This window comes from Gossypium arboreum, chromosome 1, assembly GCF_025698485.1.
Source record: "Gossypium arboreum isolate Shixiya-1 chromosome 1, ASM2569848v2, whole genome shotgun sequence".
NCBI classification, from domain to species: domain Eukaryota; kingdom Viridiplantae; phylum Streptophyta; class Magnoliopsida; order Malvales; family Malvaceae; genus Gossypium; species Gossypium arboreum.
Window position 1 is genome coordinate 102,512,742 of NC_069070.1, and position 72,089 is coordinate 102,584,830.

Below are 72,089 nucleotides of genomic sequence, written 5' to 3' on the forward strand. Positions count from 1 at the left end.
TATGATTTGGATGAAGATTGTATTTGTTGAGTTGTTGTTGTGTTGAGTAGTTGCAAATTTGAAATTGCAGGGAAGATTATATGTTTCTAAAGGGGTTATATTGAATTTTTTTTTAAAAAATAATAATTATTATTATATTACGAAAAATTTTCGGAGTACTTGAATAAGTCCCTATTCATTTATAATACATGACTTAGGCCTCGAGGGTTCATAAAAGAGACTTAATGATTTAATTTTAATATATTTGTTGTTTATTCATAAATTTTTTGTAAATTAACCAATATGTTCGGTAACGCCTCGTAACCCTATTCCAGCGATGGTTTGGGATTAAGGGGTGTTACAAAATTATTTTATTTTTAAGCTCCTTAATCTCTTAAGTAAGTATTTTTACAGATTCCTCTTAATAAGTTAAATCAGGTTAAATCTCAACTTCTTCAAAAGTTATAACATGATATGGGTTTGATCTATATCTTCTTAACATAGAGACATAAAAAACATTATAAATCATATCCAGCTTAGGTAGTAAAGCTAATCGATAAACCACTTGACCAATATGTTCAAGTAGCTCATAAAGTCTAATGAGTATCAAATTTAGTTTACCTTTCTTATCAAATCAAAGAATCTTTTTTCAAGACAATACTTTTACATATATTTTGTCACCCACGTTATACCTTATATCCTTTCTTTTCAAATAGTCATTTAACTTTTGTCTATCAATTATTGTTAAAAGGATTTTTATTATTATCTTACATTAGTCTAGAGAAAGGGAAAGAACTAGTTAACCTACGAACCAGTTGAATCAAGATAAAAATTGACTGAGTTCATAGTTAATTCAAATTTTATAATTTTTTATAATTTATTTAATTAAAAATTAGACTGATCATCGAATCAAAAATTGGTGACCTGACTAATTTGATCACCGATCTCATTTCAAAATGTATGAGTTTAAGGGTCGTTTGTTTGCCAGTAAAATATTTTCTATAAAATATTTTCATTATTTTATGGTGTTTATTTGGTAGAAAATGAATTCTCAAAGGAAAACATTCTCCAAAACATGGGTAAAACTAATGCATTCTTAAAGAAAATGTCTTACTGATTTTCATCTCGTAAGACATTTTCCCTTCTTCTCTTCACTCTCATCACTAACTTGAATAACAGTCATTCTCCCTTCCTCGTCATCTCTATTTGTCAGCCTCTGCCTCTCGTCCTCATCTCTATCCGATGAAAATAAACAAGCTTTCTAAATTCTAATGTTTCTGATGATTTTTTCTTATGGGGTGTTTTTGGTAGTTTGTTTGAGTTAAAGTGATTTATATTAACAGTGGAAAACAAAGATGATGAGGTGAAGAATTCTTGGGTTTAGTTATTACAACAGTTCTCCCCTCTTTTTGGATCCCATTTGGGAGACCCAAATTTTGCCCGAGCCCAGTTAAAAGATAAACCAAAAATAATAAATTAAGTCCAAGTACATTACAAAAAAAAATAAAAAATCAGACCAAATTACAAACCCAGAGCCCAAAATCAATACGCCCAAACCCAATTGACCAAATAGTCAAACTAGGGTTTTAAAAAAGCTGAAACCCTAGCCACAGTCGTCACCTCATCAGCGCAAAAAAGGCCCTCTGCCCACCTACTCCAACGCTACCTGCAAGATGAAAGAGAACACGCAACAGCAAAGCAAAAAGAGGAAATAGACAGTAATGAACAATAACATGTATTTGGCTATAAAAGCCACATAATATCGATGTAATATAAGGGATTTTTTTAATAAAAAAGAGGGATTTTTCTCACTCAAATACAAAAAAAAAAAGATTCAAACAAAAAATAACAGCAAACAGATTGAAGAAAAGAAAAAACGAGCCAAGATTTTGATTTTGTTTTTCTTTCTATTTTATCTTTCGAAACCCTTTATATATACATATTTTTTTATTTCTTTTTTAAAAAATATATATTTACATATATTTAAAAGAGCTTTAAAAAAAAAACCTGAGGGCTTGAGACCACTGTATACTGTGGTCGCCGGCGACGGACCACGGCGGTGAAGTGACCGGGCCTTAGGCCAGAGTCTGGGTTAACCTAGAGGAGAAGAGATCCCTCTTTTTTTTTTTTTCCTTTTAAACTTTGAAAAAAAATGAATTTTTTAAAAAAATTGGCCTTTTATAAGAGACTGAAATGACTTTGTTTTAGGCCATGCACTTAGGCGCTGAAACGACGTCGTTTTGCCCCGGTCTGACTCGACACTCCTCAGGATCCGCATGTTTTTCAATGGAAGGGGTAATTGCGCGTCTAGCCCTTCCGCTTTTCTATTGTTTTACAATCAAGTTTCTTTTATATTTTAATTTTGCCCTATAATTTATTTTGACCTTCAATTTGGTCCCTCTTGGTGTTGTGCGTTTTGGAAGGGTGGGATGTTACCCATTTTAGTCCTCCCTTGTTATTCGTGCGTCCATATTGGTCCTTTTCTTTTTATTTTTATTTCGAATTCTCCCCGAACTTCTATTTTAAGTTCAATTTAGTCCTTTTAGTTATTTTAGTTATTATTATTATTATTATTATTATTATTATTTTACTATTATTATTTATTATCAATATTATTATTATCATTTGCTAATTTTTTATATTTTTTATTATTATCATTATTATTATTTTACCATTATTACTATCATTATAGTATGATTATTATTATTACTATTATTATTATTATCATTATTATTTTTAAACCATTTCATTCAATGTTTCTTTATTCATGTGTTTATTTGCTTATTCTCAATTTAAAATTAAATTTTCACTAGAATTTTCTTTATTATTTCATTTATTATTCCTTTATTATTGTATTTATTTCATTTTTATTTTTTTAATTCTCATTATTATTATCTTATTATATATTTCGTTTATTCATTTATGTCTCTATATACTTGCAAGTTTATGTTATTCATTATTATCGTTGTATTTATATTATCATCTTCGTTATTATTATTTTATTACGCATATCAATACTGTAATTCACTTCCCATTTTACCATAAAATCATGTTACATTTTACCCGATACATTAAAAATGTTGTTTTCAATAAACAATACTCCGTGTTTTAAAATTTGAAAGGTCGTTCCCTAACTTATGGGGTTTCGACTTTCTCGATAAATTCAAATATCTGAACTTTCTTCAAAGCATTAATTTTTAAATATTCTCGGGAGTTAAGAAAAAAATTGTGCTCTAACTTACGGAGTATGATTTCTTTTTTTGAACCGAGATAATCGAACATTTTCAAAATAAATAAATTTTTGGCATTTATTCGCGTATCGGGAATTTAAGACATTGTGTTCCAACTTACTAGATGTGATTCTTTCTCTCGATTAACGTGAAATATGTCATTTTCTCAAAATTTTCAATCAAATAATATTTTAACAAAGGATTGCATTTTTAAGATCTTTTCAAATTCTCAATTCTCGACTCTAAGACATTAATTAATCAACTAGGTACCAATTTTGGGCGTTATGAGGGTGCTAATCCTTCCTCGTATGTAACTGACTCACGAACCTATTTTTCTGGATTTCGTATACCAAAATCGTTGTTAATAGACAAAACTGTTTATTAAAAATAATCACTTTTTGAGGTGACCCGATCACACCTCATAAAAAAGGATTGGTGACGACACATTTTATATGTAATCATTTCCTCTTTGTAGAGATGTTTCAATTTAAAATGGTGTAAAAAGTTGTTCTAAAATTTCCAAAAACCTTGTCATCCTTTCCTGCTCTGTTCGTCCTTTTTGCAACTGTTGTCCCATAGATGGGCTTCATATTTTCTCGTCCATCTATGTTTGAGTGGTAAACACAACAAAACTAAGAACAAATAAAAATGAAGCTTTTTTTTTTCAATTTAAAACTTCCATTTTTGAAAAAAGAAAAGCTTTTTTAGTTAAAATGTAAAGATTAGTTAAAGACAAACGAGTTCTTGGGGAAAGCATGTACGACAAATAGGATTAAAAGATTAAAGAAAAACACTTACCTTGTGACACCTCTATGTTGAGAGGTTTTTTTGACTAACTTAAAACTTGTTATGATACTTATTTCATCCTACAAAATCATGTTTCTCTTCCTGCTATTGATAAACCCATTGCATGTATAAGCTTTTGACATGTATTTTGCAAATCATAATAGGATTTAAACAAGTGGACTTTGTACTTGAAAGTTTAATGTAATGAATCTATCCACAATTTTTTGTTTATTTATTTATCTACATAATACTTTTCTGTTTTTTTTACTACTTCTGCTCTTATTGTTATTTTTATTATCTCTACAAAATTCCATGGTATGCTTTAGAATAAGAAATAACTTGTTTTTATACTTAGTAGCTGTAAAGGAGGGACGACACAAAATGTATTGGCTGTCATTACATTTGATTTAAAATTTTCCTAGTTCTAGTTGGTTGGAAAGGTAGTGCACATGATTTTCGTGTTTTAAGTGTAGTAGCCAATTTTGGCCCAGACCAACAAACCAAAAATAAACCCAAACCAATAAAACAAAAATAAAACCCAAAATAAAATAAAAAATTAAAAAGTCCAATTTTTTTTAAGTCCATTTACAATATATGCATGGCCCAATAATTTAAAAACCCATTTTAGACCCAAAATACAAACGAAACCAGCCCAAATCCTAGCTCACTAGTTATCAAAATTTTTAGCAAGCAAACCCTAGCCCCCTCCTCTACCGCTGCATACCTCACTGCTTGCTGCCACCATGCGCGCCTCTTCGTCGTACTCCTCGAACGCCCCATCCATGCGTCTCTGACACCTGCTACGAAGACAGAGAGAGTAATACATGGACAGGAGAAAAATCAAGCAAAAACGACAAAAATGTAAAAATAGATAGTCACCTTAATCGACTATAAGAGTCTGATTATTCTATTTTGTTTTTTTTACGCACACTGAAAATACAAGAACAGAACTTTAGTTTCAAAAGGTTGTTCTTTGAGTTTTCGTTTCATTTTCTTGTTTCATTTTTTTTAATACCGATCTATTTTGAAATAAAAAGAGGGGAGGACTTACATGAATCGACCCTCGTCCTTCGGCTGATGGATTGAATGAGTTTAGCCCCCTCAAAATACAAGAAATAAGGGTTAAAATCCCTTTTTTGAGTGACCCCGACCACCACCCACGGTGGAGTTGTGGTGGTCCGACAGCTTGTGATGATGGGTCTCATATAGCCCTAGCAAAGAGGAAAATAGAAGAGGGAGGGGTGTGTTCTCTGAAACTTTTTTTAAAAAGGGGAAGCAAATGAAAAAAAAAAAACTAAAAAAAATTCGTTTAAATGCTGGGGCAAAACGGTGTCGTTTTGCACCAGAAGCCCCAGCACCAAAATAGCGCCGTATAGGGCTACCCAGATTTGACCCGACCCGCATAGGCCAGGATCTGCGCGTTTTGCATTTGCTGGGTTATTTATGCGGTGAGTCCTTCCGTGTTTTCGCCTTGTTTAATTCAACCCTATTCCCTTTTTTTTTAATTTCGCCTGCATAATTTGTATTTTGCTGCATTTAAGTCCTACATGGAAACGCTGCGCATAGGGGGTTCAGGGGTAATTGCCCAGTTAACCCCCGCTCTTTCGTGCGTGTTTCATTCTGGTCCCTAGCAGCTTACTGATTATTATGATTTATACCTTTTTTTTACTTTGATTTTAATTTAATCACTACCCTTTTATTTCAAACTATTTTATCATATTTTAGTATATGTTTTATTTACTATTTATTTAGATGTCATATTTTATTTAGTTTTAAACTTTATATGTTATTTGTAAATTTGTCATTTGCTTATTTTTAAACTGTTTTATTTTTGTTTATTCCAAGTTTTTCTTTTTACATATTAGTTATTTTAAATATATACATATATTATTTATTTTATTTTCACTTTTATAAACTGCTTGCTTCCTTTATATTTCTTTATTTTGCATGTTTATTTTAAATCTCTCACATGATATTTTATTTTTTAATCTATTTTGAATACTTTACACTATTTTATCTTATGTTTAAAATATTATTCATATTAATTATTCAACGTTAGATTGTTGTATATGTTTTATTGTTCCTTGATTGCTAATGTTAGCATGAAAATAATGTATGATTATTATTGGCATTGTATGTATCATAATTTGTTCACTTGTATTTTCATATTATTGTTGTATATTTGTGTGATGTTATCCATGTAAATTTGTCTCACGCTCATTACCATATTTTTATGTCATTGCATCGTGAATTAAACCCCAACAAATTTATCCAACTTTGATCGTTTTATTTTATTTCAAACAAAATAATCCACGTCGTTTAAATATCGGATTCACTATTATTCAAAAGCAAAAATTTCAAAATAAGGCAATGTTTCGCGTTTTGGAACATTGATGAATTATGCCCTAACTTACGGGGTTTCAGTTCTCTCGTTGATTCTAAATAGCCAAATATCCTTTTGAGTTTTAAAATACATGGATTTCCAATTAAAATTAAAGACAAACTTGCGCTCGGGAGTTCATGGTATCGTGTCCTAACTTACGGGATGTGATGCTCCGATATCTCGAGACGAGAAAATCTTTAGCAATCATTTTGATCTAATTCAAGCATTTTTTTTAAATCGACGTTAATAAAAAAGGATCGTATTTTAAATCTATTCTCGATTAACTTTCGACTTTAGGACAATAACTAATCAATTTGGTACCAATTTTGGGCGTGACGAGGGTGCTAATCCTTCCTTACATGTAAGTGACTCCCGAACCCATTCTCTCAAGTTTCGTAAACCAAAAACGCCGTTTTAATAAACTAAAATGTTTTATTAAAGCCAAGGTGATCCGATCACACCTAATAAAGATCGGTGGCGACTTCCGTTTTAAATTTCATTTTCAAACAAAGTCAATTCCCGTTTTCAAAAAATGGTTTTGACAGCTTGGTGACTCCACTGGGGACGTTGAGAGTCGAGCCATAAATTGATTAGTTCTTGTCCTTCGTCGAAAATTAAAAATTCGTTTTAAACTTACGATCATTTTGTTGCATTTCCTCTTTGTGGTTTTTGTCTTTTTATATGATTGGCTTTTGGTTCGACTCTTTTAAGTATACTTTTGCGCATCGTACTGCATAATCAGTCAATTTTACCCCTTAAGTGGAAGTGAGAAACTACTCTTTTGTGAGGTCTTCACCTCCGTATAGGATAGTGGATCATTTTCGGGATACATCCGTACCTACGTCTTCGTGAGATTTTCATCTTCGTATAGTCATAGGGAAATGTATTCCCCTGAACTGAACTCGGTTTGTATGAGCCTACAATGGGTGAGGATCAAGGAATCTGCTGGTTCAAGCACCTTTACTCTAGAACCAAACCGCATGTAATGAGCCCTAAGAGCCTACCCTAGGTAGAACCGCACCAAACCCTAGTGGTTGCCCGAATAGGTGTTTGATTATAAAAAGGTGTTGATTCACATTCGGTTACTAGATAGAAAAGCTTAGCATGGAAAAAGGTTTTCTTGGTAAAGTGGAGGATAATGCGGCCGTCCGAGTGTGGTCTGAGAGGACGCAACAAGAGAAAGGAGATAGTTTGACCAAGGGATATGAATCGGAGTTGTGGGACTTCACTCACATCAGTGTGACTCAGAATAACCTGCAAGAACTAAAAGAGATATGGGATGGTTGGAACGACGAGATCAAACAACTCTTTTACTGTAATTACGGCGGCCTACTCTATCTATTCGATGTAAAGGTGGACAAATACTTATTTCGAGCCCTCGTGCAGTTTTAGAATCCCGCCTACAGTTGCTTCACTTTTGGAGGAGTCGATTTTGTACCTACCATAGAGGAATACATGGCTTTACTTAATTGGCCGAAGATTCAGGCCGACAGAGCCTATTCAAGACCTGTTAACATCCCGAATTTTTTGAAAAAATTGACGAATATCAGGGGAACGAGCGAACAATGGGTTGCAGCCTGTATCAAGTAGAACTGAGATAGTAAGTGTATTCCTTGGAGGAATTTGAGGGACTTGATCCTTGCACACCCGAATATGAAAAAGAGGGTTGATGTTTTCGCCTTGAGCCTCTACGGTTTGATCGTCTTTCCCAAGACATTAGGACACATAGATGAAGTCGTCTCTGATTTATTCAATCGACTTGATAAAGGGACCACACTAGTACCGGCAATCCTAGCAGAAACTTTTAGATCCTTGAATGCATGTCGGAAAGCGGGCGAAGGAAGATTCGTAAGATGTGCGCAGTTATTGTTAGCTTGGTTCTATAGCCACTTTTAGAAGGTAGAAAAGGTCTCCTATCGAGTTTTCTCCAAGGACTATTCCCCATTAAGAGAATTAGTAGCTACACCGAGGCGAGACGATATCTCAGAAGAGAAATGGATAGCTATTCTCTAGAATTTGCAAGGCGAAGATGTTGAATGGAGGGCTCCATGGTTGATCCCGACAAGATCTTATATCGGTGCGGTGATTTTGACTGGGTCCCTCTAGCTAGAATATAGGGAGCCGTTGGATACACTCCACTACTTGTGTTAAGGCAGTATCAATCAAGGCAGTTTATACCGGCAACACAAGGGTTGGCTCAATGTAAGTTCTCTTATAAAGACAACAGTTATAGGAAGAAGGTTCGTGAGATATCAGATGCTTGGAACCAAACTCGAAGTATGAAAGGATTCACCACAAGCCCGATGACGACCCCCGAGTATGAATGATGGTGGGGTAGGAGAGTCAATAAAAACATCCCTAGGCCGAATCAAGGGAACACTCAACCGATAGAGGAGCATTTACGAATCATCCCGTCCGAGTTAGATATCATCAAGCAAGACTTTGAGAAAAGGAGCGCGGAGTTGGGGAAGAAGATAGAGCAGTTAGAAGAGGAGAAAATGAAGTTGGGATTAGGCGTTGATATCCACAAGCTAAAGGCTGAGAAATTGAGGAAAGGAAAGAACAAGGTCGAGGAAGATTTGGATAGTCTGAAAACTGATTATAAGAAGCTGCGTATGTCGATAAGAACTGCTGGTTTAGGTAAAACATCAGAACAGTTACGTCAAGAAATTAAAGAAGAAAAGACTAGAGCCGATCATTGGGAGAAGAAGTTCCAAGATGTCCGAGTGCGGGAGGACGCTCTGAAAAAGAGTTTGTTGGAAAACCAAAGCGAAAGAGAGAGGTTACGAGCTCGGGTGGCTGAATTGGAAAGATCATTACATCAGTATCGTAGCCGTAACTCCGTAATTGAGTTGAAGGCTAGTTTAAGCATGATCGAGGAGTTGAAAGAGAAATTAGATAAACTTGAGACTGCACTACGAGATAGTAAAATTCGAGTGAAACTTCTTGAGGCAAACAACGATCATTGCAGGGAACAGCTTCACCGCTCTCAAGACTAGATCAGAGATAGAGACTATGTCATGGGTGAAGCTGTGGCTCAGGTTTGGGAGGTAGCCGATCATTTGCAAACCTTGGCAGTTCAGGCTAATGTATTAAGCTTAAAGTACGAGTCAGAATCCGATCGAAGCCGAAACTTGGCTTGGCTTCTTAGAAAAGTTAAGGCTTTGGGCATTAGCGCAAAGTCGTATATGTAATCATCCGCTCTATGTAAAGAATTTTTTGTTCTAGTAAAGTTATTCTAATAAAATTGAATCGGAATCAACCCCTCTTTTGCATTTCATTTCATCCATTTTCATTTCATCATATGCATTAAGTTTCATAAAATGACCCTAATTAAACAAAATTACTTCAGTTAATCTGGAAACCAATAAGAATCAACCAACCGAATACCGCTACAATACCCGTCGTAAAACCATAGCAATGGATCAGAGATTAGAAAGATTAGAACAAATGCAAAGGGATATGCAAGAGCAATTACAAACGCAATTACAAACGCAGATGCAGGAGCAGTTAGCTAGAATCCAACGCGACATGAGGGAACAAATGCAAGAATCCCAGAATAATATAATAAGTCAGTTGGCACAGTTGCTGGCTAAGGAACGTAAAAAAGAGAAGAGCACTGCGATTAATTCAGAAAACCGTGTCTATCCACCGGATTTTACTCCTGTCAATGACCAGACACCTCCAGAGGTATACCCACGAGTGGTACCCGTCATTATCAGGCCCCAGCAATATCAGGCTAGTGCCTCGGTACCGATGAATTTTCTTTCATGCTCGGGCTTTAATCCCGGAGATAATCCAACTAATCCAGTTATCCCAGACCTTGATGATGTGGTAGAAATAAAGAAAGAAAAAGTAGACTTGGCAAAACAAGTCGATGACCGGTATAAATAGCTTGAAGAGAAATTCAAAGCAATGGAGATTGCTGATTACTGTTGAGGGATCGACGCTAAGGACTTAAGCTTGGTCCCAGATCTAGTGCTCCCACCAAAATTTAAAACCTCGGAGTTTGAAAAGTACAAAGGGACTAGCTGCTTTGAAGCTCACATAACAATGTTCTGTCGAAGGATGACAGGATATGTTAACAATGATCAACTGTTAATTCACTGTTTCCAAGACAGTCTGAACGGGTCTGCGGCCAAGTGGTATAGCCAGCTAAGTCGTGCCCAAATTGGTTCGTAGAAAGACTTGGCTCAAGCTTTCATGAGACAATACAGTCACGTGACAGACACAACACCTGACCGAATTACATTACAAAACATGAAAAAGAAGCCAAGTGAGAGCTTCAGGCAGTATGCCCAACGATAGAGGGAGATAGCAATGCAAGTCCAACTACCTCTCCTAGAGAAGGAAACGACCATGCTTTTTATCAATACCCTAAAGGCCTCATTCATTAACCACATGTTGGGAAGTGCTACTAAGAGCTTCTCAAACATAGTACTATATGGGGAGATGATAGAAAACGCGATAAGATGTAGAAAAATTGGAGCGGGAGAAAGTGCCAAGAGATCAGCTCCGAGAAGGAAAGAAAATGAGGAGAACAATGCGAGTGTGTACAATAAGGGTTATTCCAAGCTAGTCACAGTGAGCCAGCTGAGAGCAATGACTACTAGCAATCAAGGCTCCGTAAGACAAGATTCCAACCTAAGGCCTAACATGGAAAGAGTCCAGTTCATGCCGATTCCAATGACGTATAGGGAGCTTTATCAGGATCTGTTCGATGCGCATGTGGTGTCCCCATTTTTCTTAAAACCCCTACAACCTCTATTCCCTAAGTGGTACGATGCAAATGCTCAATGCGAGTACCATACAGGAATCCCGGGACACATGATTGAGAACTACACAACCTTCAAAAAGATAGTTGAAAGGTTCATAAAGATGGGCATTATAAAGTTCGATAATCCCATAGGACCTAATTTAGCAGGAAATCCGTTACCCAGTCATTCAGACAAAGGGGTAAACGCGATAGTTGAAAATGGAGGGAGGAGAACCAAGATGGATGTATCAGAAGTAAAGACTCTGTTGAGATGGGTTTGGAAGAAAATGGTAGAAGAAGGTTTAGTTACACAAGATTTAGGGGAGAAGTCCGAAGGAGCAAAGTACTACTGTGAATTCCACGATGAAAAGGGTCATGAGTACAGGGACTGATGGAAAATAAGGAGATTGACTTCTCTGAGTATACTATGGGCCCGGAAGGAGAAGATGTGTGCGCTTCAGAAGGAGGGTCAACCAATAAAGTCTATGGGGTCAATCACCCGGTGGTAATCATATCACGACCAAGAATTAGTGAAGTCGAAGCATCAATTGTACCAAAGGTCATAATCCAGAAGCCCGTTGCTTTCTCTTACAAAGATAGTAAGAGGGTGCCTTAGAACTATGAATGTAACGTGACGATCTCGAAAGAGGAGAACCCGGCTAACACTTTAGAGGAAGGTCAAGATGAATGTTTCTATACACGCAGTGGAAGGTGTTATACCCCGAACACAAAAGCAGAATTAGTTAAAGGAAAATCCGTGGTTGTTGAACAAATAAGGAAGAAGACAATCAGACCGAAATCATCTGTCAGTGAGCCTGTGACTAAAAAAGAGGCTAAAGAATTCTTAAAATTCCTGAAGCACAGCGAGTACAGCATTGTGGAACAATTGCACAAATAGCCAGCTCGCATATCAGTACTAGCCTTGCTCTTGAGCTTAGAGACTCACCGTAATGTATTGATGAAAGTTTTAAATGAAACATATGTTGTGGATGATATATCTGTCAATAAGCTCGATCGTCTGGTCAATAATATCAGCACTGATAATTTTATCTTTTTTAATAATGACGAAATACCACCGGGAGGTATGAGATCTACAAAGGCCCTGCACATCACCACTCGCTGCAAGGGATACATGTTTTCGGGGGTACTGATTGATAATAGATTAGCGTTGAATATTCTGTCATTGTCCACGTTAAATAGGTTGCTAGTGGATAGCTCTCACATGAAGACATGTTAAAACATAGTGAGAGCATTTGACGGTACTGAAAGAAAAGTGATGGGAAGGATCGAGTAACCTCTCTTGATTGATCTAAACACATATGAGGTGGACTTCTTGGTAATGGACATCAAACTTTCGTACAACTGCCTGTTGGGGAGGCCATGGGTTCAATCAGTGGGAGCAGTGCCGTCATCACTACACCAAAAGTTAAAGTTGGTAACTGAGGGTAGATTGGTAACGATAAACGTGGAGAAAGACATCATTGCATCAGTTAGCAATGACGCATCGTACATAGGTGCGGAAGATGAGACGATAGAATGTTTCTTTCTATCGTTAGAATTTGTCAATGCTACATTCATTATCGAAGGGAATAAGATCCCAATGCCCAAAATATCCAAAACCACGGAGATGGGCCTGTAATTAACTGTCGAAAAAATAGCCTTACCGGGGAGAGGACTTGGAAGATGCCTCCAAAGAAGGATCGAGGTACCGATGCTAAAGGAAAAACGAGATCGTTTTGGCTTAGGATTTAAGCCAGATGCGAAGCAAAAGAAAAAAGTGCTAGAAAAAAAGCAAGAGAGAAGAAGAGCACGTCTGCGCGATGAGGAGGTCAAATGGGAACCAATGACCTTTCTTCATTTATCCAGAACATTCGTGTCAGGAGGAACTATCTACCCCGAATAGAAGATGACGAGAAAGAAAATGGATGAAGAAATACTGGGAAGTTTGTACATTAACACTATATTTGAGGCAAAAACTGAAGAAGGGAATTTATCTGGAATTCGCCCTTACATCTCTAGAAGTGTTTTGAACAATTGGACCGCGGAGGAGATCCCTATAACTTTTAGAATTAACTCAAAGTAATGTTCAAAACAAGCTTATTGCTCTAAGCCTAGGGGTAATAAGAATCTTTTTATGAAATAGGCATATGTCCAAATATTGTCATTTCAATAAAAAATGCATTTTTGCGTATCATCTTGTGCAAATATACTTTTATTCTTTCTACTTCATTCATAATCATACCACATAAATAAAATATTCTTAGATTCTTTTGTTCTTTAGATTTCTTTATCCCTATAACATGTCTCCAGATATCAATGATATGAGCAACGTTGCTACTGACTCAGAATCTCCTTTTGAGCAAGATTTGTGTATGGAGGATACTCAAGATTTTGAAGATGGCCGAAATTGTGACCTATCTCCTGATTTGTTAAGGATGGTAGAATAAGAGGAGAAACAAATCCTACCTCACAAAGAGTAGGTGGAAATTGTGAGCTTAGGAGAGGGAAAAGAGGTGAAGATTAGAGCTTGTATTTTTGCAGAAACAAAGCGAGACCTCATCGAGTTACTATGAGAATTCAAGGATGTCTTCGCATGGTCATATCAAGACATGCCTGGGTTGAGTATTGATATCGTGGTACACCGACTCCCCATAAAGGATGAGTGCAAACCAGTTCAACAGAAACTCCGGAGGATGAGACCCGATGTTTTGTTGAAGATAAAAGAAGATGTCAAGAAGCAATTCGACGCCGGTTTCTTACAAGTGGTTAAGTAATCAAAATGGGTGGCTAATATAGTTTTCGTTCCCAAGAAAGATAGGAAGGTACGAATATGCGTGGACCATCGGGATTTGAACAAAGCTAGCCCAAAGGACAACTTTCCATTGCCTCACATTAATACATTAGTGCATAACATAACAGGTTACTCACTTTTCTCCTTCATGAACGGTTTCTCGGGATATAACCAGATAAAAATGTATCTTGAAGACATGGAAAAGACCACATTTGTAACCATGTGGGGAACATTTTGTTATAAGGTAATGCCATTCGGACTGAAAAACGCAAGAGCGACTTATCAGAGAGCCATGGTAACTTTGTTCCACGATATGATGCACAAGGAGACCGAAGTTTATGTCGACGATATGATTGCAAAATCCAGAATAGAGAATGAGCATGTGCAAGTCCTGAGGAAACTATTCTTAAGATTAAGGAGGTTCTAACTAAAACTCAATCCCACAAAGTGTACCTTTGGGGCCAGGTCAGGAAAGTTGCTGGGATTCGTAGTCAGTGAAAAGGAGATTGAGATTGACCCGGATAAAGTCAAGGCTATACAAGAATTACCCCCACCGTGCACTAAAAAAGAAGTTCTAGGTTTCCTAGGAAGACTAAATTACATCGCCCGTTTCATTTCACAACTAATGGAGAAATGTGACCCGATATTCCGTCTCCTTAAGAAGTACAACCCAGGTGTGTGGAATGAGGAGTGCCAGAAAACTTTTGATAAGGTCAAACATTATTTGTTCAATGCCCCGGTATTGATGCCACTTGGCCCGGATAAACCATTGATATTGTACTTGGCAGTGTTTGAAAACTCCATGGGATGCGTAATAGGCCAACATGACGAGTCAGGAAGAAAAGAAAAAGTGATATACTATCTCAGCAAGAAATTCACCGAATGTGAGGCAAGATATTTGTCGATCGAGAAGTTGTGTTATGCTTTGATTTGGACAACCCAAAGACTGAGACAATACATGTTGTACCACACAACTTGGCTCATCTCAAAATTAGGACCTTTGAAGTACATGATGGAGTCAATTGCTTTGAACGGAAGAATAGCTAGTTGGCAAATTTTACTTTCTGAGTTTTACATAGTCAACGTAAACCAAAAGGTTGTAAAGGGGAGTGCAATAGCAGATTTTCTAGCCAGTAGAGCTCTAGAAGATTATGAACCGTTGAGCTTTGATTTCCCAAATGAGGACCTAATGTATGTTACAACCATGGAAGAAAACTATCAAGAGGGCCATCTGTGGAAGCTGAATTTTGACGGAGCTTCAAATGCTGTGGGGAACGGAATCGGAGCAGTCTTGGTATCCCTAAACGGAGATCATTATCCTTTCACCAGTAAATTGGATTTTGATTGAACAAACAATATGGTCGAATACGAAGCATGTATCATGAGAATTCGTGCAGCCATAGAACACAAGATTAAAGTGTTAGAGGTATATGGGGATTCTGCGCTAGTGATCTATCAGCTTAAAGGTGACTGGGAGACAAGAGACCCCAAGTTGATCAATTACCGAAGGTTGGTTCTTGAGTTAATTGAGGAGTTCGACGATATCACTTTTTGTTACCTCCCACGAGATGAAAATCAGATGGCTGATGGCTTAGCAACCTTAGCTTCTATGATCAAAGTGAATAAGCAAGAGGATATAAAGCCTATCCAAATGAGTATTTATGAGGCTCCGGCTCATTGCTACAACATCGAAGAAGAAGAAGAAAAAGATGATCGTCCTTGGTGTCAGGATATTTTGCGATATGTGAGGAACCGTGAATACCCAGACCAAGCGACTGAGAATGATAAAAGGACATTAAGAAGGCTGGCTAATGACTATGTCTTGGATGGAAAGATCCTATATAAAAGAAGGAAGGATTAGGTACTTCTAAGATGTGTGGATGCTGTCGAGGCTAAGTAAATCTTGGAAGAGGTTCATGAGGGTGTCTGCGGAACACATGCTAATAGTTTCACAATGGCCAGACAAATCATGAGATTTGGATATTATTGGTCCACTATGGAAGGGGATTGCATCAACTATGCCAAGAAGTGACATAAATGCCAAATTTATGGAGATAAAATTCATGTACCTCCTTTACCCCTTCATGTCATTACTTTTCCATGGCCTTTCTCCATGTGGGGCATGGATGTCATTGGGCCGATCTCAACTAAGGCATCTAATGGACATCGATTCATCTTTGTGGTCATAGATTACTTCACCAAATGGGTAGAGGCCACTTCTGACGCCAACGTCACAAATCAGCAAGTTTTTAAAGAAAGAAATCATATGTCGATATGAGATGCCTGAAAGGATCATATCAGACAATGCATTGAACTTAAACAATAGCAGATAGCGGAGGTCTATAGCCAATTCAAGATCAAACATCATAGCTCGTCACCGTATCCCCAAAAGATGAATGGTGTAGTAGAAACAACCAATAAGAATATAAAGAGGATTGTGGGGAAAATGACTGAGACTTACAGAGATTGGCACGAGAAATTACCATTTTTCCTCTATGCCTACCGGATGTTAGTTAGAACCTCTACCGGGGTAACGCCTTTCTCTTTAGTTTATAGAATGGAGGTAGTTTTGCCTATTGAGGTTGAGATTCCCTCTCTACGTGTGCTTTCAGAACTAAAGTTAGATGAGGCAGAATGGGTCCAGTCTCGATATGAATAGTTGAACTTAATTGAAGAAAAGAGACTAAAGGCTATCCGTCATGGTCAAATATATCAAAAGAGAATGATGTGAGCTTATAATAAGAGGGTTCGCCCTAGAGAATTCCACGAAAGAGACCTCGTATTGAAAAAGATCCTTCCCATACAAAAGGACTTTAGAGGAAAATGGATGCCAAACTAGGAGGGACCTTATGTAGTGAAAAAGGCTTTCTCTGGAGGAGCTTTGATTTTGACCGAGATGGATGGCAAAAGCCTGCCTAATCTCGTGAATTCAGATTCGGTCAAGAGGTACTTTACCTAAAAAAAAACAGAGAGGCCAAGGCGAAAACCTAGAAAAGGGCGCTTTGAGACTAAAGGGGTTTTAAGTTGAAAACCCAGAAATGGGCAATTCAAATTTTAATCTAAGATAGGGCATGCGGTATTCCTGTCTTCTCTGAATTAACAAGAATGAGGGATGTTACATCTTGGGGCATCAACAAAGTACTCTTGGTCTTCCAAATACATACCAAGTTCAAAGGGTCCTCAAGAAGTTTTGTGCAAAGAAGCTCATGCTACGATATCTGGGGCACCTATTCTTATCTCATTCATTTTGTATTTTTGGAAAAATGTATTATCTTGATTAATTAGTTCTCATTTTGTATCTCAGTAAATTTGCTATCTTGATTACCTTATTTCATTTTGAGCTTTGCTTTCAATAAAATTCCATCTTATCTATTGCGATAAGCTTTTTCAAGTGTTTTTCGTTGAAATGATGATTAATGGACTAATAATATTCAAAAAAGAGTTCTGTATATTACTATGAAATACTTCTAAATGATACAAGAACCTGAAACGGGACTAATTAGTTTAAATTACCCAAATTCAAGGGTTGGAAACGTTAGGGAAAGAATAGCCCAAATTATGATTATTCTTCGGGTTTTCTGCCAGAGGTACCAGTCGAAGAAAAAGGCAGAGTAATATGTCGATGATAAAACCTCGATGAAAAATGAGTAATATCAAATTAAGCATTAAAAAATGACATTTTTGTATTCATGCAAACATCATTCATACACAACTAGTTAGGAGCATTAGATTCATTTCGACTATAACATCCTAATCATTTAGCATAAGCATAGGTACTTGAAACTGATTCTAAAGATCAGGATCCTAGAGGATGGTGTAGCAACATTGGTGAATTTACAGATCTTATCTCCCTAAGCAGTAGTGGAGCAGATCGAAGATGGTAAGCCTTAACCCCTAAGCAGTAGGTTAACAGGCTGAAGATTGTAGATCTCGTCTCCCTGAAGTTGCAGTAGAATAGATCGAAAACGGCAAATATTGTCTCCCTAAGCAGTAGTGGAGCAGATTTAAGCCACCATCCTATCCCCCTAAGGAGTAGTGGAGTGGGTTGAAGCCACAAGACCTGCACCCCTAAAGTTGCAGTGGGGCAGAGTGAAATCACCATAGTGAATCTTATCTCCCTGAAGTTGCAGTAGAGCATATTTTAAGTCGTAAATCTTATCTCTCTGAAGTTGCAGCGGAGCAGATTGAAGTCACAGATCTTATATTCCTGAAGTTGCAGTGGAACAGATCGAAGATAGCAAACCTTATCCCCCTGAAGTTGCAGTGGGGCAGGTTGAAGTACAAGTCCTATCTCCCTGAAGATGCAGTGGAGCGGGTTGAAGTTACAAGTTTTATCTCCCTGAAGTTGCAGTGGAACAGACTGAAAATAGCAAATCTTATCTCTCTCAGGTTGCAGTAGAGTAGATTAAAGCTATAAACCCTATACCTCTGAAGCCGCAGTAGGTCAGATCAAATCTACCATGGTGAATCTTATCTCCCTAAAGTTACAGTGGAGCAGATTAAAGTACAAGTCCTATCTTCCTGAAGATGCAGTGGAGCAAGTTGAAGTTACAGGTCTTATCTCCCTGAAGTTGCAGTGGAACAGACTAAAAATAGCAAATCTTATCTCTCTGAAGTTGCAATAGAGTAGATTAAAGCTATAAACCCTATACCTCTGAAGTCGTAGTAGGTCAGATCAAATCTACCATGGCAAATTTTATCTTCCTGAAGTTGCAATGGAGCAGATTAAAGTCACAAACCTCATCTCCCTAAAGTTGTAGTAGAGCAGGTTGAAGTTACGATTCTTATCTCTCTGAAGTTGCAGTGGAGTAAATCAAAGCAACAATTCCTATACCTCTAAAGATGCAGTGGGATGGAAAGAGGCTATTAGAAGAAAAGAAGCATCAAGAAGCCAAGATTTAGTGAGACTAGGCAAAATTGGCTCCTTTAAGGTCTTTGCTCCATTCTCGTTACACGATAATGAGCAAAAAGGGGCAGCTGTAGTAGCAATTTTGGCTCAGACCAACAAACCAAAAATAAACCCAAACCAATAAAACAAAAATAAAACCCAAAATAAAATAAACAATTAAAAAGTCCAATTTTTTTTAGTCCATTTACAATATATGTGTGGCCCAATAATTTAAAAACCCATTTTAGACCCAAAATACAAACCAAACCAGCCCAAATCCTAGCCCACTAGCTATCAAAATTTTCAGCAAGCAACCTCTAGCCCCCTCCTCTGCCGCCGCATACCTCACTGCTTGCTGCCACCATGCGTGCCTCTTCGTTGCACTCTTTGAACGCTCCATCCACGCGTCCCACTCCTCTCAGACACCTGCAACAAGGAGTAAATATGAAGACAGAGAGAGTAATACATGGACAGGAGAAAAATCAAGCAAAAACGACAAAAATGTAAAAATAGATAGTCACCTTAATCGGCTATAAGAGTCCGATTATTCTATTTTGTTTTTTTTACGCACACTGTAAATACAAGAGCAGAACAGAGTTTCAAAAAGTTTTTCTTTTAGTTTTCGTTTCATTTTCTTGTTTCTTCTTCTTTTTTTAATACCAATCTATTTTGAAATAAAAAGAGGGGAGGACTTATTTGAATCGGCCCTCATCTTTCGGCTGATGGATTGAATGAATTTGGCCCCCTCAAAATACAAGAAATAAGGGTCAAAATCCCTTTTTTGAGTGACCCCGACCACCACCCACGGTGGAGTTGTGGTGGTCCGACAGCTTGCGATGATGAGTCTTATATAGCCCTAACAAAGAGGAAAATAGAAGAGGGAGGGGTGTGTTCTCTAAATTTTTTTTTAAAAAAGGGAAGCAAATGAAAATAAAAAAAATAAAAAAAAAACTGGTTTAAATGTTAGGGCAAAAGCAGTGTTGTTTTTGCAGAAGCCCCAATAGCCAAAAGCAGCGCAAAGATAGGCTACTGGATTCGACTCGACCTGCATAGGCCAGGATCCGTGCGTTTTGCATTTGCTAGGTTATTTATGCGGCGAGTCCCTCTGTGTTTTCGCCTTGTTTAATTCAACCCTATTCCTTTTTTTTTTAATTTCGCCTGCATAATTTGTATTTTGCTGCATTTAAGTCCTACATTGAAGCGTCAAGCATAGGGGTTCGTGGCAATTGCCAGATTAACCCCGCTCTTTCGCGTGTGTTTCATTCTGGTCCCTAGCAGCTTTCTGATTATTATGATTTATACCTTTTTTTTACTTTGATTTTAATTTAATCACTACCCCTTTTATTTCAAACTGTTTTATCATATTTTAGTATATGTTTTATTTACTATTTATTTAGATGTCATATTTAATTTAGTTTTAAACTTTATATGTTATTTGTAAATTAGTCATTTGCTTATTTTTAAACTGCTTTTATTTTTGTTTATTCCAAGTTTTTCTTTTACATATCAGTTATTTTAAATATATACATATATTATTTATTTTATTTTCACTTTTAAAAACTGTTTGCTTCCTTTATATTTCTTTATTTTGCATGTTTATTTTAAATCTCTCACATGATATTTTATTTTTTAATCTATTTTGAATACTTTACACTATTTTATCTTATGTTTAAAATATTATTCATATTAATTATTATAAATTGTTACATTGCTCTACTTTAAAGTATCATTTTCTATTTTAAAATCGTTTCATGTATTATTTATTTAAAACTATTTCATTATTTTAAATTTTTGACACACCTTTCAAAATTCTATTTATTTGTTTTAAATATTCTATTCATTACTCATTATAAGTTTTATTTTACCCATTTTATACTTTTATGTACATATATGTATGTCATTGGTTCTAAAATTTATGTATATATCATCTTTTCTTAAATTGTTTCATACATTATTAATTTTAAGAATTCATTTTTACTTTATTTATTTTTTAAAACTTGTTTATTGTCTTTTTAAATAGTTTTTCTTTCCACGTTTTACTCATTTTGATTTGCTTTATACTATTTATTTTTAGATTGTTGTATATGTTTTTATTGTTCCTTGATTGCTAATGTTAGCATGAAAATAATGTATGATTATTATTGGCATTGTATGTATCATAATTTGTTCACTTGTGTTTTCATATTATTGTTGTATATTTGTGTGATGTTATCCATGTAAATTTGTCTCATGTTTATTACCATATTTTTATGTCATCACATCGTGAATTAAACCCCAACAAATTTATCCAACTTTGATCGTTTTATTTTATTTCAAACAAAATAATTCACGTCGTTTAAATATCGGATTCGCTATTATTCAAAAGCAAAAATTTCAAAATAAGGCAATGTTTCACGTTTTGAAACATCGAGGAATTGTGCCCTAACTTATGGGGTTTCGGTTCTCTCGTTGATTCTAAATAGCCAAATATCCTTTTGAGTTTTAAAATACATGGATTTCCAATTAAAATTAAAGACAAACTTGCGCTCGGGAGTTCATGGTATCGTGTCCTAACTTACGGGATGTGATACTCTGATATCTCGAGACGAGGAAATCTTTAGCAATCATTTTGATCTAATTCAAGCATTTTTTTAAATCGACGTTAATAAAAAAGGATCGTATTTTAAATCCATTCTCGATTTTCAACTTTCGACTTTAGGACAATAACTAATCAATTTGGTACCAATTTTGGGCGTGACGAGGGTGCTAATCCTTCCTTGCATGTAACCGACTGCCCAACCCATTCTCTCAAGTTTTGTAGACCAAAAACACCGTTTTAATAAACCAAAATGTTTTATTAAAGCCAAGGTGATCCGATCACACCTAATAAAGATCGGTGGTGACTCCCGTTTTAATTTTCATTTTCAAACAAAGTCGATTCCCGTTTTCAAAAAATGGTTTCGACATTAAGTAATTCACTTGCACGCCTAAGAGGATTTAGATTTCCAGAATGTAAGAATTAACATTAATTATACAAAATAGTTCAATTAAGCTCATAATTTATTAGTAATAATTATGTTTTGTAAAATTGTAGGTAAATATTATCTTGCTAGATATGGCATTCGAAATAGATATATTACTCCATATCGTGGTGTCCAATATCATTTAAAAGATTTTTGTGATCAAAGGCCAGAAAATGCAAAGGAACTTTTTAATCTTCATCATTCATCATTGCAAATAATTGTTTAGCGTGTTTTTGAGATTTTGAAGAAACAGTTTCATGTGTTAGATGCTGAACCATTTTGAAATTTCTAAACCTAAGTAGATATAGTGTTAGCTTGTTGTATCATTCATAAATGAGAGTTGATCCTCAGGATAAAAAGCAAGAGAATGGTCTATTAAGAGATGAAATTGCACAATCTAAGTGGACTGATTATATGGCTAGAAATATTAGGTATGTTTAGGGATTAGGGTTAACATTTTCATGTTATGTATGTTTTAGTATTAATTTGTAATACTAATTATGATTTGGAAGCTAATTTATTATTATTTCACCTTTGCTTTTTTGTTTTTTTATAACACAATCAAGACAAGAGTATCCATTCACTTTAGTTGCTTTTAATTTATGATTGTTAATATTTTAGTTTAATAATTGAGTACTATTATATATTTGTATTTATTTATAAATAAATTATTTCAATAAATATAAAATAATGCAAAATATAAATTTAATAAATATAAAATAAATTTAATTAAACAATGAAAAGATAAGAAATTCTCAATCGTATGTTTATTTCATTTTAAAACAATTTTATAAAAAAATTTATGATATTTGTCAACCAAGAAAAATATTTTATACAAATTTATTCAACTATAAAAAACATTAACTTAAAAAAAAACTAACTTTCCAAATATCATTTTTCGAAAGGAATTTACATGCAAAATGGATACTAATAACCAATTCATAGTTTTAGAAGAGAAAGAAAAACAAAAACTGTTGGGAAAGAGTTGGGTGAAGGGTATAAAGGTAATTGGAGGAGGAAAATGGATGGGGTTTGGTGTCTAAAGGTGTAACGACCTTAAGCTTTTAACAGAAGAGAAAAGATGGGTTCAGCTTCAGCCACTATTCTACATAGATGGATCCTTGATTTTCATAAACTAATCTTCTGTCCCAAATGCACTGCCAATCAAACCCTAAACACAAACCAGCTCGTTGTATCAGTGCCCATTTCCAGAAGGAGTGCCATATTGCTCTCTTCGGTGCCTACTCTCAATCTCATTCCACTGCCCCATTTCTCTGAGGCGGGAGCCAGGGAGAGACGCAACAAGAAGACCATCCCCATTGAAGACTATCTCACCACCCGTTAGTTGCTTTTATCATTGTCTTTTCTGCATTGTTTCTTTCAACAATTAATTCCCATTTTTTTGTTGAACCCAACAGCTGAGGGATTGAAGTACTATGATATTGTGGAAGGCAAGGGTCCAGTAGCAGAGAAAGGATCAACTGTACAGGTGTCTTAATTTGTAATTCATGGATTCATATTCATCACTCTTCCTTGCCTTTTCTTTTGTTTGCTATTTCAGGTGCACTTTGACTGCATATATCGTGGTATTACTGCTGTTTCAAGTCGGGAGTCTAAGCTTTTAGCTGGGAATCGCATCATTGCCCAGGTTATACCTCTTGTACACTAGTTTTCTTCAATTAAAAAAACCAAACAAACATCATCTTCAAAGTCAAACACTGGTGTTATCTTTTACTCAGCCATATGAATTCAAGGTTGGAGCTACTCCGGGGAAGGAAAGGAAACGGGAATATGTAGATAATCCAAATGGTCTATTTTCAGCACAAGCCGCACCAAAGCCCCCACCAGCTATGTATTATATCACAGAAGGAATGAAAGTTGGGGGCAAGGTTAGGTTAAAGCATCCTCTGTTTTCGGTCACCTTAGTAGTTTGGGACCTTTTTCCCTTCTTTTTTTTCTCATCATCACCTCATGGTTTTAGTTTAATTTTCAGAGGACTGTCATTGTTCCTCCAGAGGCAGGGTATGGGCAGAAAGGAATGAATGAGATCCCGGTAATGTCCTAATTATCTTATGCAAAGCTTTGTTATTTGGTGAGGCTACCTAATAGTTATTCCCCCATTCATCAATCACAAGCTTACGGTGTCTGCTAATTGGATAGCTTTGTAAAAGAAGAATAGTTAATACACAAGTTAAAATACACAGGCAGATTTGAGCTAAAATCCTTATTAGATTGCATTTTGTGAATTCTACTCGAAGAATAAGCAAACTAGTCTCTTTATGTTAATTAAAAAGTAAATTAGTCTTTCTGTTAAAATGTCATCCAGTTTTATTATTAAAACCCGATCTTTATATCTCAGCATAAGTTACATGCGACATGTTATGTGTGACTATCTGATTTTTTTGTCAGTCAAGCCAATTTTTAATGGTAGAAATATATAAAAATTTTAATATAAAGAACCAGCTTCTTCTTTGATCTAACGTATATAGATTAATTTTCCCAATTTTTAAGTGAAGAGGACAGCAATCTAACTCCTAATAATTAGGACTTTGATGGTAGATTTGATTGTAGGAAATCATTTATATAGTGGACAAAAAATAAATCATTCATTTTTTTAGATTTCTGTCTGCAGCCAGGAGCCGAATTCGAGCTAAATATTGAGCTTTTGCAAGTGATGCCACCCCCAGAGAATTAAGGCCCACCCTGCTGCATTCCTACTTTCCATTGATTAATATATTGGACCATACAATTTACATTCGAGTTGCCCTTATTCATAAGTTATAGCTGATTAAACCATGTGTATGGGTGTGTCATGATTGTTTTAATGTACTAATAATTATTTTGTGTAAATTTTTTCAAGCTCATGTATACATCTTGAATTCATTTTTTTGGGTACCATATCGCTTTATATGTATAATAATAACGTGCTTACCAAATTTACTCTGCTACTGTAAGGACTATTAGGCCATAGCTGATGGGTGTAGGTAGGTGAAGTTTACTTAAATGTCTACCCTTTTTCTTCTCGAAAATAATTTGGGCAGACGCTTGCATATATAGATTTAAGGAAGAAACAATGTTCAACAAAGAATCAAAAGAAAGGACTGAAACAGTGAAACAAAGTGATGCAGATTGGAGGTAAAATTCTGCAGTTTGGACGAAAATATTATTCCTACTTCATATTTCATCAATGAACTCGAGAAGATCATCAACTTCCTGCCTCAATGCTGTAATTTTCTGTTGCTGCAAAGCAATCCGGCTCTCAATATCCCGGGCCCCTGACTTCTTATCATAGGCCTCCACTGCTGTTGAGTGCTTCGCCATCAACTTTTCTAGCAATTCTCTCTCCTTAGCCACCAGCTCCTCCACCTATAGAGACAGCACCAAAGTAATCACTTAAACAACACTACCTAAAATGCAAATCAGAAATTGACATCCACAGCAAACACAGTTCCAATGAAAACATTGTCACCTATGAAGGCTTAATTAACAAACTTATTCAGAGTAAGACTGAAAATGCAAAAAGACGGATATCAAACTAAACAGCAACAAGTAAAAGACAAGTGAACCTTGGATAATACTTGAACAGCTGATGGGGAAGATTGCAAGAAGGTCATCAACGGTTTCAACTCTTTTGACAGCTCTTTTAACAAACCATCAGTAGATTTTCGAGCAGCCTTACAAGCTTGCACCTCCCCTGTCCTGGAAAGGTCGCGTAGAGATGCTTCCAGCTTATCATGTGTTGCCAAGCACTGGCATATGATATTATGAACATGCTGAATCGCAACCCGAACCTGAAATTGCATAAAGCAAAGTCCATAACCAATGCATTTGTAGATGGTGATTTGGGTGAACCAAAGAAATGGCATAGTGATATCCTACTCACCTCTTCCCACTGCTGTTTTGCTAAATAAGAAGCAGAAAACTTGGAGATTGATGTATCAGCATGCATGTAAACAATGCAAGCAACAAAAAATAAGAAAATTCCTGAAATTAACATCAGTGGCTCTCTAAGCATTGATAATCTGTTGAATTTGTAATAGACCTGTAAGGTAAACAAACACAAGAACAAACAGTAAACCGTTAAAATACATAACCCTGTAAAATATAGGGTTATGATATATCCTACTATACAAAATTCTATATATGAAGGCACCAGAGTAGAGGCTTCAAATTAACATGCTAGAACCAGTGTGCATGCCTTTTCAATTAAACATGGAGAACAAAAGAGTACCTGAAAATATTGATTGTGCTCTGGCACAAGATTGGTCTTTTCCAACACAACTACTGGTCTACCAACAATATCCAAGTGGGAGATTTTGGTCTGCATACAACCATAAGCACATTATACATAAAAGACAACAAACTTCAGATTCGAAATTCAACTCAACACATGAGCCTTAGGTTAAAAAATAGATGGTCAAATACGAACACAAATCTTAAGCTTTCTAATACCTCTTGCCACTGCTTCATGAAAAATGGAGCTGCTACAGATATGTCACTGGAACCTTCAGGCAACACAACCTATAAAAGTCAAAGTACCAGGTAAAAGTTAGGCTGCTAAGAAAATAACTTTCTTTTTATTCACCAGACTGCAATTCCTATATTACATATGCAAATATCTTAATTCTAATGAAGCATAGGTGCCAATTTGAGTACTTGAAGAACAAAGCATTATAATATCCTAGTTGAATAATAGTTGTAATACGTACTTAAATACACTTTTTAAGTCAAAGTTTTAGCCAAGGTTGGGAAGGACATTTCCCATTATTTCTTTGCACCATAATTCTGAGGCCTAAGGAAAGACATGCTACCAACCTTCACAATTAGAGTATCAATAACCAACTCAATCACTGGGCTACTAAATGTAATGTTAAGAAAGCGCCTCCCCTCTGATTCATACAAACAGTCCTGAAGTGGCAAGCCATATCCAATGGTGAAAGCTGTTCTCCAGCCACCAAACATGGGATACCTTGGTTCGATCAATAATTCTGCCTGCAAAGGCGAGTAGCACTTCAGTAAAAATGAAATATCAGGTCATAGATACGATTTAAATCCTAATCTGCAATATAACCTTTTTGGAGTCACCCCGCAGATGGGATGTAGATATATTGCCAATTGCATCCCTGTAGTAAACAGAATGAGCCCTTGGAGGCAAATGTGCAACAAGATACCTAATGGCTGAAGGATCTTGAACATTTTCTCTGGCTTGGGGTTCAAGCCTGTAATGTCAAGGTAATACATCAGAAACGAATCTCCAACCTAGACCATAAACTGTGAAGGAAAACATATGAAAGTAACCTGGAAAATTCACCCTTGCTTTGCGCACCACCATGGATGAGTTTGTAATGCTCAGTGACCAGCACATTACCCCAATGGGATATTTCTATTTCTCTCACCAATTCCTGAGCAATAGTGAAGGGCAGATTGTTTTGGAAATGAACGGTTATAGGTGAGGATGAGAATGCAGGGAGATTCTCATAAGGACCATATTTGATTTCTGAACCCTGGACCTTTGTGCTCTCCAGTGTTGTATAGGATTCAATTCTAGAATCAGGCAGCTTAAGACTTAGAGACTGGACCTTGACAACATAAGGAGACAGATAGTATGCACTATCCTGGTACAGTACAAGCTGAATATCAGCCTGACCGATTTGCTCGGGCATAGGTCGCAAGGCATGGGTAAATACAGCCAAGACATCAAAAGTGAAGCTAGCGCCCACGGTTAATCCCTGTGGCAATGATACCGAATAGAATGTTACACCAGGAGGCATATCTTCTGGTTTGACGACATCAATAGGGAAAGAAACAACAGAGACTTTGAATTTCGCTTTGGCTTCATGCGGGGAAGCCATCAAATATGCCAAGTTTTGGGCTTGAAGGTCAGGAAAAGCCAACAAAACCTTAGACACAGTCTCTGGACCTGCATTCTCCACCTAGAAACAATATAACAGCAATTGTAAGAGAAGCAAAGTTTAAGAATAGGAGATGGTGATTTGAACAATGAATCAAAAAGAGAGAACATTAGCAACTTTGAGACTTGAGAGTGAAAAGAGAAAGTATTGTGAAGCACCTCTAAAGTTGAAGAAATTCGAACAATGTGGGATGTCAAATAAATCTGCAAGACCACACGAAACGAAGTTAGCATAAAAGGTACGGTTTGAAGAGATGGAAGAGACACAGCGATGGAAGCATTTCGATCAACCCAGGATATTAAGTTTGAGAAACAAGAAAATGGAGAGGAAGAGGCAGTGAATAAATCGGAGAACCGAACTCACATAATCATCATAAATAAATCCAATTAAAGGAAGAGAAATGAATATTGAATTGAGAAGATGGAAACTCACACGTCGATCGACTTTGGAGAGAACCAGATCGGAGAGTGCCGGAGATGCCAGCATTGAGATCGTAAACACGAGTAAAACAAACCTCGAAATCCCCATTGTCGACCAGCCAGAATGCACTTCACTTCACTTCACGCCTCTGCGGCTTCACAGCAGTATTTACGCTTGTTTGTTTTTGATCGAGACTCTCTCATCTCTTCGCTTCACTTGTGTTTATAAGTTTCAGAATTGAATTTGAACTGAAGTGGTTAGATGAATGAATGGGTCGAGTACAGTCTCTGAAAATGGGTCTAGCATTAGCCCAACTCAAATTCATCCAAATCCAATCAATCATCAGCCTTTTTGCATTTGGACTCTACCCTCCACCAAACAAATAAAGAAAGTAAATATTTTTCCGAAACCCATTTGCAGTGGCACGTTGTTTCTCAAAATCCTTGAGCTTTTTGGACTTTGATTCTTTCGAGTGATCTTTCAACTTTTACCGTCGACCCCATTGAATGTCATTGTTCATTACTGTACTAGACTTAGACTTAGATGATTAAAGATTGTTATAACTTTTTTCACTCATTTGATTCTTTCCAGCTTTTTGGCTTTTGTGAATCATTATCTTTCACACTCCTCTCTTATGCTCTCTGCCTGCTGGCTTAATTTAATTGCGTAACCAAGTTTTAGAACAATTCCTAGGAGCCTTTTCTTTCTTTGTTTTCTAATTTGTTGCTGAAAATTCCTCTTTCAGGTTCGTTTCATTTGGGAAAATGATTGGATTGGACCCTCAAATCTCAATTATTATGTTCGTATAATGGAATATAAGATTTAAGACCTTTTTGAATAGACGGTGCATTTCAGTGCAGTACATTTTATTTTTTTTTATCTCACAATTATAATATCTAATCTTATTATTATAGTAATTAATTCTATCGCTACTATTATTTTAAACACACCACCCATCTAAAAGTATGTTTAGTAGTGATGGGTAGATTTAATTGATTAAGTACTCATTAGCAAATATTAAAATTTAAACCTCATCAACAATCTTATTTGATGGATAATGCGTAACTTGATACATCATTGCGTTAAGAGACGAGTGTGGTGTTAGATAGGGATTTGAGTTTGAAGCAAAGATTTGATAGATGATTGATGTGAATGTATAAGAGGCAGAATCTTGGGGAAGGAGGAAGATGAGATTCATATAGGCAGTATTGCTGAAACTGAAAGAGGGAATTCAGGAGGAAGAGACGTGTCATCATCTCCTTCCACTTTCCACTTAAATGATAATTTTGCTTTGCTTAAGCCCCACGAATCAAGGAAGAGGAGCATGTATCACTACTAGGGTTGCAATGGTAGGCAGGGTCAAACAAGAGGACCATGTCCATCACTGTGCTAATCACAATTACTGGATGTTATTATAATTATTATACCCATCTTTATTTATAGGCTCATATAGAAATCAGAGAATAAAGTGGGAAAAAGAAAATAGACACAGTGAGTGAGGGTCCAAACTCTATAATCTAAAATCTTTAATTTAAAGACCTTATTTATTTTTAGCACATGATTTCCTTCGTCTTTATCCTTATCAATATGATCTTTATCTATTTTGAAAGATGTCTTAAATCTTTTTCAAAAGTCATGTTAAAGAATGAGTTGTTTAATGAGCTCATTTTCAGTTTGGGTAAACTATTTACTCGCTAATCTAATTTTTAATTAACTTTTATTTTGATCATTTAAGTTGAAGTTTTTGTAATTTATCATCAAAATTTTAGTGTGCTTTCATTTTATTCACTCAAGTATTGAATTTTTAATATGCAATTAATTGTATATATCATATCATATTTACACTTTCATTTTGGTCACTCAATGTAACACCCTAACCCTGGCCTAACAGTCCAGACCGAGTTCAGAGAATTACAAACATTATGATAATAATTTAACAAATTTATAAGATAGATAATTTAAAATATCTAAATCCAGATACTCATCAAAATAACTTTAGTTCACAAACGTCATAAATCCATAATATAGTAGTGACATAATCTCCAATTAAGTCTAGTAAAAGATAAGGTTGATCGAGCCGCCTCGACACCATCCCGTTCAGTGTAATGGTTCACCTGAAAGCCAAACGTAATAGGGTGAGTGGTAAACTCAATGCATAACAGAAAATGTACTATTCAGCTTTCGTACGATCACGAGGTGATATTAATCGGAGTACCAGATAGTTCTCAGTGTTCACAATATCGATATAAACAAATCAATTATACCTAGTTAACACATATGGACGGTAGCAGTTTATTACCATGCTTAATCAGATAGTGGAACGATTCATAATAGAATTTCCTAATTTCCATCTACTACACCACCTCCGACCAACCCAACACACCATTAAAGACATTCAGTGTCCATCCATCCCTACACACCCCAATGTATAGATTTCACACGTTACAAAATGGCATCATAGATGCTAGCACAGTTAGCGTTAAACGCTAAATTTAGATTAATCAGATAGTGGGCAAACCACTATTCAGAATAGATTACTTCCTTCTCCGCACATTTCCAATCCAACACATTCAAAATACAGAAACTTACGTATTACTTACAGATTATCTGTCAGATATCAATTACATATTAACCGTAATTTCTCATTGTATCTCATTTCATATCAATCATATCATAGATAGTCAATATTAGTCAAAGTAATGATTTCGGTCGCAAATCAAGCTTTCGAAAGCCCAATTGGCTATTACACGACTTGGACACACGGTCGTGTCCTTGCTCGTGTTGTCTACACGGCCTGACCACACGCTCGTGTTGTGTATCTGTGTGCTACCAGTCAAGAAACAGAGAGTTACACGGCTTGGACACATGGTCGTGTCCTTGCCCATGTGACTCACACGGCTTAAGCACACACCCGTGTGGTTCTTAATCAATAACAGTGAATTACACAGCCTAGACACACGGCCGTATCTTGTGCCTGTCTGGCCCTAATTCAACAACCAGTGAGTTACACGGCCAGTCGCACGGCCTCTCACATGCCCGTGTGGCTCACACGGCCTCTCACATGCCCTGTGGCTCACACGGCCTAGCCACATGCCCATGTACCTGGCCGTGTGTCGTCGGCAGCCACCATTTTTGTCAACTCGAAACCTGCAAAACTTGTGAAAATTGTTACGCACCTGATTTCTCCTTGTCAAAAACTATTATAGAGACTAACTATACCCTAATCAATCATTTCACAACCAAATCCACAAATCAATTTCCACATTTCAACAACATTAATCAATGTCAAACATGTCGATAACTTCAACCACACACTCCTATACATTCCAAACTTACCGAATTTCAGCAACGATCACGGATATCAACTTGTTGTTGTTTATTGTCAGAAGTATTCCTGTCTATAGGGAAAACAACGATCGTTTATTAGCGATTCAAACAACTCGCAGTTTATTCGATTTACAACAATTTAGAAACGAAAAATAAACATGCAACGCTCATGTTAGCAAATACTTACTCAACGGCCCTTTGACTAGCATTTAGCAACAACACTTACTGATTTTGTACCCTTGTTGACCGTAAATTATCAAAAAAAAAATAAAGAACGCGAAGAAGAAAAAGAGAAGAATGGGAGTTAAAAGAACGAAGAAGAAAATCTATCATTACTTAATTATCTAACTTCCACTTAGCTTTTCTGGCATTTAGCAAAATTTTTCTAATACATACAAGGAGATTTGAAATCGAGACCAGACATAATATAGACTAATGTTTAACTAGTGAACCACCAGGCTCATTCTTATCACAAAATCGTAACAAATAGAACTTAAGCAACAATGCTTGCTTATAGGTTGTTTTAAAAAAAAAAAAATTGACAGTGCAATTCAAACCCTAGACTTTAAACACGTATGTAACTTAAAACCGAGATCTGAAGTTATAATTATCAGTAGATTTTTCCCGCTTAAAACTAAAATTTTGTATGCTTACACTTAACTTCTAAGTGACTTTCATTTTGGTCACTCAAAAAATATCATATTTTTAAGTATTGGTTGAGGTAAAAAAAATCAAGGATTAAAGTAAAAAAAAAGTGGTAGAAGCTAAAATAATACACAAAATTGTTAAATTATACTTGTTTATCTCATTGCCAAAAATCTAAATTTCTTTTTTTTAATATTAAAATTTTAAATTTCAAAACATCAAAATAAATTAAATAAATTTTAAAATTTTTATCGTCAACCAATTTGTTACTATAATATTGAAAGTCATTAATTTAACTTCCTTATAAATTTTAAAATTTTATTTTATGTTTCCAAATTATCTTTAATGAAAACAACTCATATTTAATAGTTGCCTACAAAATTTAAGTTTCTTTTGATTATATAATCTTAAGTCTTTCATGTTAAGCAGAAAGTAAAGAGAAAAGTCCTTACAATTAATTAAATTAATTGATGGTTCTTTTTGGGTAAAGAAGTGATGAAAAAGTTATGAATTTTGTTTGGCAAGAAAGATAAAATTAATTATGAGAATTTTTCTTTACTTTTAGCTTAGCATGGAAGATTCAATATCATATAGTCAAAAAGAAATTCTTCATAAAAAATTATTAAAGATGAATTATTTGAGTTGATTTTAATTTGAAATTTTAAAATTTTAGGAGATTAAATTAACTAATTTCAATATTATAGTAACAAATCGGCTAACACTTTCAAGGGTTAAAGTTTTTCAATAATTTATTTAATTTATTTTGATAATTTTCAATATTGAAAAAATTAAAACTTTCGGCAATGGGATAAACAAGTACAATTTAATAATTTTTAATGCATTATTTTAGTTTCTATTTTTTTTTCACTTTAATTCTTAATTTTTTTTACCCAGATCAATACTAAAAAAAGATATTTTTTGAATGATTAAAATGAAAGTGACCTAGGAGTTGGGTGACCAAAATGAAAGTGTAAACATGATGTACGTGTGCATTTAACTGCCATTAAAGATTTAACGTTTGAATAATTAAAATGAAATTGCTTTAAAAGTTGAGTGGTGAAATTGTAAGAATTTCTTTGAGTAATCAAAATGAAAACACCCTAAAAATTGAGTGACTAACTAGGTAGTTTTTCCTTTTTAGTTTTAGTTGTTTTAATCTTATCTTTAAATAAACTTCTAATTGGATTAAATTTATTGTTAATTGGCTAAAGACAAAAGGTAAATCTTTTAATAGCATTGGGAAAATTCATTTAGGTAGTGTTTAGAAAATCGCATAATAATTAGATTTTGATGTAATTATTTGTAATTATGTAAAAGTGATATGTTTAGATAATTATTGTAATGGGTGGTTTAATCGAATTGAGTGTAATTGGAACATCTTATTGCACTTTTCAATTCTTAGTGTGAGGGTGAAAATTGGAGTAATTACGTAGGTAATTACACTTAAATCTAATTAATTTTAAAAATTATTTTTATATAAGTTATAAAAATATATTATAAGCATGAATACATATTGGTGTTTGAGATGGTAATGGTCAAAATTTTCTTATATCATAAATCTTAAAAAACTATATTATAAAATAATGTGTGTTTTATGAAGTTAAAATATATTATTTAAATCTTAAAAATATTCTAAAGTTATGATCGAAAGTTTATTATAAAAATAATTTACATGTTATGTTATAATTGTGTTATAAAAAATTATTTACAAAAAGTTGTGATCAAATATGGACATAATTTATTTATTTGTCTATGTTATATATTATAAAAATAATATACTTTAGACAATTTATAAATTTTTTATAAAGATTATACATTATAAATTTTAAGTTATTTTTATTTAATTTATTATAATAAAATGGGATATAACTTAGTATAAGTCTTTCTCCAAATTAAGTATATATAAATTTTATAATTAAAGCTACATACTATTTGAACTGTAAACCCAAATATTATTAGATTGGTGCTAATTATGCAAATAGAAAAAATTTTCTTGCATCATATCGTAGGGTGTGATACCATTTAAAAAAATAATACTAGACACAAGTATCATAGACAACTCGCAAACTCTTTAGTTTAAGATATTCAAGATTTTGAAATATGGTTGAGAAGATTTTTTTTTTTTTGTTCTAAAAAATTAAATATATACATTATTAATATATTAAATATAGATTAAATAGTAAAAAAAATTAAATATTAAAAACCCTCATTTATACATTATTAATATATTAAATATAGATTGGTATTTGAATAATAAAAATTTAAACCCAATTATTATTAGAGATTTAACTTAATCGATAACATGAAATTAAGAATGGTTTGTAGCAATATTGGCAAAGAAAGTGGTATGGCCGACAATTGCAAACCGATTATAATAAATATGTGCAGTAATTCCATTTTCCATGGCTGAATTAAAAAATTGGCGGTCCATAATTCATGGTGGTGAGCGGTGCATGTGTAGTTTTGGTCAATAAAGTTGGACCGTATTACATATGATATGTATAAATTCTTTCAACACTAACCGAAGAAGCATCAACCTTTAATCATTTTTATTTTATTTTATTCACAGTAAATATTCGTCCAAATCACCTTCTTATTTAACTAATTAATGCATATTAATTAAATTTAAGATGCTTTTAAAAACTCACCATCAATAATGGCTTGTAGTTTGACTCCATTTCTATTTTACGAAGAAAACTTGGATACAGATTCTTCAATCAACCATTTTCTTCTGTTTTTTCCTTAAAAAGAAAGAAAAGGCAAAATACAACTTTATACAGTTCAAAATTTCTTTTCAAAATACTTTCTAGTGTTTTTCTCTAATGCAAATTGGCATTCTCTTATTAGTAAAGAAAGAGAAAAGCAACCGTCATAAAGTAAAGACAAGACACGTCTTCAAGCAAATTGGGAAAAACAAAAATAAAAAAAAAAACCAAATATTTTCCTCTTTTTTACCTTAGGGATCTTCCCATGTCAGTACGAAATCTTAGATTACAAATTTAAATGATGAACCAGATCAAATCAATCACTCATTTACTGGAGAATGAATAAGACCTTCCAGCTTCTCAACACATTTGTTTCGTGACACTCAACTGGGATGATGGATGTCCTACCTCTCTTTCTCCGTAACCTCCCTGAACCACCATCGGAGCTTTTTTAATCCACCAAACATCCCGTTTTCGCCGAAATCCTTCATTGGCCAACAAGTGGGCTACTCGATTTCCCTCTCTCTTTATATGTTGGAACTTAATTCTTTCAAAGTCCACAGAAATTTATTTTGCTTCCCAGATGAAATTACTAATCACTGATCTGTCAATGCATGTCACTTTAAGCTTTTTTATCACCACCGATGAGTCACCTGCTACTTCACACATTGGAAACCCAACTCCTGAATGAATTTGATTGCTTGGGTGCTTGCTAAGGCCTTTGCAGTTAGAACATGAGGTATGTAACAACTTAAGCAAGTTGCGCCCATGATAAATCCTTTATTGTTTCTGATGATAATACTTGTACTTGACGCTTCTAGATCCTTGTAGAAGTCCGCATTGAAGTTTACTTGAACAAAAGTCTTTAAAAGAGGTCGGCACCCCACTGACTTTGTTGGGTTAAGCTTTAACTGTTCCCTTGCCAATGTTTCTAATTCTCTAGCATAACCCAATACAAAGGTAAAAATATCAGAACTTGTTTGTTGTTTGCTTTCATGCACCAACCTATTCTTTGAGAGCCAAATTGCCCAGACTGCTACAAGAATAATAGCTTTAGATAATTACTCCTTTCATTGAATAATGGTCCAATCCAACTTACCAAGGAGTTTTTTTCTTGATTTATCACCCAATTGATTTCCAATTTTTGCTAAACCTGTAGGGCTATTAGGCAATCTTGGCTAGCATGAAGGCCAGTCTCTACCTCAAGGTGAAATGGAGGTAAGTTGCATCAGCCATTAGTCTTTTTAGGCACAAATTAGTGTTAGTAGGCACAAAATTGTTCATGAATCGCCATACTGTAATTTTCATCTTCTCTAGTGCATATGTTTGCCAAATCTGTATGTAAAGGCCGCGAATATCTTGGCCTATAAATTTTTATGTGTCATCATCAGTCTTAAGAAAGCCTCTAAGTAATAGTCTATATCCATTTTGAACCGTGTACTCACTTGAGCTTTCTAGGCACCGTCTCAGTCGATCTGTTGTCTAATGTGGCGCCAATGGAATGCTCAGAATTTTCCTTGCCTCCTGAATATCAAATGAGGTCAATATTCGGTCCTCCTTCCATTTCTGGGTTTGATCATCAATCCAATTTGCTACCCACTCAATTTCACTCACTCGAGTTAATTATACTTTGCAGGGTTTGTCTCTTGGGATCCCATACATATCCTAACCGGTGATTAGTCTACTACTTTCAACTTGCTAGATGAACCCTTTCTCAAGAAGGATCCTTGTTGCCGATATACTCAGCCAAATCACTGAAGATTGACTTCCTAGCTCAACTCTTAAAAAACTCTGTTTGCAAAATATTTAGCTTTTAGCACTCGAACCACTAGCAAAGTGGGGTTACAAAGTAAACACCACCCTTGTTTAGCTAATAGTTTGATATTAAATTTAGACAAATTATGGAAGCCCATGCCTCCAGCCTCTTTCAAGTCACACCAATCCCCCCATGAACACTAATGTATATCCTATTGTGACTGTGATTTTTGCCACCAATACCGACACATAATCAATTGTAGCTCCTTACAAAGACAACTTGATAGTAAGAAATAGGACACTGTATACGTGGAAATAGCCTGTAATATCGACTTTATGAATACCTCCTTGCCACCTTGCGAAAGGGTTCGATTGCGAACACCCATTAATTCATTCTTGGATCTTATTCTTGATACTTTAAAAAACTCTCTTCTCTTTTCAACCTACTGTAATAGGGAGAACTAAATATTTCTCAAGATCTAAAGAACTTCGTACCACTAGAGCCCGAGTGACCAACTCCCGATCTTCCACTTTCACATTTAAGCTAAAATAAATAAGGGACATACTAAAATTAATCAACTGTCCCGAGCATTCTTCATTCTCAATAAAGATGTTCTTAACATTCTCCGCACCATTTGTTGTTGCCTCCCAAAAAATCAAACTATCATCTGCAAAAAAAATAAGTGGGATATTACTGGTCCAGATCTGCTAACGTTAACCGCTTTTCTACAAATTGTTGGAAAAAATTCGGTTTGAAAATGATTTTCTTGCATAGTGAAAAATTAAAATTTTGTCATTTTATAGCAAGAAAATTAAAATTGTACTTTTGCTTCTAGATAGACAGAAAATCAAAATAGTGATATTTATAGCAATAAACCTTAGACTAAAATTGTACTTGTGTTTCTAGATAGACAGATCTTTGTCATTTTCAACTTTCAACCAAACGATCTTCTTTGCTATTCTCGTGCCATGAGCTGCTTCAAGTGTGGGCTTGAACCAATTGAATCAAAATACAGAACTAGAAAAAGTTTTATTTTCTCTTTAGGGTGAAAAGGAAAAATCTCTTTTAAAATGGAAACCGACAGAATTGTTATTCCGAAAAAATAAATTTAATAGTTAAGAATAAATTCTCTTTTTCAGTAAAGTAACAATATCTTAAAGTTTTGTTTAATAGCCTTACCGGTGCCATCTATTTATAGAGAGAGAATGTAGAACCATTTTTGAATTAGAGATGTTTATTTCAAATAGATAAAAAATTTCCTACTTAGAATAGGAGTAGGGTGTACAACATTCTCTAATATTCCTACTAGGGTTGCCGCCCTCTATATGTTCTATGATGGGATTTTATGCCTCTCTCACATTGGGTCCAATTATGAGTACTTCCCGGGCTTTTCGACCAAGTACTTTGTAATTTGATCTAATCCAATTCTGTTTTTCTATTTTCCAAAGTAAACTTTAATATTTTATATTAAGTAATTTTCTTATCCCAATTTTACCCTAGTAAAATTATGATGACTTTACCCTTGGTAAAATTTCTGAGAAAATATATTTAATATTTCACAATTTAACTTGTTCTCTATGATTGAATGATTTGTTTTCATTTTCAGCCTTTGAAATAGCTCAAAAACATAAATTCATTCTTCTAATCATTTCTGAGTAATCCTTGTATATTTGCAAATGAATCATCTCTCATTTCCAATTTTATTTCCATTGTGAGAAAATCACATTCATTTCTAAATGATTCCATTTCTCCAATTCGAAGAAAACCATAACCATTCTTGAATGTTTTCCATTTCTCTATTTCTATTCATTACGTTCATTTCAATTCAAACACAAAATTCATTTCTAGTTTCAACAAAACGGAGAGACCGATTACACATATGCAATTGAAGCTCAAATGATTTATAATTAAGCTCTAACTTTTTACCTATTAATTATAAAATTATTTAGTCACAAAATCATTCCACTATAGTATCGTGATTGAGCTCTCCCCAACAACATACCATTACGAGAACAACTTGATTAGTGCTTGTCTAATGACCTTGCCATAAATGTGTTACCCTATTAGGATATCTTTAATCTCTTTGGGATAATATCTGCTCTCCCAATATGATTCTATTTTATCTTAGTAACTATTACATATTCCTTCATAAAAAGTCAATTACTATCAAAGTAATTAAGTCATTCATCACAAAGATGAACGACCGGTGGCGACATTTACTTTTCATTAACGATGTAATGCCAATGAGAGGATACCATTTACCCATGTCTTAGATTATGAATTTCACTATTGTGAATGATGTTACATTTTCCAGAAGTCGTACAGCTAGTGCACCAAATTTTTGTTCCTTATCTATTCGAACTCAGGCTTTTACTTACATCAAAGTGTACAGTCATGAATACATAGTCTGTCATCCACTTAGGATTTAGGTATGCAACACTATAAATGTCAAGTGAATAAATCCATAAACAGATTCAGGATCTATTATGCTTGGGTCCAATCTGATATACTATCAGTCCAGTCAGTCACATCTATATCTTTATTTTCTGGGAGTCACCCGCTTCGGTGCCCAAGACAAAACATCTCCCCAATTGGACTTGATGAACGACATATTAGTCTTTCAATCGCTCATTTTTTATTAGACTAAGGACATGTTTAGGCTTGTCTACTAATATAAGTTGTCTTTTTGTATTATGATCCTACCACGTAATGCTACTTAATATTAGTTAAACATTAGACAACTAATGAGCAACATTTACTTCCATTTTTATTTGTGTGCAAAAATCATGTGAGGACAATATACAAAGTTTTAATGTAATTTATGAATAATTTTATTATCCAATATGTTCAAAAAATTACAAGTATACTTAGATGAAAATATTACACTTAGGACTCTAGATCCAACACATACCATCTTGACAAGCCAACCTCAATAAGGAAGAGAGCCTTTTATTGCAAAATAGAAAGAAAAAAGAGCCCAAAGGGTCTCATTGCCTTAGTCTTTATAAGAGGAGATATTCCCCTTAGCTTCACCATTCAACACCACAGGGTAGCTAACTAATTTAACACATCTCATAATTAATATGACCCAATTAACTATGAAACTCATCTTAAACATAATCTCATTGACCAGGTGCCATTCAACTTGATCATATGCCTTACTCATATCGAGCTTAAGCATAAATGAACCCCTTCGACCTAATCTTCTTTTCTTGAAAGAATGCAGCAACTCGAAAGACACCACTATATTATATATAATCAGCCTCCCAATCATAAAAGCACTATGTGACTCATCTATACAATGGGGAATAATCACCTGTAATATGGTTACAATGGCCTTGGAAATAATTTTAAACAATAAATTACAAAAACTAATTAGCCAAAAATGGGTCATATTATGGGGATTAGCCTACTTTGGAATTAATACTATATTGGTTTGATTTATGTTAGAAACTGATAAACCACTATTCAATAATGCTAAGCAAAATTTATGAACATCATCACCAATAATATGCCAATACTTTTGATAGAAGAGGGCAGACATACCATCATTACTCGGTGCCTTAGTAGGGTGCATGCTGTTAAGGCTATCAAAATCTCATCTTATTTGAACTGTGACCGTAGGAAGCCATTCATGCCATCAATAACATGACTAGAAATGCCCGATAGGATTTGACCTGTATCTCCTTGCTCATGCGAAGTAAAGAGATCAATGAAATAATGACAAACAACTTGTTCAATTCTATTGTCATCTGTAACACCTAGCCGGTTGAGATTTTCAATATGATCAATCATTTTTATTTGTCTGTGCTGGAAACAAATTTATGAAAATAAGTCGTGCTGCAATCCCCATTACTCAACCAATTGGCCCTCGCCCATTGCTCCTAGTATCTTTCACCCTTGTCAATCTCTATATTCAAATGCATCTTGGTTACAATCAATATCTCCAGAATATTATCATCCAGGTCTGTCATATTTAATTCATCCACTCGCTTCTGTAAATTACTGAAAACCAATTTTGAAGAATGTTGCAAATTCTTGGCCCAATCTTTTAAACTATGGCCAACAAATTTAATACGTTTGAGAACAGTACCTTTCGACACAGACCAGAGCCTCTTAACCATTCTTTAAATGAGTCCTCTACAATCATAGTTGCTTCAAATTAAAACCTTACTACCTAGTCTCATGAAAACTGTCGATACAACCAGTATTGAGTAAAAAGGACAATGTTCAGAAATAGTATGCGCACAATGCTGCATTATAAAATTAGGGAACATTTCACACCACTCCATGTTCACCATCACCTATGAAGTCATTCATGAATATTAACGTAAGGAAGCTTGCCACGCTCCCATGTAAACCACTGACCGTTATAGCACAAGTTCGAGAGTTCACATTCACCAAGTGCTAAACGGAAAGCCTCTATACTTTTTTCACTTCTTAAACTACCTCATTGCTTTTCATAGGAGTAAGTTATTTCATTAAAGTCTTCCAGAACAAGCCATGGAAAATTATCTCATCCAAATAAATCCCAAAGCAACTCTCAATATTGATTGCGAAGATTTCCCTTAGGACGCCCTTAGAACCCCGTAAACCTCTTTAGGACGCCCTTAGAACCCCAAAACCTCTAACTATTACCCTTCGATTCATCTTTTACCATGACATCAATATGACTCGTTGAAAAGTTGCAAAGTGAAATCTTATAACCCTATTTCCAGCATAATGATAGACCATCTCTAGTATCATCGCAACTAACTTTTATCTCATTCGCAAAGCCTCAACTTTGCCTAACCTTTTCCATTGTTGAACTTTGTAGCTTTGTTTCAATGAAAAACGTTGCAATGGAGTTAGTCTCCCTCAGCATATACCAAAGGCGATAAATCAACTGAGGGTGCCCTAGCCTCCGAACATTTCAAATTAAGAGTTTATTACTTCTGGCTGCCCTGCCTCGCAGAACAAACCGATATCTCAAATAATTAAACATTTGACTATTTAGTAAAAGTCTTCCCTGAATCCCGAGCAGCAGAAATAAAAGCAGATGGTGTAGTTCGAGGACATTTCTTACCCTCAGCAATATCCATTGGGCGGTCCTCACCATCCGGGCCCATGTTCAGATTAACACTTGCAATTTCCCCAATATCTCTCGATTTTTTACTTCCTAGATTTACGCTTAAATTAGCTCAACATGATTAAGGAAATCAGGATTTTGAAACAATCCCTAAATATCATCCTTAGTAACTAATTTTTCCTTATCAGAAAAAGTTCCCATAATCACTGAGAAAGAAACATCACCCTCCTCACATAATCAACAACTCTTGGACACCATTGATCTTCTGAGTATGACCTTTGGTGAAATGTCCCATTATAGTGGCAATTCGTTCAGACTATGAATAATTATGATCGGACAAAAACCTTCCATATGGCCCAACCGCCCACACAAAAAGTAAAAAATAGTTAGCCTCTCATACTGGAAACGAGCACATACACAATTTTTCTGGGATAGAACAGTTTTTTTCCTGTACTTCGATGGACTTGAGATATTGATCCTAACACGAGTTCTCATATAGCCCTGAAATCCCCTACATATAGACTTCACATTGTAGTATAGAAACTAACCAATAAAATCCCCAAACTGTTTTGTCATATCTTTAGACACTAAACTAACCAAGATATCATGTATTTAGACCCAGTAATCTACATGAAATAAAGGAGCTTACAGTGGGTCTTCCATGTGCTTTAATAAATGAAAAACCAGTAGATGATTATTGAGCGTCCATGGGCTCCCCTTCAAGACTTTGCCAAGATCAATCTCATAATAAAACAAAAAAAATAAATCTCTTTTTGCTTAGATCTGTGATCGTTACTCCCCAAGAGGGTGCCACAGACTAACCAATGTGGTTCGTATGGCTTGAACTGAATGACACTCGCAATAAGAGAACTACCCACCACATAGAAATCTAAACTGGCCTCAGTGCCATCATCTCTCAAATTGATTTTTCGTGACTCATCTTCTCCCTCCTCAATGGAAAGTGTCGCCATCTCGCTCTCCATCGTATCAATTACCTACGCAAAATCTCAGTTCTGATTAGAAAATTGCCCATGTAAAAAGAAAGAAAAACACCAAGAAACTAAGAAAACATGCTATCAAAGTAAACTTAAAGGCATACTATCAAATCGAAGTTATAATAAATGCATTTGACTATGAATGAAAAATTACTAGTTTCTAGTGATACATGTGAATTTTCTCGCTTAATTTTTAAATTTATTTTTAAACAATGTATTTTAACTATTGTAATTAGTTTTTTAATTTTTATTCAAATTATTGATCATAATTAAAATATATTAATTATCAAAATTCAAATATAGTAAGACAAATTTCAAATCATAATTAAAATATTTATACCATATTAAAGAAAATTTAAAGGATAATATTAATGTGAAATCCAAAGTTATTAAAACTAGTACCCCAAATGATTTTTGATTCCCAATCTGACTGGACAATCCGACTTGATTCAAATAATATAGTCCAAGGCTCCTATCTATAGGCTAGCACATAGCATTTGAAATACAAAGATAAACTCGTTTAAATTTAAAAAAAAAGTCTAATTAGCTAAAAAATCTAAATAAAATTAGGTTATTAAAAAGAAAAAGCTATCTAAGATAAATAAAAAACTAAATAAGACTAGTTTAAATTAAAAAAAACATAATTATGTAAGATAAATAAAATAATAATAGCTAAATAAAACTAGTTTTAAAAAAAGTTTATTTATCTAAGATAAAATTTATTTCAATTTTCCTCACACTTAGGAAATTTATTCAAAATGCTTAAATTTATGTAAGAGAAATTGTTTTGCACGACATCATAATGTTGATGGAAATTCCTTTAGGTGTTGGAAATAAATTGTTGAATGAATGAATGAATTTAGTTTGTCATGCTTTGCTTCTTGTGATGGGTCCATTAGGAAAAGCCACAACTTCGCCCATATAATTTGCATGTTACAAAATAATTGAAATAAATTGTACAAAGTAATAAAAAGCATTTTTCATCATTTCTTTTATTATATATTATCAAACATGACTGAAAATATTAATTTTAGATTAGTTTAAGTATTAAAAACTGTACTCAAATGTCTCCTAACTTATCTCTGTACTAGTCTAACTCGCCACCTCAAAACAATTAATTGAAATTGGAGATCATATGAGAAAGCTATATGCAATTATAATTAAAATTGGATGTTTTGTTTATGATAATTGTAGTGAAATTGGATGTTTTTTATAATTAAAATTAGAGATCAAATTTTGATCTCATGCACTTGCTATGAAACCAAGCAACCATGAATGGAAATAAAATCCTCAGAAAAGTTTTCAATAACATGGGCCATTGACTCGTTTATAAACAAGTAGGAACCAATAATGTCAATTAGGACTAATATTGACCCCTTAATTATAAAGAATTAAGAAGCAATGTTATTAAGAGATCAAAATTATTTCACCTTTGGAATTGCTAAATTCATCAAAGTCAAAGTTGATAAAATCCTTTCAAATGGATTTTAATCCAAATTCAAAGTTGTTCAAAGTTACAAAACAAGGCTACATGCCTATCTAAAAGAAAAATATGGTTACAAGCCTAACTTAATAAAACATAAGCAAACTAAATATTTTTAGTTAAAAAAAGATAATTGAAATAGTGGTCTCGCTAAAGCAAACCTCTTATCCTAATGTACTGATAATTAAAATGTCGGCATCGCTATAGTGGAGATTTGTAACACCCCTCACCTGACTCAATCATTAAGTCCAAGCTACAAGATGCGACATTCGTTGTCGGAGCAAATACAGGTAATTACACAATAAAGCAATCATTCAGACATACAATTATATGTCAAACATATTTACATTATGATACACAAGCAAATCCGAGTCTTAATTGAGCTCCCGAAAGCTCTTTTATTAACCCAAGCACGAAATATGACCAAATTGTAAAGTTTCAAAATCTCAGGACCGATGTCGTGATGTCACTTCTTCCACATCGTGATGTCGCCAAAAAAATTGTCACATCGTGACCTCAGGCCACTTGACATCACAAATCAACTCATTGTACTCCATCTTGCAACGAGGAAGATTGCTCATCAGGACGTCGACTCTATTTTTGGTAAAATTTGAGCCATTTGGTATTTATTTACAATATAACCTTCACACTTTGAGCTTAATTGGCTAGTTTTCCTACATTCAAACATTCCCTACACATACCGGAACAAGTACAAATAACCATATTCACCCTCACATCACCTTATAGCATCTAATGTAACGCCTCAAATTTCTTATGTCTATTTTTGTTAAATTTTGGCACAAGTGTGTATTTGCTTCAATGGTTAAGTGTTCTGGGTGTATGTGAAAGGTCCCAAGTTCAAGCCTTACCTTTAGCAATTTTGGTTAATTTTAGAGTTAAGCTCTACCATTGTTCAGTGGGCTTATATTTAACTGTCTGTAATTCCATATCAAAAGGAGCTTGTTGGTTTGAGTGGTAAGAGATTTGGTGTGTTGGAGGTCTTGTGTTTGAATCCTTGCGTGAGCACGGGTGTTGTTTTTACTTAGTGCGTATAAAAATTTAGGTTGAGCTGGATTTTTAAAAAGGTTAGTTGTTAGTGGGTTAGTGGGGGGAGAGATTTAAGGGATTTGGGGAATTAATCCTTTAATATTCTGATTTTATCCTATTTTATTTTATTTTTCTCAAAATTTATTCCATTTTTTACGTTGTTTTATTTTTCTTCTGTCGAATTTCCCTTGTTTCTTCCTCTTTTTTTTTTTCGGTTTTCAATTGTGTCCCTTGTCCAACGGTTGACTACGTTCGTTCGGTAAGCACTGTTCTGCCATTATCTTGTTGTTCATGGTTTTGTTTTGATGGGAGTTGGTGTTTGATTTTTGATTAGGGGAAGGTCAAGGTTCTGTTGGTGCTCCTGCAGCGATTTGAACTTTTGGAGGATCCTTTTCGTTATCGGTAAGTATTCAAGTGTATCGTTGGTTTTTGTGAGTTTCGTTTGTGGAATTTTTCATTAGAATTTCGAATGTGTAACTGAAATTGGTCTTTTGGATATGTTGATTTTAGGTTTTGGGAGGTTTAGGAGTGGTTTCGTATCAAACTAATACTAGGTGTGTACCCGAAATACAGAAAAATGAGATTTGACGAAAGCTGAAAAACCCCACTATCGACACCACACGGCCATGTGGTAGGCCATGTGGTAGGCTGTGTATGACGACACGGCCGTGTAACCGACGAAGGCTAGGCCGTGCAAAAGACATGGCTGTGTGATGGCCAGAGTGTGGCCGTGTGAACCGTACAGGCTAGGCCAAGTTAGGCATGTGGGCCCACATGAGCATGCCACACGGGCGTGTGGTATTTAGGCTAGGTTGTGTGATCCATACTGTAACAGTCCGGTTTAGAACCTAGTCGGATTAGTGGTTTTGGGACCAAAAATCTGAGTAAAAAAATATTGAATATTATTTTCTGTGTTTAAAATATGTGAATTGACATGTGTGAAAGTTTTGTATCAAAATTCGATCAATTGTATACTTAATTTGATAAAAGGACCTAATCGCGTAAAATGTAAAAGTTGACTGCTATTTGTTAAAGTGCTTAATTGATTTGTCTTATTAGACCATTGAAAGCATGAGTGGACAATTATGGCTTTAATATAATGGTTTATTAAATGGTTTAATAAAAGTGCAAAATTGGTATTTAGTATATTATGTTAATATTAATAAAACAAAACCAAATGCTCATATTATTTCATTCATCTTCCACTGAAAATAGAAATAAAAGATAGGGTTTAAGTGTTTGAAGCATTCGTCCATGGTTTAAGTTTGATTCAAGGTTCATTTTTGATCCGTTTTTGATAATTTCTACGTTTTTGAAAATACAAATAAATGTGTTTTGATTTGAATTAATATTGTTTATATGCTCTTGAACAATATGATGTGTTTTGAATGGCCTAGTGAAATGGTCAATTTGGTAAGGTTTTGGCATGTGAATGAATGAGGGGAATTGGGGTTATGAAACATATGATTCAATATGATTTTGGCTTATGATTTGATATGACTGAGTATAGTTTATAAGCATGAATTTGGTTGATAAAAATATGGCATGAATGATGTATGTTTTTATATTGAAATTGGTTGAAATTATAGTGCAAATGTGCTTGGTTTGATGCTTGTAGGATTGACCCAAATGGGGTGGAAAATTAGCTTTTCAAATGACCTATTTTTGTCTACACAGGCAGAGACACGAGCGTGTATCTCAGCCTGTACCACACATGGTCATGTTGCACGGTCTTGTGTCCCCTAGGGTACCCTACGATTTTAGGTCAGTCTTGAGCACGGCCAAGGCACACAGGTGTGTGGCTAGCTGTATGACCCAAGTCAGTTTCGACCACGGCTAAGGTACACGGGCATGTCTTGTGGCTGTGTGATTAAGCCAATATGTATGCCTTGTTTTGACATAGCCTAGACACCCGAGCATGTTTAAAGTCGTATGAGGCACACGGCTTGTTCACACGGGTGTGTGACCTATACAAATTTGAAATGTTTAAGTTTTGAAAAAAAATTGTATGAGCTTGGTTTAGTCCTGACCCCTTTCTAATGCATGCTTTAAGGTCTCGATGATCTATATAAGGGACACTATTGTGATGTATGACTACGATTTTTGAATGAAGTTTATAAATTATTCGTAAAATGTTCCGATTGTCCGGTAACGCCTATAACCTTAGTCCAGCGATGGATACGGGTTAGGGGTGTTACATTTGGTTGATATCAGAGCTACGGTCTAGTCTATTCTAGGACTAACGTAGCGTATGTAAGTTTAGCTATACATGCCATATTTATGAAATGCGATAGTATGATGAATTCTAGAAATGAAAATGTGTTTTTATATAGCAAATGGAAGCCGAACGAGCCGTAGCTAATGATGTCAAAAGTAATGCACCTACTCTCGCACAAAGGATAGCGCCATTCGATTCTAGACCGGCTACGAGTAGCCATAATGGAGAGGCTAGACAAGCCTTCTATCAGATAATGAATGATTGGTTCACCCAATACATTAGAACTAATTCGGTTGTTCAACAACCCCCAACCCCGGCTAATCTTCCACAAGTCCTTGTTATGCCATAAGCTAATTTGACTCAGATAAATAAGCCTCTAGTTGATAAAATTAGAAAATATAGGGTCGAAGAATTTTGTGCTACTACGAATGATGAAGCTGAAAGAGTCGTGTTCTGGTTAGAAAACACAATACGAATGTTCGATGAATTGTTTTTGAATCCGGATGAATACATAAAATGTGCTGTTTCCCTTTTGAGAGATACGACGTATCACTAGTGGAAGACTTTGATATCGGTGGTTCTAAGGGAGCGAATCACCTAGGATTTATTCCAAGTTGAATTTTGAAAGAAATACATCAGCCAGAGATTTATTGACCAGAAACGTAAAGAGTTTCTTAAGCTTAAACAAGGCTGTCTGTCTGTTACAGAATGCGAGCAAGAATTTGTAAGACTGAGTCAGTATGCTCTAGAATGTGCATCTACTGAGGCAATAATGTTCAAGAGATTTAAGGATGGCTTGAACGAGGATATCCAATTGTTAGTCGGGATTCTTGAGATCAAAGAATTCGTTGTGCTTGTTGAATGAGCATGTAAAGCTGAAGAGCTTGAGAAAGAGAAAAGAAAAGCTGATTCAGAAGCTAGAGAAGTTCAAAAGAGATTATCGAGCAAGTCATTTCAATCTGCATTAAAAAATTTAGAGATGATTATAGTCATTCAAAGGCTAATGTGGGACATTCGAGTGGAGATCGTGCTAGATCATATTCGAGTTTCAGAGCTCCAGCTACATCTATTGCCAGTGTTGGAAATGTTCGATCTGATCGCCCTGAGTGCAAACACTGTGGTAAAAGGCATCCCGGCAATTGTAGACTGTATGATCGAGCTTGTTTCAAATGTGGTTTATTAGACCATTTTATTCATGATTGCCCCGAATCTGTTGACCAAGAGATTGTGCAAAATCTGAGGCTAAGTGGTAATGCATCTCCTGGTAGACCTCCCAGAAATATGGGAAATATGAGTGGCAGTCAGAGGGAACAAAAGACATTACTGTTAGATCCGAGGCTCGTGCACCTGCCAGAGCCTATGCTATTCGAGCTCGTGAGGAAGCTTTGTCTCCAGATGTGATTATGGGTAATTTTACACTTTATGACACTTCTGTGATTGCTTTAATAGATCCTGGATCAACGCATTATTATATATGCATAAATTTAGTGAATAGTAAGACTTTGCCTATAGAGTTTACTGAATTCGTAATTAAAGTATCGAACCCCCTAGGCAGATGTGTTTTGGTTGATAAAGTCTGCAAGAAATGTCTGTTAATGTTTTGAGACATTTGTTTTCTGGCCGATCTAATGTTATTACCTTTTGATGAGTTTGATATGATTCTGGGTATGGATTGGTTAACTTTGCATGATGCTGTTGTGAATTGCAAACGAAAAACTATTGATTTAAGATGTAAGAATGATGAAATAGTTCGAATTGAATCCAGTGATTTAAATGGGTTAATCAATGAAAGCTCTGACTATTGTGGGAAAAGGTTGTGAAGCCTATTTTGCCTATGTGATTGATTCGAAAATGTCAGAAAAGAAAGTTGAATCAGTGCCTGTTGCCTGCGAATTTCCTGATGTGTTTCCCGAGGAACTTTCAGGATTACCTCCGATACGAGAAGTTGAATTTGGCATTGAGCTAATACTGGGAACTACTCCAATTTTAATAACTTTGTATAGAATGGCTTTGACTGAATTAAAAGAATTAAAGTCTCAGTTGCAAGAATTGACCAATAGAGGGTTTGCTAGATCGAGTTTGTCACCTTGGGGTACACCAATTCTATTTGCGGAAAAGAAAGATGGCACGATGAGAATGTACATTTATTATTGTCAGTTGAATAAAGTGACTACCAAGAATAAATACCCTCTGCCTCGAATTGATGATTTGTTTGATCAATTGAGAGGAGCTACCGTGTTTTCGAAGATAGATTTGAGATCCGGGTATTATCAGCTGCGAGTAAAAGACTCAGAAATTTCAAAAACTGCATTTAGAACGAGGTACAACCACTATGAGTTTTTAGTTATGCCTTTCGGATTAACTAATGGACTTGCTATCTTTATGGATTTGATGAATAAAATTTTCAGACCGTATTTAGATTGATTTGTTGTTGTATTCATTGATGACATATGTATTTATTCGTGTGATGAATCTGAGCATGTCGAGCATATGAGAATAGTATTATAGACTTTGCGTGATAAGGAATTATACGCGAAGTTTAGGAAATGTGAATTTCGGTTACGAGAAGTCAGGTTTTGAGGCCATATTGCATTAGCATCAGGTATCCGAGTTGATCTGAGCAAAATTTCAGCTATTTTGGATTGGAAGCCTCCGAGAAATGTTTCTGAAGTCCGCAGTTTTCTAGGACTTGTTGGTTCTTATAGAAGGTTTGTAAAAGGCTTTTCGATTATTTCAACTCCATTAACGAAACTGCTTCAGAAAAATGTGAAGTTTGAATGGTCTGAAAAGTGCCAGAAAAGCTTTGATCAATTGAAAGCCCTATTGACTGAAGCTCCAATGTTAGTACAACTTGAATCGGGTAAAGAATTTGTGATTTACAGTGATGCTTAGTTGAACGGTCTGGGATGTGTTTTGATGTAGGAAGGTAAAGACATTGCTTATGCTTCGAGACAATTAAAGGCGCATGAAAAAAACTATCCGACGCACGACCTTGAGTTAGCTGTCGATTGTATTTGCTTTAAAAATTTGGCATCACTATCTGTTTGGTGAGAAGTGTCACGTATATTCTGATCATAAGAGTTTGAAATATCTTATGACTCAGAAAGACCTGAATCTGCGACAGAGAAGGTGGTTAGAATTACTAAAAGAATATGAGCTTGTGATTGATTATCATCCGGGAAAAGCAAACATTGTTGCTGATGTTTTGAGTCGAAAATCATTGTTTGCTCTGCATGCGATGAATGCTCATTTAATTGTGTCTGATGATGGTTCGGTTTTAGTGAAATTGAAAGTGAGACCTTTTTTCTTATAGCAGATTATTGATGCTCAGAAAGTTGATAATGAGATTTTAGCAAAACAAACTTAGAGTGATTTAGATTCTGGCTCAGAATTCAGAGTTGATAAAGGTGATTGCTTGAGATTCTGAGATTGAATTTGTGTTTCGAGAAATCTAGAATTGATTCAGATGATTTTGAATGAAACTCATAACAGTTGTTTATCTGTTCATCCGGGTAGTACGAAAATGTATAACGACCTGAAACAACTTTATTGGTGGCCTGGTATGACGCGTGATATCTCTAAATTTGTTACGAAATGCTTAATTTTTCAGCAAGTTAAAGCTTGAACATCAAGTGCCATCTGGTTTGTTACAACTGATTATGGTTCCAGAGTGGAAATGGGATACAGTGGCGATAGATTTTGTTTTGGGTTTCCCCTATCTCCGAGAAAGAAAGATATTCTGGGTACGAAATTGCACTTCAGTTCTGCTTTTCACCCGTAGACGGATGGTCAATCTGAGTGGATTATTTAGATACTTGAAGATATGTTGAGATGTTGCATTCTTGAGCTTGAAGGTACGTGGGAACAGTGTGTACCTTTAATTGAATTCGCTTATAATAACAGTTTTCAATCGAGCATTAAAATGGCACTATATGAAGCCTTATATGGTCGCAAATGTCATACACCTTTATATTGGACTAAGCTCTGCGAAAATAAGATTCACGGGGTTGATTTGATACAAGAGACTCAACAGGAAGTAAAAGTGATTCGAGATTGTCTGAAAGCAGCTTCCGATCATTAGAAATCTTATGGAGATTTGAAACGAAAAGACATTGAATTTGAGATCGGAGACAAAGTGTTTTTGAAAGTCTCACCATGGAAGAAAGTACTCCAATTTGGCAGAAAAGGCAAATTGAGTCTGAGGTTCATCGGGCCGTATGAGATTATTGAGTGTGTCACATCAGTTGTATATAGATTGTTGTTGCCACTTGAACTAGAAAAGATACACAATGTTTTTCACGTATCGATGCTTCGACGATATAGATTTGATCCTTCACATGTAATTCGTCCATTTAAGATTGAGATTCAGTCTGATATGACTTACGAAGAAAAACTGATTCGTATTTTAGCTCACTAGGTTAAAGAACTGTGAAATAAGAAAATTCCGTTAGTAAAAGTATTGTGGCATTGACATGGTGTTGAAGAGACTACATGGGTTCCTGAAGATGCTATGAGATAGCAATATCCGAATATGTTCAATGGTAAGATTTTCGGGGATGAAAATCCCTAAAGGTTGAGAATTGTAACAGTCCGGTTTAGACCTAGTCAGAATAGTGATTTCAGGACCACAAATTCGAGTTAAAAAATATTTAATATTATTTTCTATGTTTAAAATATGTGAATTGACATGTATGAAAGTTTCGTATGAAAATTCGATCAATTGTGTGCTTAATTTGATAAAAGGACCTAATCGCATAAAATGCAAAAGTTGACTACTGTTTGTTAAAGTGCTTAATTGATTTGTCTTATTAAAGGAAAGGTCATTATGATGCAATTAGACCATTGAAAGCATGAGTGGACAATTATGGCCTTAATATAATGGTTTATTAAATGGTTTAATAAAAGGGCAAAATTGGTATTTAGTAAATTATGTTAATATTAATAAAACAAAACCAAATGCTCATATTATTTCATTCATCTTCCACCGAAAATAGAAATAAAAGATAGGGTTTAAGTGTTTGAAGCATTCGACCATGGTCTAAGCTTGATTCAAGGTTCGTTTTTGATCCGTTTTTGATAATTTCTACATTTTGTAATCGTTGCACTGTATTCTATCAAGTCTATGTCTCAATTTCTGATTTTGTTGATGATTTTGAGTTATGCCATTGATGAATGATGAGTTTTTACGAATTTTGATGATAGTATGTGAAAGCTTGATGTTGGGTTAACATGTTTTATCTTTGAAATTTTGATAAATTTAAGTAATTTGGGATAAATTGTAAAAATGAGATTTTGAGGGACTAAAATATGAAATAAATGAAATAATTGGACTTAGAAGGACACTAGGAATATTCTGCTAAGCATATGTTTAAAGAAATTTGGTGAATTTGTGATTTTATGAATTAGGGACTAAATTGTCAAAATGTGAAAATATGAGGGCTAATTGGCCTAAATATGTGTTTTTGGATTGAATTGAATGATTTAATGAATAAAAGAGTTAAATTTGAATTTATATAGATCAATAACTAAAGAAAACGAATTTAGATCGAGGAAAGTCGAAAGCAGTCGAGTAGCTGATTCTGTCTATTCGAATTCGTACGAGGTAAGTCTATATACAAATAAATGTGTTTTGAATTGAATTAATATTGTTTATATGCTCTTGAACAATATGATGTGTTTTGAATGGTCTAGTGAAATGGTCAATTTGATAAGGTTTTGGCATGTGAATGAATGAGGTGAAGTGGGGTTATGAAACAGATGATTTAATATGATTTTGGCTTATGATTTGATATGACTGAGTATAGTTTATAAGCATGAATTTTGTTGATAATAATATGGCATGAATGATTTATGTTTTGGTATTGAAATTGGTTGAAATTATAGTGCAAATGTGCTTGGTTTGATGGTTGTAGGATTGACCCAAATGGGGTGGCAAATTGGCTTTTCAAATGGCCTATTTTTGTCGACACTTGCAGAGACACAGGCGTGCGTCTTAGCTGTGTGCGACACATGGTCATGTTGCACGACCATGTGTCCCCTAGGGTACCCTATGATTTTAAGTCAGTCTTGAGGCCAAGGCACACGAGTCTGTGGCTAGCTGTGTGACCCAAGTCAGTTTCGACCACGGCCAAGGCAAACGGGCATGTCTTGTGGCCATGTGATTAAGTCAGTATGTATGCTTGTTTTGACACGGCCTAGACACCCGGGCATGTTTAAAGCTATGTGAGGTACACGGCCTGTTCACATAGGCGTGTGACCTGTACAAATTTGAAAAATGTTTTAAGTTTTGAAAATTTTTTGTATGAGCTTGGTTTAGTCCTGACCCCTTTCTAATGCATGCTTAAGGTCTCGATGATCTATATAAGGGACACTATTGTGGTGTATGACTTCAATTTTTGAATGAAGTTTATGAATTATTTGTAAAATGTTTCAATTTTCTGGGAACGCCTATAACCCTAGTCCGGAGACGGATATGGATTAGGGGTGTTATACACACGGACAAGGCCAATCTTGGCGTGTGGGCCACACGGGTGTGTGGGCCAACACAGACAAACCACACGGGCGTGCGGGTCTATTTATCTAAATTTTTCCCTAGGGTTGCACGGGTCGTCCCAAATGACTGTGGGCATACTGTAGGGTCAGTAAGGGCTAATTAAACCCTAAACTGTATAAATTATCTGTTTGATATTCTGATCTGACTAGAACTCGGATGCATGTCTACTTGTACTATTATTTATTTTCTGTATACGAACATAAGCATGTGAGCATGTTAATTATTTTGTCTATACTTGTATATTTCTGTATCTAATATTGGGGTTGGGATGATGTATATTGGAGGAAGTGTTTTGAAAGGCAGTTTATGCCTAATATCTGGCAGCATGGTTGCGTTATATCTACTATGTGCCCCATTGGTACTATATGTGTGTAGGGATGGGTTGGTGTTTTAAACCCCACATGGTGTGTAAGGATGGTCGGAGATGGTGTGTAGAGGATGGGGGTAGGATTCTAATTCTGATTTGTGTATCTGTATCTGTAATGGGCTTAGGCTAGAATCTGTACCTGACCGTTTCTGTTTTACTGTATGTGGGTGCATGCTTAATTTTTTTTGGGTTACACACTGAGTTTATGTAAACTCACTCCTTTTTGTTTGATCTGTATAGGTAATCCATAAAGTTAGGCGGATCGGTGCTGCGAAGCCCCTCGGTGACTACATGGTTAAACTGGTTATAGTTACTATTTAAATTTTTATGTTCTAGTTTATTCTGGGTTTATTTCATGTAATTCGAACTTTATGGACTGTTTTAGTTTAACTTGGGTTAGACTGCGATTTTATGATTTTATAACTGCAAACTCAGACTTTACCAAAATCAAGGGTTTTTTCTAAAAATCTTGAACGATTTTCTAAACACAACAATTTTAAAAGCTTCCGCTACAAACACGTTTTACCTCTAAGTGATTAAATGAATGAGAGCTTTGAAATTGTTAATAGCTATAAGGACTAATGAACTGGTATGGTTTTAACTTAACGACAACAGTTCTCAACCCCATTTCATGTACACTTTTGGATTCGCTCATAACGTCTAGGCTGGGTTTGGGGTGTTGCATCTAAACAACCTTTAGACATATCATTCCTTTATCAAGATATACATATTAAACCATTAGCCAAATACCATCTTTATTACTATAAATTCAAATCAACAATACCATTTCAATTTTCATAAACACAGATCAAATCATTTACCAAAAGCATACCATCTCAACAAGCGTTACCATTATTCATAGTTATGCATAAAATTTCAATCTATGTCATCATTCAAGGTTAACAAATACATAACACCTATATACATGCCAAAAAATCAAGTTCTAAAACAATTGAAAAATTACCAAGTAAATAAAGAGATAGTGTGAGCTTCTCGGTGATCTACTTGACACGTTCCGCAAGTTGGCAATCTATAATGAAAAGGAAGGCAATATAGTAAGCATATTGAATGTTTAGTAAGTCAGTATAAAATTTACTTAACTTACCTCGACAATTTAAATAAGTAAACATTTAACACCTAACATTCAATTTGGCATCCTTTGGCCTATGTTAAGGTAACTACCAAACAACATCAAGTATATACATCACAAATCAATTAGTTCATAACTTTGCATATCATGATCATTAACAAGAAATCATATTCAAATAGGCAACATATATATAGTTCAATTCATGTTCAATCCATTTCAATAATTCCATTTCCATTAAGTTACATTTTCTCCCCGAAAGAACCTTAGTAAATCGAACTTGGATACATGAGACTATATTGCTCACACAAGCTGACATTGCTCACACAAGCTGATATTTATAGATTTTCTCACACAAGTTAACATCGTATTGAGGTTACCAGTCTAGGCTAAACCAATGATACATATAGATCGAGAATCTGTAACAAATGTCAGATCTCATACAACCATGTAAATCCCTGATTGTTTCCATATTTGACCTGAATGATATGCCATACATATCCTAACCATTAGCTAAGTTCACACGGGCATTATTACTGTAACCATTTCCATTTTAGTACCTTGTACCTACTCATAAATATCATATTTTTCATTCTTTGAGATTTAGTCCAATTGATGCCAAAAATCACTAAATCACATTTATACAAACTAATAAGTAAAATAAATACAATTCAATCATAACATGAAATAAAATAGAAAGTTTCATATGAACTTACCTGGAAGAACAACAAACGGACAAGTCTTTAAGGACTAATCAACAATTTTGCCTTTTCTCTGATTATCTTCAGTTAGGTTCAATTCTCGATTTATACAATAATTCGGTTCAATTTATCAAGTCCAAACATTTTATAACATCCTATTATATGTATGAATCAGTTCAATATCATTTTCCAAATGCCATTAAAGTTTTGCATTTTATTCAATTTATTCCCTAAAATCGAAATTTCTATAACTTTCAATTTTGATCTTCAATTTTGAAATCTATTTCAATCACATCCTTCTATGAGCCTCTATTATCTATTATTATAGAAATTTTATATAAATTTTAAATTTATACATATTAGACCTTTTGAACAAAACTAACAATTAAAACTTACAATCTAGTCTTTTTTCACTTCTAAGCTTAAAATATATCAATTTAACACTAATTTCTTTAGAAATTCATCAATGGAAACTTTCGAAAACTTTAAAAGTTTTGAAAATTGGTACATGGGCTAACTAAATCAAGCTCTCGTTACATCAAAAGCATAAAGATTACAAGAAAGTGACTTAATTGAACATACCAATTTGTTACCAAAAGTTTGAAAACTTTAAACCCTATTTTATTATTTTAGAATTAGTGAAGAAGATGAATAGAAAAAATGTCATTTGTTTTTTTTAGTTTTTGTTTATATACTTTAATTATAACTTAATTAACCATAATTAATTAATTTAAACTATAATTAATTAATCTTAATCAAGATTAACCAAATTAGTGAATTTTCACTAACATCCATCACTATTTGAAACAATTAAAATGGTTCAATTGCTCATGAATTCCTTCAGCCATTTAAAAACCTATAGTGATTAACTTTTACAATTTAGTCCCTATACCTTAATTAACTATCAATTCAAAAACAAATTATGGACCAAACTTTAATATTTACGGACTCAGACCATCAGAAATGGGGTTCCCAAACTGTCATTTTCAACACCATTGAAAATCAGGCTGTTACAACTCTCCCTCCCTAACGAAATTTCGTCCTCGAAATTTACCTGAGAAAAGATGTGAGTATTGGGATCTCATTGTTTCTTCCAAATCCCATGTAGCTTCTTATGTACCGTGTCTATGTCACATCACTTTCACTAAAGTCACTCGTTTGTTTCTTAACTTTTTTACTTCCCAAGCTACAATCTTTACCGGTTATTCACTAGACGTCAAATCTGGCTGTAATTCTATTCATCAGGAGATATAATGTAAGAAGGATCGATTCTATATCAATGTAGCATTGACACGTGAAAAATGTTGTGAATATTTTCAAGTTTCGGAGGCTAAGCTAATCAATAGGCTATCGAACCAATCTTTTCAAGAATCTTATATGGTTTTATAAATCTCAGGTTGAGTTTCAGAAATGCAGAACTTTTTTTCAAGGTAAAACTTTTAAAAATACATTATCAACAATTTGAAATTCATTGTCTCTTCTTTTTAAATCAGCATAAGATTTCTATTGATCTAAGGCACCTTTCAAACAATCTCGTATAACTCAAAATTTTCCTTTGGTTTCACGAATTAAGTCTGTCTCTGCCGGTTTTCTTTCGCTCAATTTTGACTATCATAGAGGAGTTCTGCATTTACATTCGTATAATGTTTCGTATGGTGCAATTTTGATACTCGACTGATAGCTGTTGTTATTATACGCAAACTTAGCTAACAGTAGAAATTTCTCCCAACTAACTTCGCATTAAATGACACAACATCACAACATGTCTTCAAGTATTTGAATCACCCATTCCGGTTGTTTTCCAATCTGAGGATGGAATGCTGTATTGAAATTCAGTTTCGTACCCAGACCTTTGTGTAATTTACCTCAAAATCTGGAGGAAAATCTTTGATCCCGATTTGGTATGATAGAAAATGGTATGTTATGTAATGCCATAATCTTGGAAATGTAAATCTTAACTAATTTCTCAAGTGAGTAATCAATTCCCACAGGAACGAAATGTGTTGATTTGGTCAATTTGTCAACTATTACCCATATCACATCTTTCTTTTTCGGTGACAAAGGCAAACTTAATACGAAATCCATAGTAAATAATCCTCATTTCCATTTTAGAATCATTACAGGCTGTAACAAGCTTGATAGAACTTGATATTCGGCTATATCTTGCTGGCATACCAGACACTTTTCCACATAATCAGATATCTTTCTTTTCATTCTCGGCCACCAGTATACCTGTTTCAAATTATTATCAGTTTTATTACTGCCCGAATGTATTGTTTACACGCTATTTCGAGCTTTGTGTAAAATGTCTTGTCTCAACTCTGAATCTTTCAATATATATAAACGATTGTGAATATACAAATTCCTATTATCATCAACACTGAACTTAGAAGTTTGATCATTTTTAAAAAGTTTCTGTTTCATTTGCAACTCAAGATCATAGTTCTACAATTCCTTGATTCTTTGAGGAAAACAGTTTTAGCTCTCAACTCGGCTAAAATAGAACCATCACGCTTTAGAGTTAAATGAGTATTCATTGCTTTTTTCTTTTCAGAAAAAAAAAGAGTATTCATTGCTTTCAAAACAAACAGAGATTTCAAACTTAGGGTGTCAGCTACCACATTAGCTTTACTTGGATAATAGTCGATAATTAGATCATGATATTTTAGCAATTCGAGCCATCTATGTTGTCTCAGATTCAACCTTTTTTTGTGTCAATAAATATTTCAGGGTTTTATGATTTGTGAAGATATGACATTTCTCCCCGAATAAATAATGTCTCCAAATATTCAGGGAGAAAACTATTGCAAATAATTCTAGATCGTACATAGGGTAATTCTTCTCGTGTGGCTTAAGCTACTGAGAATCATAGACAATTAGTTTTCCCTCTTGCATCAATACACAACCTAGACCATTATGCGAAACATCACTAAGAACAAAAAATTCCTTTCTAGATTCAGGTTGATTCAAAATCAGAGCTTTTGTTAACATTGCTTTCAACTATTTGAAACTTTTTTGGCATTTATCTGACCAAATAAAGTTTACATTCTTCTATAGCAATTTTGTTAACGGCAAAGCTATCATTGAGAAGCCTTTCACAAACCGTTGATAATATCCATCAAGTCCCAAAATAATTTTCACCTCTATGACCTTTTTTCGGAGGTTTCCAGTTCACAATCACTGAGATTTTCTTTAGATCAGCTCGTAAACCTTCATCCGATATTAGGTAACCCAAAAATCCCACTTCTCGTAGCCAAAACTCACATTTGTAGACTTTTGAAAACAATTATTTTTCTTGCAAGGTTTGTTGTAAAACTATTAGATACTAATCATGATCATTTTCATTTTTTGAGTAGATTAATATATCATCTATGAAAACAAAAACAAATTTATCCAAAAATCTCACTTCTCGTAGCCAGAACTCACATTTGTAGACTTTTGAAAACAATTATTTTTCTTGCAAGGTTTGTAGTAAAACTCTTAGATACTAATCATGATCATTTTCATTTTTTTGAGTAGATTAATATATCATCTATGAAAACAACAACAAATTTATCCAAATAAACATGAAAAATTATGTTCATCAGATCCATAAAAGTGGATTGGGCGTTGGTTGGTCCAAATGACATTACTAGAAACCCCTAGTGTTAGATGCTGATCATGATCATTTTTATTTTTTGAGTAGATAAATATATAATCTATGAACACAACAAAAAATCTATAAAGATACAAATGAAAAATTATGTTCATCAAATCCATAAAAGTGGATTGGGCATTGGTTAGCCCAAACAACATTGCTAGAAACTCGTAGTGTCTATGTGAAGTTTGAAAAATGATTTTTGGCACATTTGGTTCTTTGACTCTGAGTTGATAAAACCTGATCGGAGATCAATTTTCAAAAACATGGTAGCTCCTTTCAACTAATAAAATATATCATCGATGCGAGAAAATGAATACTTGTTCTTTATAGTCAATTTATTTAGCTACCGATAGTTGACACACAATCTCATATTTCCGTCTTTCTTTCTCATAAATAACACTGGTGCACCCGAAGGTGACAAGCTCAGTCGAATAAATCCCTAGTCGAACAATTCTTGCAACTAAGCCTTTAATTCTTTTAATTCCATAGTAGTCATTCTATACAGTACTATAGAGATAAGAGTAGTTCCCAGTGCTACTTCAATAACAAATTCAACCTCTCTCTTAGGCAGTAACCTTGGTAATTCTTCAAGAAACACATCAGTGATTTCTTGAACTATCAAAATGTGTCTACTTTGATTCTGACACTTTAATATTTAAAATTTAGGCTAGATACACTTCAAAACCTTTTCTAATTAGTTCTCAAACAGATATTGTTGAAATAATATTGGCTGAACAATCAGATCCGTTTGCCACAACATTTATCAATTAACTATCCTAACATCTCAGTAATATTTTTTCTGTCTATAGTTGACTACAGAATCATGCAAAGTTAACTGATCTACCATAGTTTGATATGGCAAATTAGGCTTTCCCAGTATACTTAAGGAGCTTATTCTCAAGCAAAGTAGTGTCTTTTCTATTTTTTTTTTTATAATTTTTAAATTTTAGGTTAATAAGTGTAAATGCCTTATTTTTACTCATTTTGAGACCTAAATTGGCCAATAGTGTCTTTGGGGGCCTTAACGCATGGTTGAGTGATGTAGGGAAGTGTTGGAAGTTAAAATTGAGCGAGAACGACACCAAAGGATAGGGTAATGCGATATCCAAACCTTGAAATCACGATACCTCCAACAGACTCGAGATTGAAGGCCACCCTTTAATGGTATCATAATATCCTCTTTGGGTATTGTGACCTACAAGTTCAAAATTGTTCGAGGTGCCATGATATCTTCTTTATTGGTATAGTGATACCGATATCATGAGGGTACAAAATTGGATAAAAAGAGTAGTCTTTGCCCATTCGAAGAACCAATTATTGAAGGCCTGTTAAAGGGTATTTTAAACACAAAAATTTGGCCATAATAGCTGTTATATCAGCCAAAATTTGGCTAAGAGAAAAGAGGAAGCCACATTACCTTAGTTTAGGCTTAGTTTTTCTTATTTTCATTTCCTTAGCTGTAGATTTTTTATGATCATTTTATGAATCACTAAACTAGACTACGATCACGACTAAGGCCAGCGCACCTATCGAATGGTAGTATAGCTATGGTGAGTCCAGAATACCGTATCTACAAGGACTAAAAGTACTAGTATTAACTATCTGTCTATTATTTAGACTAAAATAAAAAAGATTTGTTTTAATCTAAAATTAACTAAACTAATTAACTAATGAACGTAATAGAGAGTGGAGGAAATAATCGAATAAACAAATACTAAAGACAATACCTAAGGAAGAATCCACCTAAACTTCACTTGTTATTCTGACTCTGAATTAAATGATTTATTCACTTGTCTTGATTCGTAGAAATCCCTAAATTATGTTAATATCTCTTTCGAGACTAAGAACAATTGACTCTAGGTTGATTAATTGAAATATCTTTCTAATTAAAACCCCTGTTGTTGCATTAACTTGATCTACGGATTCCCTTATTAGATTTGACTCTAATCCGGCAAATTTATTTCGCCCTGTTTCTAGGGTTGCATGCAACTCCACTTAATTATGGTAGATATACTTTTAAACAGGTGCTTTTGCTCCACTGAATAAGCATATCAACTTGAATTAATATCCTAAAAATAATAAAACAAGAATTAAGAACAAGAACAAGTATTTATCATGTAATTCAGAAAATTAAATAATAAGATCCGTCATAGGTTTCATATTCCCTAGGTATCTAGGGGATTTAGTTCATAATTTTAGTGAAAAACATCTCAAAAATAGGAAAATAACAAAACATAAAGAAACCCAAAAACTTCGAGAGAAATTGAAGGGAAATCTTTAGTCTTGAAGGAGATCTGGCTTCCGAGTTGAATCCCTTGGCATTCTTAGACTAATTTCTGCTTTCTACTTTGTGTGCCCCCATCAGGTCCTCTTCTAGTATGTATTTATAAACTTTAGAGTGCTTAGAAACCTTAAAAATTAGCTTTTTTCGCGTGTTTGGGAAACAGGGAGTGATATCGACACGGGCTGCCACATGGGCGTGTGGCCAGCCTGTGTGCCTCACACGGGCGTGTGCTCAGCCCGTGTGTAATTAGTCTTGGCCGTGTGGGTCTTTAAATCAGCCTATTTCATCCGTTTTTGGCCTGTTTTCTACTTCTTTTGTTACCCTATGCTCTCCTAAGTATAAAACATGAAATTAAAGGATTAGGAGCATCTAATTCACTAAATTATATAATAAATGATCCAAAAATACATTAAGCATGGGATTAAAACATGTTATATTTATGGTTTATCAATTTTACATTTCCCTACAACTTTTCTTCTTGTTTTTGTTGTTCTTAAAGTTAGTTTTCATTAAAGCTTAGGTTTATTTGTACTTTTAACTCCTGTACCTTGGTTGTAAGAGATTTTTAGATTTAGTTTAATGCATTTTAGTTTCTTTTACTTTGCTTTTGTTAAATTTTGTTCGTTTTATGCTTTTTGTTTTATATTTTCTTGTTAAGTGCTTCTTTTTACCTGTCCTTTTAGTTTTCTTGCATAAAAATCCCAACTTTTATATATTTTTCTTAAGCTTTGCTTTAATGGTTTCTTTGGTTTTTATTTTCATGGTTGTTAGTTTTATTTCCAACATCAGTAGCTAAACTTTTAAAAAGGTATGGAGATGTAGTGAGTTGACTTTTGAATGAATGACCAAATTGTAATAAATTGGAATAATTTGAATGAACTTAAAGACTTAGGATTGACGACCTTAAGGAAATATTTTGGCAAGTGATACCAAGAGGAGATCTTGTTGGGAACCAATTCATTAGTTCCGGGTTAACCTATGAGATCAAGAGATAATCTGAATTAACTTGTCTAACTTGGTAAAATGGAGATCGAGAGGTAAAATAAAGCCATTTTTAGAGTTTAAGCGATTTGGATCTGTAATTCAATGATTAGTGAATCATATCAATGTCAACCAACCACTATTTTTTTAATTGTTAGTGTTTATAACTTTGCATGTTTTACAATTTAGTCCTTTTTAGTTAGATAGTAAATTAGATTAATTTATCTTGATTTCATGATTTTTCATAATATAATTTTTGCAATTAGTTGGTTAGACTCTTTATTTTAGATGTTGTTTATTTAAAAATTGTTCAATCCACGATTCTCTTGGGTTTGATCCTTGGAATACTCTAATATTTCATTGTAGCGCTACAAATATTATAACTGACCTGTTACACTTGCAGTAAAGCCATCATTTTTATATTGTATTTTAATTCCCGAGTGTCAATTTTTTACTATTTCCCGTCGTTCACGAGATCGATGGATATAGGTGGTCATTAACAAGTCCATATCAAGAATAATATCAAACTTGTCAAACTTCAATAACATTAGATTATCTTAAAACTCACGGGATCAAATTCTCAGTGGAAAGTCTTTATGTAATGCCCCAAAAATCCCGAAACCCAAAAATCTCAAATTCCAAAAACCCCGAAATCTTGAATTTTTCTTTTTGTGCCTAATAATTCCGGTTAAGTGCTAATTACACAAAGGTAGGTCTTGGTCAAGGTTTGAGTTTGAATTAAGGGGTAGAAGAAATTATAATTTAATTATTAAAAGAATCAGGGCTGACAAGTAGGCGGGCTTTTGAATAAATGAAGAAACAATTGGACACAAAAAGAGCCTGTGGTGGAGTGGCTAAGTGACGCCACATAAGGTGTAGTGAGGTGGCGTTAGTAGCTAGCAAGGGGGTCCAAGGTTCGAATCCTAGCTTAGTATTTTTAGAGTTTAATTTTTTCCTTCTAGAAGGATGGAAGTGGCGTGAAGATGGACTCTAATGGGAGTGTTTAGAAGAGAAAATTAAGGAAAGAATTAAGGGGTTAGGGAGAAAAATGAGAAGATAAGAAGTGAGGAGTAAGTGGAGCTAAATAGGGAGCTTGGGCTTGAAGAATTTGGCTATAGGGCTATAAATAGGTGCCGAATGGGAGGGTTGAAAAGCTAATGACGAATTTCTCTTCACTTTGTGCCAGAAACCCTTTTCACTAAAAAGCCAAAAACCTTTTTGTTCTTTTCTTTCTTTGTGCCGAATTCTTATCCCTCATCTACTCAGTATTTTCTTTACTTTAGCCGATTCTTCTTCCTCTCTTCTTTGGTGCTGAGTAATCAATTATTGCCATTCAAATTTCTAAGAGCCGAATACCCTTGGTGCTGCCACTACTTTTTCTAGTGTAAGTGTTCGTGCTCCCAATCGGTTTTTGATAAGTATCGAGTATTCGGTCCCTCACTTCTTTCTAATCAAGTTTGGTAGGGAATTAGTGTCAGATCTCAATTTTGGATTCCTGCCGTTTGCTCTTCAGATCTAAGAAATACGGGTGTTTAGTGATCAAAGTAAAAGCTAGTAAAGGCTTGGCGTTCAGGTAAGGTTAAGGTGAGATTTTGGCTTTTGGTAAAGTAATCGATAAGTACGTGTGATTAATCTTTGAGTGATATCGATTGTAGGTTTGGGATAAGGAGATCGCATCACGCTTGCTTACCAGGTGTTGACATACACTGCACACACATTATGTATCGGTAAAAGCCGAAATGCCGAAAAGTTGAAATGCTGAAAAGCCGAAAGTTTGGCTACGGTAGTCTTGTGAGTGCACGAGCACTCATAAGAGGGAGACCAATAGGTTGCCTGAGGTCCACGGGCGATTCTGTGTACTTGGGTTGTGATTTAGCCATATGGGCTGGAATGGGCTAAATGGGCCTGATGAGCCGTTGGGCCCATAATCGACAAAAACTGAATGTTGATGCTATATGATAGGAACTTGTATGTGAGCATGAATATGAATGTGACTAGGCTTAATGGGCCATATAAATGTGATTTGGGCCTAATGGGCCATATGCAGGTGATTTGGACCTAATGGGCCATATGAATATGATTGGGCTTAATGGGCCAGATACAGGTATGTGAAATTGTTTGGGCTTTGTAAGGGGTTTTGGGCCTAGTATATGATATCCACCTAAGACTTAATTAATATATTGCGACCGTGGATAAGTCAAAGGGTTAAGGTTTGGCAACGGGTATATGCATGTCTAGGATTGGATCTAGGGAGAGCTTGGTACTTAAGCGGTCTTAATGACTCACTCCTCTTCTCTGGAATCCTACCTGGTGCATAGTGTTCGTTCATCTTAGCTCACAGGACTCGTTAACGGGCCAAGGTAAGTGAAAACCGTAATTAAGGGAAAATTATCAAAATGCCTCTAAGGGCAAAAATGACTGAATTACCCCTAGGTGCTGAATGTAAGTTTTATAGATGTGACATGCATACATATGATATTCTTCTTAGGTTCCATATGGGTGGGAATTATGGAACGGAGGAAGTATATGAGGATCTCATGGTTGCTTGACAATTGTGGATTAACTGACGGCTTTTAAAGCCCAATATGTAAATGAAGGTAGTTCCGCAACCGGGCTACCATCGTGTATGGTTTGGGTGGGTCGATATTTATATCCCCACATGGTGTGACGGGGGACGGAGCTGGTGTGTAGCGGATGGATAATTTTGATGGGATTGCGTTGCATGATTGATGAATGATGTTTTTTTATTTTGATTGTTGTTTTTGCCGAGGGTTGTACACACTGAGTTTACGAAAACTCACCCCCTCTTTTATTTTATTTTCAGGTGATGCTCGGTGGAAGGTTCGATGTTTGGAGGGACTCTGGGTGGCCCGCTAGCAAGATAAATTGGACTTGTTGTTTTTAAGCATATAAGTTTTTATTTCATTAAGCATGTTTCAGATCAGATTGTAATAAGGTTTTCATTATGTTTACTTGAATTATTGTTATTATTTTCATTGTAATTACACGAAGTTGAACATGAATTTTCTAAATTATAGTATGCTTTCTACGTTTCCGCAATTAAGTTTCCTTAAATCAAATATTTTAAACAAGGTTTTCGCAACTAAAAGGTTTTTTTTAAGTTTCTTTTATTTTAAGAAGAATTTTCAATGAAAACACGATTTTCGCTAAAACACTTCAATGTTACTCGCCAGATTCGGCCATAATGTCTGGGCCGGGTTTGGGGTGTTACACTTTACATATTTTATTAACAATGACACACAGACATAACAAGTTTGATACTCTAACATCAAATTCAATAAACTCTACTAACATATTTCTTTTGGTTTCTAATGTAATGTAAATATATAATGTGTTGACCCAGGGTCAATCAAAGTATTTACAGTAACATCGCAAAAAGACCCAGTTGTAGCCTCTTGTTTGGCTCATATAGCATAGGTTATGGCAAATGCACGAGTTTCAAATTTCATCGTTGTATCTCTAGTTCTGCCTCAACTAGCTCAAGCATTACTACTAGTTCCTGGTCTTCCACTCCTCTAAGAGACCAACAGATGAAGTCGATGGTGAAGTTTAAGGAATTGTCGAACAAGTCCGGTAGCACAACTTAGATTTTAAACCATCGAACTTAATTGATTTGTAAATATTATATATTAGTTTATTTTTTACTCTCTAGAATTAGGAATTTAATTTGTTATTTTATGTTAGAATTAGAAGGAAATAATTTTTCGATGGTAACGGAGGAGCTAGTCATTAGTAGGGTGCATGTACAAACAATTGAGGGCCTTTTACAAGTCTCGGAGTAGCCAAATCGAAGCCATGTCATCCCATAATAATCCCATGGCAAGACAGAACCCTTTTAAACTTGAAAACTCAAGATGTTATCATCATGGCACTACATAGAACTTCTATAGCGTCACACGCCTTCATTGGAAGTAAGAATAAGGGTAAAATAGGTGTCATGTTGCACTATACCCTCTCTATGGTTCGACACGATCTTTAGAGATATTCACCAAGTTTTTATGGCAAATAAATCCGATGGCTTTTATATGTGGCCATTACCAGCTGTAACACCTTTCAAGCCATCATAGCCAACCAAATCAACGTTCACAACCTTTTTTTCAGGATTCCGCGAATTCCTTACATGTCATTTGCTTCATAACCCAAAATCGTGCATAATAACCTTTCCAATAGTGAATCCATAGCAGATAGCCAAGCCACATCCGGGAAATAGAGTTTAAAAGTATCATTCTAGCAGTCCAATGAAAAATCTCGTTGCAAGAATGAGATTTAAAATCTATAGGCACATTGAAGAGTGAAATGCTAGAGTTGGTCAAATACCACCGATTGGTGAAGTTTTGCACAACCCCGATGAATCTGGTGTACCTTCCGATCATGCACGAGTTTTACGTCGAGTTGAAGGAGGCGAATGCGAATAGATCAATGGAGTACCATGAATGTGGTTTTCAATCCGATGAAAGGAGATTTTTAGCTCACCTCCCAAGATAGAAAGGTATTATGATGTTCCATTGTATCTCTACAATTTTGTACAATGAACTAAACCCTAAATGAAAGAGAAGGGCGAGTGGAAATGCTACTTAGGAATAGCAATTGAGTTTGTAAGATGATGCATTATAGGCCCAATTGACACAGAAACAAGGGACGAGTGATAAACAAGCTTTCCAGGACGTCAAAGCATGAAACAAACCATACAAAGCAAAACTCACCTGTCGTGTCACGCTATGCATGGGTTATGGCATGACATAGGTCGACTTGCTACCCAAGTATGCCAGGGTTATTTTTGTCCTCATAATCAACTTTATACGAAGACCTAGGACATGCCAAAGACCTAATTCGAGCTGTCAACACTCCCATAAATAAGACCTCAGAGGTTTGATGTAACTAAGTCGTCTTAAACGCAATCAAAAACCCTAGTAACTTAGAAGTAAGATTAGATTAGTTTTTTTCGGCTTTTCTAAACTCTTTGTTTTTCCTCTTGGAATTAGTTTTAATTCAAGAGTTCATTTATTATATTAAATTATTTTAGTTTATTTATTTTTTTCAATCGACTTATTTCATTATGTTGATCGAGAAATTTACTACTCCACTCTCCATTAGATATCAATCTACAATTATTCTAATCTTTTTTCTCTTCCGATTTTTTCGTGTTCTTTACATGTTTATTTTAATTGAGATTAAGATTATGAATAACATGAGTGGCTAATTCACTTATGGGAGATTAACGAGTGGATAAGAATGTGATTAATGGAGAATTTAGAGTTTCCTGATAGGATTATTTAGTATAGATTACACATTCTTAAACCCTAAGCCTAGGAAGTTATCATAGGTTAGATGATATCGAGAGATAAGTCAAACCAAGTAAATAGTAGTTTATCTTGGTTGAGAAAGAATGGTTGGGAGATAAGCGAGTATCAACCAAATCCAAGTTTGGGTACCGCAATATCCGTGATAGTCTTGAAATGGGAGTTCCTTTGGGGGTTAGATATCACGATATCATTATGAAGGGCCTTAATCCTCTTCAATTCAAATTTTCTTGGGTATCACGACTTCCAAGCTTTGATATTGCAATACCCCTCTTCTAGGCGACGTTTACGCTCAAGTTTAGGCCCTCTAATGACTCCCTACAACACTCAACCAACTTTTAGGTCCTCGATGATGCATTTGGCCATTTCAGGTCTCAAAAGTGTTAAAAACATAATATTTCATTTATTAAAGCTAAAAACGAATACTAAGAAAAACATATAAATTACTTAGAAACAAGTTCGTAAAGTGTAATGAGAAGCCTAATTTGACACGTCTAATTATGGTAGATCACATACCTAAATCCTAAGTAGATGACGAACTATGTTTGCGTGACTCGTACACTTTGATATAAGTAAAAGCCTGAGTTCAAATAAATTAGGAACAGAAAGTTGGTGCATTGGGTGTATGACTTCTGTAGTATGTAGCGCCATTCACAACAATGGAATTCATAACCCGAAACATGGGTAAATAAAACCCTCTCATTGGTATTAAATGGTCGATGAAAAGTAAACGTGGCCACGTGTAATTTGTCTTTGTGATGGACGACTTGATCACTATTTTATAGTGATTGACTTTTCATCAAGGTGATCTTCCGTAATTCGGTGTAACGATTAAACTAATTTTCATACTTGAGGAGCATGAATACAAACATTTTTATTATGTTTTGGTAAGTTTTTATATTTTAGTTTAAATGCAATAAAAAGTCTATTTTGAGTATTTTATTGACCTTAGGGGCCAAATGAGGCCTAAAGGCGAGCTAACGTACTTAGTGAGTGTGCAAGAGAGCATTGAAGGGCATACAAAACTCAATATTGGTAACTGTGTTGCAACACAGGAAGTTTGATGTCACAACATATGGAGCAGAATGCCAGAATTGCTATATTGCCTTTGGTGTGGCGACATAACCATTGGATGTTATGATACAGCCCTAAAACTACCCCTAAACCATGCATATTGCCTTTTATGTCGTGACACAGAGACTAGGGTGTTGCAAAATTGGCCTTGTACGAGAAGCACTTATGAGCCAGGGGTGTTTTGGTCCATGATGTAAATTAAACACGAGAACGTCAACTGACTTAGGGTTGAACACAACGACAACCCTAACTCTATAAATAAGCTTTTAAAACACTTGTGCAGGATGACTTTACATTGTTTAAGTTTTCTTTGTAATTTTAGATTTCAATTTTTTTTCTTTTAGGACTTTAGTTTATTTTCAGTTCAGTTTTATTTTATGTTCTTCGGAGAATGTGGTTTGTAAACACCATTATACTATTGTGGATTCGGTGCTTCATTCAAATACATCTCAGGATTTTTCTTAAAATCTTTACTGAATTATTTTTAATATTCATTTTATTTGTCAAGTTCATTGTGTTTATGAGATCCATGAGAAACTAATCCTCTTATGGGGATTAGTGAGTGGAGGTGTGATTAGAGTTTTCTTAGCGAATCAACTATTTGGGAGAGGAAGGACTTAAACCCTAGGCTTGACGACCCTAGGAAGTCATTTAGGTGGGAATGAAACCAAAACTGGTATGGCATATCCATGAACACCTTAGCCCCAGACTGGTTTGGACTGTGAGGTCGAGAGATAAGTAGTTCTTGTCAAGTCATTAGTTATGACCACTGAAACGAGTTAATCATAAATGTCTAGATATGATTAAGTTGATAAGTTAGTCTTATTAAGTCTCTTTTATTTATGTTATTTTTATTTTCTTTCTTATCAAAACCCAAAATATTCCCTTTATGTTTTATCGTGCTATAATTTATTTAAATTACTAATTACTTCTATTTGCGTTTAGGTTGATATAAATTTAGTACTTACCTCCCTTGGGTACGATCCTCAGAGTACTCACCTACTTCATTGTAAAAACTATATTACAACCTGACCGTATACTTACGGACACCGCCTTGATTTCATATCTTTTAGTTGTAGCATTCATACTCTGGACGTTAGTACGTCCAGAGGCGGCCAGAAAGAAAATATAATGGTTACCATGAGATAAAATAGGATCATATTGGGAGGATAGATATTATCTCAAAGAGATTAAGGATATCCCACGAGGATAACACACTTATAACAAAGTCATTGGACGAGCACTAATCGAGTTGCTTTTGTAATGGTATGCCGTTGGATAGAGCTCAGTCACGATACTATGATGGAATGAATTCGTTATTAAATGATTTTTTAATTAATAGGCAAAAATTTGAAAATTAATTATAAATTGTTTGAGCCTCAATTGCTTATGTCTAATCGGTCACTCCACTAGCTCGTTGAAACTAGAAGTGAATTGTATGTTGAATCAAATGAACAAAAATGCATAGAAATGGTGAAATGGAGAAATATGAAACATTTGGAAATGATTAAGGTTATCTCTAAAAGGAAAATGAAAATGGAGAAATAAAATCATTTGGAAATGAATGTGGTTTTCTCCAAAATGGAAATGAAAATGAAAATGAGAAATGAATTCATTTACAAATGGACAAGTATTTCTCAAAAATGATCTAGAGATTGAGTTTATGTTTTTGAACTATTTTAAAACACAAAAATGAAAATAAATCATGCGATCATTGTGAACAAGTTGAATGATGAAATATTAAATACATTTTCTCAGAAATTTTATAAGGGCTAAAATTATCATAAAATTAGGATGAGAAAATTATTTAATATAAATATTGAGGTTTACTTTGGAAAATAGAAAAACATAATCGAGTTGGGTCAAATTACAAAGTATTGAGTTGAAAAGTTCAGGAAGTACTAGTAATAGGACTCGATGTAAGGGAGGCCCAAAATCCCCTTATGGAACATGAAATGGTGGCAACCCTAGAAGGAATACGAAGGGTGTGCCGCCCACCTTAATCTTACTTTAAGTAGGAAGTGTTTTTCTTTTTGAATTAAACTTCTCTAATTCAACAAAGGTTCTAACTCATCTCGCTATAAATAGATGGCTCCGGTAGGGCTATTTACACAACTTTAAGATATTGTTTTTCTGCCAAAAAATATAGAGAATTTATTCTCGAATACTAAATACATTTTTCTAGAATAATAATTTTGTCGTTTTTTTAGAAGAGAATTTTTTTTTCACCTTAAAAGAAAAGAAAACTATTTCTAGTTTTTTTTTTTTTTTAGAATTGATCGAGCCTGCACTTAAGGCAATTCGTGGTATGAGAATAACAAAGAAAATCGTTTGGTTGAAAGCCGGGAACGATAAGGATCCGTTTATCCGAAAACACAGGTAATATTTAGGTCTAGGATTTATTACTATAAATATTATAAACTGGGTTGGTTTTCAAAATTTTTATTTTTCACATTGCAAGAAAACTGTTTTCAAATCGTATTTTTTCCAACATATATATACATTACAAATAAGTTAGTTCATAACTTTGCATATCATGATCATTAACAAGAAATCATATTCAAATAGGTAACATATATATAGTTCAATTCATATTCAATCCATTTCAATAATTCCATTTCTATTAAGTAACATTTTCACCCAAAAGAACCTTAGTAAATTAAACTCAGATACACGGGACTATATTGCTC

General features: G+C 34.7%; 2 protein-coding genes and 1 long non-coding RNA gene across 6 annotated transcripts; 2 read left to right on the plus strand and 1 right to left on the minus strand.

Moving 5' to 3' along the window:
- The first annotated feature begins 22,814 nt into the window (after positions 1–22,814).
- Positions 22,815–24,751, plus strand: LOC108483561 (peptidyl-prolyl cis-trans isomerase FKBP18, chloroplastic). 2 transcript variants are annotated; one of them, XM_017787022.2, is made up of 6 exons: positions 22,815–23,155; positions 23,234–23,304; positions 23,377–23,463; positions 23,555–23,704; positions 23,809–23,868; positions 24,434–24,751. In XM_017787022.2, exons 1-6 carry the CDS (start codon positions 22,897–22,899, stop codon positions 24,467–24,469), a joined length of 663 nt encoding a protein of 220 aa, XP_017642511.1. In that variant the 5' UTR covers positions 22,815–22,896; the 3' UTR covers positions 24,470–24,751. The 2 variants fall into 2 exon arrangements, with proteins under 2 accessions (XP_017642511.1, XP_017642510.1); XM_017787021.2 differs by having other exon boundaries at positions 22,816–23,155; positions 24,448–24,751.
- A 58-nt stretch (positions 24,752–24,809) lies between these two features.
- LOC108483560 (dolichyl-diphosphooligosaccharide--protein glycosyltransferase subunit 1A-like) lies at positions 24,810–28,532 on the minus strand. 2 transcript variants are annotated; one of them, XM_053029731.1, is made up of 11 exons: positions 28,160–28,532; positions 27,886–27,930; positions 27,632–27,748; positions 27,114–27,544; positions 26,887–27,034; positions 26,631–26,807; positions 26,268–26,336; positions 26,047–26,136; positions 25,699–25,857; positions 25,382–25,606; positions 24,810–25,181 (listed from the first exon to the last, which is right to left on the minus strand). In XM_053029731.1, the coding sequence occupies exons 1-11, from the start codon at positions 28,253–28,255 to the stop codon at positions 24,990–24,992; spliced, it is 1,749 nt and encodes a 582-aa protein (XP_052885691.1). In that variant the 5' UTR covers positions 28,256–28,532; the 3' UTR covers positions 24,810–24,989. The 2 variants fall into 2 exon arrangements, with proteins under 2 accessions (XP_052885691.1, XP_017642509.2); XM_017787020.2 differs by having other exon boundaries at positions 27,114–27,748; positions 28,160–28,524.
- A 6,493-nt stretch (positions 28,533–35,025) lies between these two features.
- On the plus strand, positions 35,026–36,972 carry LOC108482572 (uncharacterized). Of its 2 annotated transcripts, none has more exons than XR_001870898.2 (5): positions 35,026–35,563; positions 35,646–35,784; positions 35,984–36,042; positions 36,295–36,364; positions 36,461–36,972. It is a non-coding gene; the product is annotated as an uncharacterized LOC108482572 (long non-coding RNA). The 2 variants fall into 2 exon arrangements; XR_001870897.2 differs by having other exon boundaries at positions 35,032–35,563; positions 36,283–36,364.
- The last annotated feature ends 35,117 nt before the right edge of the window (positions 36,973–72,089 follow it).

What these genes read in the sequence shown, in the direction of transcription:
- LOC108483561 (XM_017787021.2), top strand. Translation starts at nt 22,897, where the DNA reads ATGGGTTCAGCTTCAGCCACTATTCTACATAGATGGATCCTTGATTTT. An exon ending in AGAAAGGATCAACTGTACAG is followed by an intron (nt 23,305 to 23,376) that starts GTGTCTTAATTT and finishes TTGCTATTTCAG; the next exon opens with GTGCACTTTGACTGCATATA. An exon ending in AAGGAATGAATGAGATCCCG is followed by an intron (nt 23,869 to 24,447) that starts GTAATGTCCTAA and finishes TTCTGTCTGCAG; the next exon opens with CCAGGAGCCGAATTCGAGCT.
- LOC108483560 (XM_017787020.2), bottom strand. Translation starts at nt 28,255, where the DNA reads ATGGGGATTTCGAGGTTTGTTTTACTCGTGTTTACGATCTCAATGCTG. An exon ending in TCATGAAGCAGTGGCAAGAG is followed by an intron (nt 26,137 to 26,267) that starts GTATTAGAAAGC and finishes GGTTGTATGCAG; the next exon opens with ACCAAAATCTCCCACTTGGA. An exon ending in AGCACAATCAATATTTTCAG is followed by an intron (nt 25,858 to 26,046) that starts GTACTCTTTTGT and finishes TTTACCTTACAG; the next exon opens with GTCTATTACAAATTCAACAG.